At 38.3% G+C, this 66,321-nt stretch overlaps 1 protein-coding gene across 2 annotated transcripts; it reads right to left on the reverse strand.

Annotated features, from left to right (window-relative positions):
- Positions 1-379: 379 nt before the first annotated feature.
- On the reverse strand, positions 380-50,066 carry DSC3 (desmocollin 3). Of its 2 annotated transcripts, XM_086682672.1 has the most exons (17): positions 49,798-50,065; positions 38,647-38,731; positions 36,407-36,606; positions 34,617-34,736; positions 31,385-31,540; positions 29,952-30,096; positions 26,831-26,997; positions 23,640-23,774; positions 23,087-23,272; positions 16,462-16,718; positions 16,209-16,351; positions 14,874-15,098; positions 12,441-12,665; positions 9,602-9,723; positions 4,711-4,968; positions 2,635-2,677; positions 2,410-2,540 (listed from the first exon to the last, which is right to left on the reverse strand). In XM_086682672.1, exons 1-16 carry the CDS (start codon positions 49,861-49,863, stop codon positions 2,651-2,653), a joined length of 2,517 nt encoding a protein of 838 aa, XP_086538798.1. In that variant the 5' UTR covers positions 49,864-50,065; the 3' UTR covers positions 2,410-2,540; positions 2,635-2,650. The 2 variants fall into 2 exon arrangements, with proteins under 2 accessions (XP_086538797.1, XP_086538798.1); XM_086682671.1 differs by lacking the exon at positions 2,635-2,677 and having other exon boundaries at positions 380-2,540; positions 49,798-50,066.
- Between the last annotated feature and the right edge of the window lie 16,255 nt (positions 50,067-66,321).

Here is a 66,321-nt window from a genome sequence, read left to right on the forward strand (position 1 = left end):
CCTCGCAGCTCCCTTTATCCTTTAAAATCTGACCAACACAGCAGGGTTTATCGGCTCTAAATTTTACAAACGTTGATTAATAGAAAAGGGAAGGAAAACGGTGATAGAATCTTTTTACCAAAATTACGTTTTTAAAAGCGTTCAGTATTAGCTCCAAGAAAAGCATTTCATCTCTGGAGCCTTGCTGGTGGGAGTCAGGGAGCCTGAGCTGGAACAGCCATTTGCCAGCTGGCTCCACATTTGTGCATGCAGAAAGAAACTGTGAAGCAAGGCTACTGTTCCATCTAGTGCCCTCTTCCCTTCCCACTGAAACCAGAGAAGTTTAATTAACTGTATACAATTTAAAAAATTGTTCTTAAGTTTATTTTTAAGAGAGAGAGAGAGAGAGAGCGAGTGAGCATGGGAAAGGGACAGAGAGAGAGGCAGATGGAGAATGTGAAGCAGGTTCCACGCTATCAGCCCAGAGCCCGATGCAGGGCTCAAACTCACCAACCACGAGATCATGACCCGAGCTGAAATCAAGAGTTGGACGCTTAACCAACTGAGCCACCCAGGCGCCCCTAACTGTATACAATTTTAAAGAAATTACCCAAATGTACATGAACAATTTCCTAATATGCTTAGTTAATGCAGCACATAAGAACTAAGTATAAGAGGCTCTCTCTTTTTAGAACTTTAGATTCCTATTGTCAGATACATTCGGCTTTATATCATCATCTTCCCTTTTGGTTTTCATTTTATTTTAAATGTTGCATTAACTAATATATATATATATGTGTGTCTCTCTGTGTGTGTGTGTGTGTGTGTGTGTGTGTGTGTGTGTGTGTGCATGTATGTGTTTATCCTTATCCAAAAGTAGAGCATTCCTATGAAAACTTTCATAAACCGAAATGGCATAAAGCAAAGAAGCAATTACCATTCATCTACATGGAAAATTTTTTTAGTGTTCCCAGTCCCAAAATTTAACCTCTCTTAGGCTTCTCTGATACCTTAAGACACATCTTACTAAGTGATGTACAAAATAAATGAAGATAAAGCAGAGATGCTCACAGACACAGTTCAAAGCTGAGGCAGCTTGATACTGAGATGCTGAGTGAAGTTCCCCCGTGGGAAGGAGCTTGGTGGGCCCCCCTTCTCTGCTCTGGGTACACACTGCCTCTATAAGGCTCACTGCAAGGTAAACGCTAAATGCTATCCTCTCTTTTTGCATATAAGCAAAATTCTTCTTCAGGTACCTTTAGGTTAGCAAAAACAGATAGTAATGCAAGGCTTTCATGCAAGTGAAGTGGCGTAACATGAACTTTTGAAAAGTGGGGGATATCACTCTCTCTCTCTCTCTCCTATCTATCTATGTATCTATCTCTCTACTCTCTCTATATCTTCAGTAGTCCTGAATCTCAGGGAAAAAGATGTTAATACTTAGGATTACAATCTCAACAGAAGATCTTTGGTGTGTTTTGTTCAAATACTGACAATAACTCTGTATAGTGAACATAGTTCTCTTTCTTGAGAATAAGGAAACTTAGATATATTCCTCATAATAATCCTTCTCCAAACCATAAAGCACACACTCAAAAGCATAAAAACAACACAATTTTTCAGTCTACAATTTCCTGTTGTAGTTTAACATGGTGGCTATGTATTTTTTAAGACCTTATTAGGGTAACCAAGCAGACAGAACTAACTGCCCTTCATGATCTAGTTGCCAACCAGAAGGAAAATGAAATTCTAGTGGTCTTTGGAGCTACTAACTCAGTGGTACAAAATTTTTAAAGAGCTAAAAATTGCAGTACAGTTTACCATAATGTTTGATATAATCCTATTAACTTAAATCTGGAATAAGAACAGAATTTCTAGCCCAGATAGCTGTTCTATATTCAATCAAGTACAGCATAGTTATCATTGGACTGATATTAACTAAACACATTTGTTGGAAAGCTATCTATAAAGAATAGCAGATCCTTTATAGACCTTAAATCCAATGTTACAGCATGATTTTGCTAGCTATTTATTTTGCAATAAAGAAGGCAAAATATGTTTTAACATTTCAAACTTCTTGGAAAAGATAAGCAACAAATTGCTATAAAACTACAAATTGGTAAATAGTACAATTAAAAATTTAGAAAACTTCATATCTATTTTTCTAATATATATGTTAAAAACACATATCTATATATATTAGAAATTGAAATTCTAATATATATCTAGCTAAATATATACATATATGTATGTATATATATACATATATGTATATATTAGCAATTGAAATTGAACTTTAAATATCCCTTTTGGAAACGTCCAGAATGTCTGGCAAAAACACATCTCATTGTAGCACATTAACATTATCTCTTTGTGCATGTTTCTGCTAATGTAGTAAATTTGGCTCCCAAATTATTTAAAAAGTCAAGGCCATCTTCTTCCTGTTTTTCGCTGCAGCACCCTACAGAACCAGCTGGAGATCCCTTTCCTTCATAGTTATACGTAAGGACATAATCTTGAGATGGCACATGGTTTTCATTCTGATTACACAGATGCAATTTCTGTAAAATAAACAAACAAAAAAAAAGGATTGTATTGTTGTATTATTTTAAGTATTCTTAAACATATGAACATAAAATTTATTATTTTATTTACCTTTTATGTCTAATTTTTAACCAGTGTGTCCTCTAATGGAGTCCTACATACAAAAAATGCACATGATTGGTCGATATCACAACCATACCATAAAGTCAGTATATCTTACATTTCTAGTAATCCATACAAATAAAAAAAAATTATATATATACAAATGTTATATTTATGTATATTTAAATTATCATTAAATGCTTAACTCTAAACTTTCTATCTGGAGTTCAGGCTAGTCCACAAAACGGTGACACTATGCGCGGTGGCCTAGAATTTGACGTTGGATGTCGGAACAGTCCGGGTTTTGAGTCCCAGCTCTGGCTGTACCAGCTACGTGTGTGACTTTGAGCAGGTCACTAAACATCTCTCAGTCTCACTTCTCACTCTCTTTACATCTAAAATGGGAATATACACAGTGACTATCTCACGATAATGATGAAATAATAGCGCATGAAAAATACTCTTCCTTCGCCCAGCACATAGTAAATACTCAAAAAACATTAACTAAAACCACTACTACATGCAGTTTTAAAGTAGGCAAGAATTATCACATTGGTTTCAGAATGACGTTTTCCGAGATAGCCAAAACATGACAAAATAGAGAGATGCGCAAGACATTTTAGTGAAATTAAAAATACTCAACATAACCCGGATTGCAAAAACCAGCCCTTTGCACTGGAGAGGCCATGCATTCAGCCACATCCACCCTCACAGTCTGTTACTGGCCAGCTTGTCTAACCCCCCGGCTCCTCCTCCTCACCTGTGTGCCCCCGCCTCTCTAACCCAGAGCTTATTTCCTTGGCTTATGTTATCAAGTGTCTTTCTTCATGACCACTTTAGCCTCGTATCCCATTATGTGATGTGCACATTAAAGAACACCCCTAGGAGTGCTTCTTAAGCTTCACTCCTTCCCAGCCTGATCTTACATGAATACTGACTGTCTAGAAACAGAAAAGAGATTAACACTTGAATTTGACGGGAAAAAATATGCTATGGACATGCGATAAGCTATAGCCGCGTCACAGAAAGGTGCCTAGTTGCAATCCATTAAAGGATTAAGGGCTTCTGGTCCACTGTTGGTGTTACAATGGTACTGGCACACTCTGATAAAAAGAAAACTTAGTACCAGGAAGAATATTCAATCCAGTGGTTCTCTACCCAGGTGGCACATGTGAATTGCCTGAGGAGTTTAAAAAATAATAATACTAGGGCCGCCTGGGTGGCTTAGTCAGTTAAGTGTGTGACTTGGGCTCAGGTCATGATCTCCCATCTCATGGGTTCCAGTCCCACATTGGACTCTGTACTGACAGCTCAGAGCCTGCAGCCTGCTTCAGATTCTGTGTCTCCCTCTCTCTCTGCCCCTCCCCCACCCTCAAAAATAAATACAAATTTAAAATAATAATAATAATAATAATAAGCCAAACCAATTAAATCCAAATCCTTCAAGGTGGAGCACAGGCATTAATATCTTTTAAAAGCTCCAGGGGGATTTTGATGTGCTCCCAGGACTCAAAAATCATGATTTAATCCCTCCTTTGTTTTACATCCTTGCTGTCCCCTGAATAAAAATGTTTTATATATGAATGGTGCTTTTTACATTAAATATAGTTTATACAGCTCATATTATTTAATGTTCATCCTAGAATTGTGTGCAGATGTTTTGTTTTCAGAGAGAGATGTAGATTTGATTGGGGGAGTTTTTTGATTGTAGGGAGTAAGATTTTTTTTTCACGTTCTTCCATATGAAAATAATTCGTGAGGTAAACTACATCTAGAAGTGGCATGTGGCTTTAGATTGGATATTAGAAACTTCCAGATCTCATGAGATTTTAGAAATTAAAAGAAATATGATAGATGGAATAAAATCTCTTTTATGTTAAATAATGTAACAAAATCAAAGGGCATGGGGGTGGGGAGGCGTGGAGGAGGGCAGTGCTGGGAAGGACCAGAGAATGAAAGAGAAAAGATACGTTGAAAAGATACATAGGGAAAAGCAACTTCTGCAACTGTGTGCTAATTTCAATTTCCTCTTGTTCTACACTTGGATATTTAAACCGTAGAATGGAAACGCTGAGGGAAACTCACTTCACCAAGGCGGGGCTGGGTGAAATTATGCCACTCGGAGTAGGTGTGTCTGCAGGTGTCCGTCTCCACGTGTCCTCCCCTGCAGGAATCCAGGGTGTGATGATGCCCCGTCCCCCGGCACGATTCCAGGGTCTGGTGTCCGCCTTTCACCATTTCAATGGTCTCCTGCCCTCCGTTCTTCATTCCTGATCCTATGGTACCGCAAAAGCCTTGGCCAGAGTTAGTGACTGTCTGGGTCATAAACCCATTGGCAGAACACTGAAATAAAATAAAATAAGACCATTTGTATCAGGAGGAAATGGATCCCAAGTGATAAGAAGGCAAGGGAGAGAGAATGTTTATTCAACGTTTTATTGATTCATCCGTTCATTAACAGACATTTGTATTTTCTAATTGTGTGCCCAGTCTAGGGATACAAAGATGGGCATGATCCCTCACCAGCTCTAAGATTCTCTTATTCCAGTGAGGCAGAAAAATCAGATGATCACTTTAAGAATGTATATGTAGGTGAATGCAGAATGCTATAGGAACACTGAGGAACACATTAAAATCCACATCCAGAGAGAGAAAGTGGAGAAGACTGAGAGTAGGGGCTCCGACTGAGAAATGGGAGGAAACAACCACCACCTGCAGGAAGGTCTACAGGCAAAGGCAACAGGGTGCTCTGGGGGTCTTCAGCTTCAGCCTGTTGAGAGTGGCTGCCACATAGGGTTCAGGGTAAGAGAGGAAGTGGAGAGGTTATAAAAGGCCAGAGAATATAAAGAACCATATGCCATGCTAAAAAAATATAGACTATCATGAAGATTACGGAGACTCAAAGAAGGGTTTTAATAGACAGGCAAGGCACATATTTTTAAAAAGTCATTCTAGGCAATAATGTAAAAGACAAATAAGGAGACAATAAGTTGAGTGTCACAGATATCAGAGAGATATCACAGATATCACCTGAAGCATTCTAGGTGAAACATGATAAGGATCTAAGCCAAAATAGAAGCAAAGATGACTCACAGTGGCTGGACCCCATACAAAGTTTACTGACAGTTAGATGGATGAAGCAGCAAATGGAAGGAATTATTCCTATGTGCTCTGCTTGTGCAACTCCAGATGGCATAATTCCCTGAAGTTGGGATGAAGGATGTGTTTGTGGGTGAGAGGAGGGGGAACAATTCAATTTGGGGCATGGTAAGTTTAAGAAACCTGTGGATGTCCACAATGCATATATGAATATGGGGTCTGGAGCTCAGGTAGGGGAGCTGAGCTGACGCTATAATTCCAGAAGTCACCACCATATAGGTGGTAGTTGAAGTCACAGGGATAAATTATAACACCCAGGGAAAATGGTAGACTAAACAAAAAGAACGCTAATAACAGAACACAAGAACAAATGTTTTAAGGGGTTGGTAAAGGAATTAGAAGACAGAACTGATCTGAAATAGCAACTGAGAGAATGAAGGAATCCAAAAGTCAAACTCTGAAGCCATGCAGAGAGGATTATGGTAAGGAGAAAACATCAAAGTTGTTTAAGAACTGGTCCAAGTAAAGTAATCACCTCTCAGATTCAAGTAAAAGACTGGCCACTGGTGATCTGTGTCAAAAGAATTTCCACGAAGTGCTGAATGAACAGGAACTAATGTCATGGAGAAATCGAGTATTAAATCTCTCAAAGAGTTCAGTTTCAAAGAGAAAGAGACATGGAGGGAACTAGAGCAGACAGAGTTGAGGGAATGTTTGAAGATGAAAAAGACTTGATTCAACAGTAACTTAATGCTGGAACCTCAGTTGGAAGTCTGGGCCATGGGTGAGAAGTCGAGTTACTGTGGCAACCTCAGGGTGTCAGTTCTAATTATAAACTGTTACTTTCAGACAAGACCTCCATTAAAATCAGGCTCCGTTGTGCCATCTTCTTGCCAATTTGGTTTTCTTCTATTGAATATGCAGAGTCTCTAACTAAACTGGAAGATTTTCAAGTTCAGATGATTTGGAATTTCAGATATTTCAGAGTCTGAAATGTATCTATAAATGTCATACATAGTATCTCATTGCCTTGGAAAATTATACCAGAAAGGAGAACTAAAAAGTAGCCATTTGGTGGCGCTGCTGCCCTATATTTTTTGCTTAGGTTGCTGCCACCTTGAAATTCTATTTAAAAAAAAAAAATCCTGATTATCAAATCTCCTTGATGGTATAATTTTTGTCATTATAAATACATGTTCAGAGATCACGCAAGCTAATACCGGGAGACTTGAAGATAAACTAAAACCAAAGCTGAGTCCACAGTTCCTTGTTTCACATTCTATTCTCTGTTCCTTCCTGACCATCTCCAGGTGCTCTGCCCAAAGTTTATTCTCACATGGTATCAACAGCTCCTTTTCCACGTCAATGATTTCCAGATTTAACTTCTCCAGTCCTGACTTTTCAACCAGCTCCTAACCCCATCGGAACTGCCTCTGACTTAAACTTAGCTCGAAAAGTAACATCATCTTTACTCATTGTACTAAAATGAGCTTACCCATTCACTACAAAGTTCTGTTACATTTAAAAAAAATTTTTTTTTAATTTTTTATTTATTTTTGAAAGAGACAGAGTGTGAGTGGGGAGGGGCAGAGAGAGAGAGAGGGAGACACAGAATCTGAAGCAGGCTCTGGGCTATAAGCGGTCAGCACAGAGCCCGACACGGGGCTCGAACTCAGAAACTGCGAGACCCTGACCTGAGCTGAAGTCAGATGCTTAACCGACTGAGCCACCCAGGCGCCCCTGTTACATTTTGCAAAAATATGCCTAAAATTATATTCTGGTATAAATTAATAATCCCAAGTCCTTCTGAGAAGTGCTCCTAACAGAGAACAGGTAAATAGGTGTGAGTATGTTATGGTGAAATGGCCAATTAATACCATCAGCTCCAGCATCAAATGGTAAAGAACAAATATGAAGAACATCTCAATCATTCCATTCTCAGATATAAAATAAGATCTTACTTTGAGCCAAGGGACTATCAGGGACTAAATGGATTTTCTGAATGGAAAAATAATTACAGGGCTCCACATGGAGGCATGTCAAGCACAGGAGGGCTATGACTTTGCATGATGGTGGGAGGAGGTTAAAAAGAGAAAGTCAGTAAGAAAGGTATCTTTGACATATCAAAGGCTTGATATGAAGTCACTGTCCCTGGCTATGGCCTCTGTCACTTTGGCTTCACTTTTTATTTTGTTACTCTAAAGTTAATAAGCTATCATTTACATATTTGAAATACTGATTATCCTTATTTTAATTTTCCAGTTATCATTAGACTACTAGAGTTATCTCCTGCTTAAACTATAGCAAGATTCTAACCCTTGAACTTCCCCATCCTTAGTGTCTTCCTGTTCTCACTGATCACCCTACTGACTCAGCATCATGCTGTTCCCATTATGCCAATCTATGCAGAAAAACTTTCACTGGCCCTTCCTTTCCAAGAAGATAAACCCCAAATCCTTAGTGTGGCATATGATAGCCCCATCTCTTACATCCTCTCCCCCAAAACCCTAAGTTTCAAGCTTCTATTCTAAAACACCATTTCTTCCATCTCAAAACAACTTCTTTACTATTTGTTGAGTAATCCCTAAACTTTGTCATCCCCTTTTTCATTCCTTATTTTTTAATTTCATGTTTATTTCTTTTGAGAGAGAGAGAGAGAGAGAGAGTGAGTGGGGAAGGGGTAGAAAGTGGGGGAGACAGAGAATCCCAAGCAGGCTTTGCGCTGCACAGAGCCCAAGGCAGGGCTCAAACTCATTAACTGCAAGATCATGACCTGAGCTGAAATCAAGACTCAACCAACTGAGGCACCCGGGCGCCCCTCCTGTTTTATTCTTAAGGCTGTTTTCCTCCTCTTTAACTATTCCCACAATCTCTCCACTTTCAACCCCTTCTTACTCTTTCAGCTACAGAGTGATCTGTACATCTTTCACCAGGCCCTTCAGGTTGATCCAGACAACACGAATGCACTTATGTATCACAAGTGTCTTTGAACTAACAGTGCTCTGTCATGGTGCTAATGTTTACTGAAATGTTTCTACTTATTTTTCCCATAGAAGTAGATTCAACTGCTCACAAGTACATTGAAATCTTTTTGAGGGAAAAATATGCCTTGTAAGAACTCTTGAAATATATGCGCCCCCACCCCCAAAGAAGAAGCCTAGTACTAAGCACCTCAGCAGTCCCAAGAAATACATAAGGAAAGAAAGTGGCAATAATCTTCCAAGTAATCTACCCTCCACCATATAAAAATATATATCTCTTTGGTATTTTCTTAATTTATCATCAGAACTTTTAGTAGGTTTTTCCCCCATTATATATGATCAAAGAGAGAAACAAATGATATCTGGAAATGTACATGGTACAGAGCAGCTGAAACACTGTTATTATAATAAATCCACATCAAAAAGTTTTAAATCATAGCACTAGAGGGTGGAAAAATGATAATTAAAACAACACATGTCTTTTTGTAATTTTTTTTCAATGTTTTATTTATTCTTAAGAGAGACAGAAACAGAGCATGAATGAATGAGGGGCAGAATGAGAGAGAAACACAGAATCCAAAGCAGGCTCTAAGCTCCGAGCTGTCAGCACAGAGCCCGATGCGGGGCTTGAACTCACAAGCCATGGGATCATGACCTGAACCGAAGTCAGACACAACTGACTGAGCCACCCAGGCACCCCAAAACAACACATGTTTTAAGAATTCTAATAAATGCCACTACACAAATATCTGAATATCGGCAGATAAAATACTTATGCCTACAAAATCTGACCAAATTAAAAATATAAGTTAACCCCTAAATTTCAAAATAACTTCAGGAGAATCAGTAAAAGAAATTATGGGAGATATTCAGAGATACTCATTTAAAACACTTACCACCTTATCATCTCCAGGTGCTTCTGTGTTTGATATGATTAAGTTTTGCTGTGCTAAATCTTCAGGAAAACCTTTTCTTTTTTTGGCACCAAAAACTCCACATACCAAAGTTAGCAATACAGCTGCATTTAAAAAAAAAAAAAAAGTTTAACATACATAGAATAAAATACTCATCTTTTATTTTTTATTACCTCAAGTGCACAGGAGGAAAACCACTAACCACGGTCCCATGAATTACCTTGGCCTTTCTAAATTAATAGGCCATGATTTAGCTTGGATTTTAAAAATGTGAATTAATTATATGTGTATATATATATATATATATATATATATATATATATATATAAGTTTATTTCTTTTGAGAGACACAGAGACAACCCAAGTGGGGAAGGGGTAGAGACGGGGGGGGGGAGACAGAGAAGAGACAGAGAATCCCAAGCAGGCCCCATTGCAGGGCTCAAACTCATGAAACCGTGATATTGTGACCTGAGCCTAAACTAAGAGTCAGACACATAACCGACTGGGCCATCCAGCAGCCCCATTAATTATATGTATATTTTGATAACAGTTCTTTTAAGGGTTCGAATTCTATCTACCATGCATGTTAAAGTATTCACAATCGTGGATTAAATAGTAAATTTTCAAAAATTCAATGACATTAATTTAAGACAGAGACTTTAAGAGATTTACTCATTCCCAAAACAAACGGTTTGCCTGTATGAAAAGCATGACAAACATACTTTTTTTCTAGAATATCTTATCTCCAAGTATCTTAATTAAAACTACTCCGTATTTTGTCTATTCCAAATTTTCATTCTATGTCATACCTGTGGGAGGTTGAAATATGTGTCAATAAGACTAGCAATAATAATAATAACGGTTAATAATCACAGTTCCTTACAATGTTCCACAGGCGCCTCCACCAAGGATGGCCAAACTGCAGCCCCAAACCCCTTCCCATGAATTTTTTGGATGACCACATGTTTTTGAATGGCCCATGAACTATGGTTTTTACATTTTTAAATGTTTTTTTTTTAAATCAAAAGAATAGTAGTTCATTACATGTGAAAATTATATGAAAGTCAAAGTTTAGCATCCATTAATAAAGTTCTTTTGGAACGCAGGCATGCCCATCACTTAAATATTTTCTATGGCTGCTTTCCTACTAGCAGGGTAGATTTCCCTGGTTATACGTGAAACCACATGGCCTGCAAAATGTAAAATATATACTATCCAGCCCTTTACAGAAAAAGGGTACCAGTCTCCGCCTGTTCTATGTGGCCACTTGTTAAACTTTCTGGTTCCGTGTCCTCCCCCACTCTCTTGATCCACTCCACTCCAGCCACACCAGTGCCCCCGTCATGCCTTGACTCCTCCAGCCACCCTCTCACCTCAGGGCCTTTGTGCTGACCTCTGACTGAAAAACTCTTTCCCCCAAGTACTGTACTTAGCTGACTCTTTGACCTTTCACAAAAATCATTGAAGATAACCTTGTCAGGCCTGCCAAACCATCCACTGAAAACCGGAGTCACTAGCCCTAATCACCCCCCCCAACACCACACACACACACACACACACACACACACACACACACACACACGCTCCACAGCACTACAGCTCCTAATTATTTCGCTCTATTTTTTCCTCCACAGCATTTCACTTATTTATTAGTTTACTGTCACAAGGCACACTGTTTGCATTTGGTTTTGTCTGTTTTGTTCACTGATGACTCCCAAGCACCTGGACAATTTCTGGAATATAGTAGGTGCTCAATGTATATTGATTTTGTTGAGTTCTTGAAAAATAATGAGCATTGTACTGTTCGAAGCTTTTCACATGAGTTACCCAATTAATGCTCAGTGCTGCCCCATAAAGGAAGCTACAAATACCCCCTTTCACAGATGAGGAAACTGAAGCACAGTTAAGTAACTCGCCTCCGGTCTCATGGCTTGCAAATGATAGAGCTGGGTTACGAACTCAATGGTTTGGTGCCTGGGTCTTGCTCTTAACCACTAGTCCTATCACAGAACAAAGGAACAACAGCTAATCTAGGCTGGAAGAGTGGATGGAAATAAAAAAAAAAAAAAAAAAAAGGATAAAATATGGTACCATTGGGAATGACACAACTGACAAGCAAGAGGTTAAAAAAATCCAAAACTGGCAAGATACACCCAAGAAGAGATATTGCTGTGATCCGAGTAAGTGCCCTAAGTCCGTGGCTGAATGATGACAAGAGATCACAGTGGCTTATAGTGGACTTTCATACAGCAGTAGTCTTAGAGTGTTGATTTTGCCCTAAAAGGGGTAGTACTAGGACCAAGAAATGGAAACTATACGTTGCCAGATTTGGAAAAATCTAAGGAACTTTAAGCAGCCCTGTCCAAATATGAAATTTTGTATCACAAAAAGGATCTTGTTCCTTCTTCCCGAAAATATTCCATCAGAAATCTGATAATAACACGAAGCAATTTGTAATGAGGACTCACCGCGGCTGGACAGTTGGACAGGATTACTTTTTAAAGACCTTTTCCTGCACTCAGACATTTGTGAGATAGATAGATAGATAGATAGAGATAGAGATTTTTTTAGTTTCTTTTTTAATGTTTATTTTTGAAACAGAGAGACAGAGCACCAGCGGGGGAGGGGCAGAGAGAGAGGGAAACACAGAATAGGAAGCAGGCTCCCGGCTCTGAGCTGTCAGCACAGAGCTTGATGTAGGGCTAGAACTCAGGGACTGCAAGATCATGACCGGGAGCCGAAATCAGACGCTCAACCGACTAAGCCACCCAGGGCCCCTTTTTGTGATATATTTTAACTTTAAGTAGGCAAAAGGACTTACAAAATAGTAATGCTATGCCCAGCAGTATGGCCAGGATCGCCCATTTTCCGAGTATTACTCCTGCGCTCCTTCGGGTCGGCAGACATTGACTTGGATGAGTACAATCACACAGATTAACTCTCACGGTTTTTGTTGCAGATTGACCTTCTCTATCTTTTACAGTAATAGGAACACTATATTCCTGAAATTCAGCATTTTTCTGATATGAAAGACGGGCAGCTGTATCTGAAAGAAAATGAAAGAATTATATTTTTAATGGACATTTACTTCTAGCATTTGTTTCATCACACTTGTTTCTAAACATGTTATTCTCAAGGAACCACCTGCCACATGAAAATGAATAAAAATGGACAACCACCTTCTATTATTCTATCTTCTATTCTATTCTTAGTGCTACCTTTATCAGCACTAATATTACCATGTATGTGTTGCCCATCGTAACTTTCTAGAAGAGAGGCTTAGAGAAATAACTTGGCATTGGAGTGACCCAGTAGCATTTCTGCAGTATTTAATATTACTTATCTATATCCTTATTTACGAACCAATGATGCTAGATTGGCTCTTGACACACACTTCAACCATTTTTCTATAGTACCAGTTTATGGTACTTATAAAGAATTAACAATTGTTACACACAAAGCATGTCCGAAGTCAACATTCTCTTATCCATTTATTTTCTGGTATCTGTCCATTATCTTTATGTACAAGGTAACTTTTCAAAGTACAATAGACCCTTTGTTATTATGCCTTCCCTCTAGAAGTAATCTCAATACCACAAAGCTAGTTAATGCCACCCAGGCTGGGTATAAGGCTGACATAAAAACAGATGTATCTGTATCATAACAATATGTTCTTATCAACTATGATATTTCCCCAATAGTCTTGATACCTACTGTAATGACTTTATTATCAACTGATCAAAAGCTCCATGCATTTTCAATGCCAATCACAACCTTCTGAGTTTTGCAGTAAGTGAAATGAGGAAGTAGCACCATGCACATCCTGGAAGTCATCTGTAATGTCTAAGCCTTTCTTAAACGCACTGTTGCAGCTGTTAAGAACTTCAAAGATTTCTGCCTGCATCTCAAATGTAGAGCTCCCCAGAGGAGAGTGAATTACTGCTAAGGTTTAGATGGAACCCTCCCATGTCCTATTGTGGCTAAGGTAAAATCCTCCAAATTCCTCTCCTCCCTCAAGACCACAAGCTGTACCATAGTCACCTCTGCTGTCCTTGTCACTCAACTCTGCCCTCTTCAAACTGTCCTGTCACCAATGTCACCTTGTTAAGACAAATCTGGGCACAGCATTCCTTACTGGCACACTCCCAGTGCATTCCTGCTGTCACCGACTGTACAAAAGTCAGTCTCCTCAGCCTACTACATAAGGTGCTTCATCACCAGATTCCATAGCCACTCCCCCGAACCCCTCTCTGGGCATTCCTGCTAAAACCTAAACTCTAACACTGGTTTATTTATCCCCTTAGCATTTTCCTTCTTTATGCATATTTATTAACCAATTATTTATTAAACAAACACTTATTAAGCAGTTAGTATCTACTTAAGCACTGGGCTAGGTGCTGGCGAAACACAAATGAATCACAATTATCCTGAGAAACTCATGTATTGGAGAAGAAAGGTAAGCAGGTGATAACACAACACAAAAGGAGCTATAATAAAGGTACAAAAGGTCATGGTGCTACTGCTTCTACTTCAAGAAAGACTTCGTAGATGTGAGCATCTGAATTGCCGTCATGTCTGTCTCGTAAATCTCTACGTGTATCACCAGGGTCAGAACGGTGCATAGTAGATGGTAGGGGCTCCATAAGAACCTCATGAATTAATACCAAGCTATGAAATGGGAAGGGTAGTATTCTCGGCAGAAGGGACAGCATACACAAAAATCCAATTGTATGGAAGAGAATGGATAGTAAGAAAACAGCAGTGAATGGTGGCTGAAATATAGAACTACACTCCCCCAGAAATCACTATCACAGGATGCTGTCCTGACGGCTCCCATCCAACATCTCTGTCCATAGCTCACCATGCTTTTTTCCAGAACACCATAGAGCGCTTGCCTCCTATACCCACATTCTCATTTCCAGAGTTTGCTTACACTAAAATTTAAACGCCCCATCTCTGTTCTCTCTTCACCTCCCTGGAGTCACTTTAAAACCACACCGGAAACAATTCGTCTTAATGATAAGTTGCCCAATATTTTCAGCAAAGCTTTCTTGTCTTTGTTGTAAATGTAAATTTTGCCTTCATAAAAAATGATAATTTCTTTCATTTTATATACAATATAAAGACCCCATCATAATATTTGTAAGTTGTCGAATTAGGCTTCTAAAATATGTCAATGAGAATATTTTAGCAAACAAGCAAATTCACCCTCAGTTATTTTAGAGCATATAAATCGTTACTGTTCATTAAATACCATTAACTTTGGTGAGGGTCCACATTCTGTTCATTTCTGGAGAAGTGTCTGCCAAGCTGAAATAAAATGGAGGGCCATGGATAGGTTCATCGGGATCGACAGCTGAAATGTCAGTATACCTCATCCTTGGTTTGCAAATTGTTACATAACTTTGAAGTATTTCTGGTGGGTTATCATTCATATCTTCAATGTTAACCACAAGTGTTCCAGTACACGATCTACCATCTAGGAAGAAAGGTAAAAGATTTAGTGTAGTTTTATGCGTTAACATTTTCTTAATAAAATAAATTAACTACCTTCTATATATGATATATGTTTCCTCAAATAAGCTGATATTAGAAAAAATGGTAAATAAGAATGTAGAAGAATAAATGAAACCTGTGGATCATCTAAAATGAGTACTGCCATTGATAATATCAGTTACAACTGCCAATAAACTTTTTGCCAGGATCTCTACCAAACAAGAAAAATCAATGTGTGAACTCTGTATTCGCAGGGGTCCCCTCTGGTACAGATGTTAATGAGCACTAGAAAGGCTACAAAAAGTTATTCTAATCTTGGTACACATTTAATCCACTTAGCAAGATTTTGAAAACATATGATGCTTGGGTTCCCCAAATATTCTGATTCATTTCATCTAAGTCAATGCTACAAAATGATTTTTTTAATTTTTTAAATGTTTATTTATTTTTGAGAGAGAGACAGAACGTGAGCATGGGAGGGACAGAGAGAGTGGGAGACACAGAATCCGAAGCAGGTTTCAGGCTCTGAGCTGTCAGCACAGAGCCCCATGCAGGGCTTGAACTCACGGTGAGATCGTGACCTGAGCCGACGTGGGATACTTAACTGACTGAGGCACCCAGGTGCCCCTACAAAATGATTTTTTAAGTGCCCCAAGTTATTATAATATGAAGCCAGGGTTAAGAAACTCTGAGTTGTTTTAAGCAACAGAATTCAAGCAAAGGGTCACTGTGACCTAATAATCAGCTAGGTTACTCAAAGATTCGATTTAAAATGGCATGAAAAGATCTAGAAGATTCTGGTGAGATCGTCTCATCCGATCCAAGACTTAAGTTTCCTCTTTGCCCTCCAACAAAGAGATCTATAAGCATGTGAGGTCCCACCATGCTGGGGATATAAAGATAAATAAATGGCTTGTTGTTGCTATGAAGGTTCACCTCGTTAAATGATTAAGGGAAATAGGAACCGTCTTCAAAGTAATTTCTGACAATTCAAAAATACCTATCACAACAATTCTGCACAATAATAATTGCAGCTTATTGTCCAATTCCTCCTAAGATACCATATTAAATAAAATTAACATTTTTTTTTTACCTTGGTCTATTGCCAGGACTGTTATATTATATAAGTCATTTCTGGGAGTCATGGCCTCCCGGTCCAGGATTTTGGAAGTTGTGATTGACCCTGAAATCTCATCAATGGTGATCCATCCTTTAGGATCATGCAATTTTTTGTACCTATTAATATAAAATAAAAAGTCTTCAGCAATATAAAACATATTAAAATAAATTACTGTATCAATTATTACAAATACATTATTAGTATGTGGTTACAGACTTCTTCATACCTTATGCCGCTGGCACTTCTAGTTTCAGGGTCATATGCCTTATAACCATTGACCTTTGACCCCACTGCTGAGTGTTCTTGAATCCGTACATACTGGGCTGCAGGGCTACATTCGGGTCCTTCATCCTGATCCCTCACGTGAACTGTGACCAAGGCTCTGTTCATGGTTGTTCTGAGTGCAAAATCTCGAGTAAATGGAGCTTCATTGCTTACTCCAATTTCCAGGGTCACTTGGTGGTTTTCTTCATAATTCAGCGGCTTTTTAAAAAAGCACATGCATATCAGCATCAGTGTAAAATACCTTCGGAATTTCAAACAACAAGTGAGCATCTGCAAATACGAACAGTGGTGCATAAATTCTATGCTCCCATTCAATCAATATGGACTTTTACCATTTGCTAAAGAGAGAGGTGATTCTTCACTAATCCTTTAGCAAGAGTGGTCCAAAAGTTTCTACAGATGGTTTTATGGAGTTGTGGAAAAACAATTCCAGTTATACTCTCATAGTTCATTCTTACTAAGGAAGATTATTCTGAACCTGGAGACAATGCAGAGAGATGACAGTGTTTTTATGACCCTGCTTTAGAGCGCTAACAGACCAGCCGAAGGGGCATCTAACTCCAGGGGAACGCAATTTTGTTTGACTCACTATTTCCTATTGACTATGTCCATTTCCTTAACCACCACACTATAATCCTTCTGCTACACTATGCTGCTTAATTGGTTCACCAGCCTCTAAAAATATTTAAGTGAATCCTTTGATTATAATTGATTTTTAGACAGCAAATCAAGCAAACCCATAATAACATTATTTTACATTGTACTGCAAATTTGAAGTATTTTTTTTTATTTGATTCTCTTTCTGCTTATCAAAACCATCACTGGCAGACCATTGAACAAAATAAAAAATGAGGAGTAACATTTTTATTTTAAACCTTTCCCCATACCTAGCTATTATCAAGCTAAGATACTAATATCATAAGTCTGCTAAGAAGTCAAGAAAATTTCTGAATCTTAGAATCCACAAAATATGGGTGAAACTTTTTAAAAATGTTTTATGAACATTCTAGAAAACAGAGAGGCAAGAAGGGAAAAAGAATTAATACGTTTATCTATTGCTAATGAACACTCTCACAAATTACATGTGTTGATATATGATCATGCAGAGAATGAAAGCATTCATTGGAGATGAGGCATGGATAGAAAGTCAGGAAACAGCTGCTGCTCTGGGGGAGGTGCAGTGATTTGATCAGGGCCACTTACTAATGCCTTAGAATTTCTTTATGTAATTTTTCAAGGTTTGCACTGCATATTGGTTTAGAGGCTTAAAACTCTGCAAGATTGGAAATCTAGTAGGATGAAATCAGCGATCAATGAAAAACCAGGAATTCTCTTCCACCACACGGTAGCTTTAATGTTTCATCAATTTATTTTATATTTTTAATATTTATTTCTTTCGGGGAGAGTGCAAGTGGAGGAAGGGCCGAGAGAAGAGGACAGAGGATCCAAAGTGGGCTGTGCACTGACAGGCTAGCAGCTGTGAGCCCAACGTGGGGCTCGAACTCACAAACCGTGAGATCATGACCTGCAGTAAATAAAGTTGGACACTCAACCGACTGAGCCACCCAGGCACCTGTTTCATCAACTAAAAAAATGTTCAAAAATATCTTATCTCTGCACTGAGATGCTAGTATCTCACTAGAAAATGAAGTGCTGTTTTATGGCGGACTCTCTATGTTGAGAATGACCAAGTAGAGTATCTTCTTCATCAAGCCCATGTGCAACTGCCGCTGCTCAAATAGAAAGGAAATGCTGAGATGGAAATATTACCCAGGACTGAGCTGAAGACTGCATCAGCTCAGGGTCTACAGTTCCAGAGAAGTTCTCCGACATGGACAATTATAACACAAGACCCAAGAACATGTAAGGCTTCTAAAAATAGAATAATAATATCCTACAGTTCACCAAGTGTTTTCACTTTCATTATTATAATTGAATAGCTACTAGGGAGGCAGAGAGAAGTATTATTTATATTCTATAGATAATACAGAGGCTAATTTCCAAGATCACATAGCTATGCAAAGCAATTGAACATGGTGCTTAAGAGCATGTACTTGGAATCAAAGAGACCTTCACTCAAATCCTGTCCTCCTGCATCCTAGCTGTGTCACTTTGGGTAAGTTTCTTAATCTCTCTGACACTAAGTTTCGTCCTCTGCACAACTGTTGTAAGAATAACATTTACTTAACATTGTAAGCCCACAGCGAGTGCTTTACACTATAGGTTTTAGTAATCTCTCCGGCTGTCACGCAGCCAGTCGAAAGAAAAAGGTGATGTATTTTTTGTTAACATCCAATATGATGCATAATAGGAGACACAAACTAACAAGACAATGTTTGGAAGCTTTGTTCAGATAAAGAAGTATATTTGAGCAATCTTTGGCTTGAATTACTGATTATTTAATTCTTTTTTGGTATAGAGGAATGAATAAAGTTCATTCCTATCCATTATTAAGTACATAGCCTATGTGAAAGAAAGATGGATTTCAAAATGCCTTGGTTATACAGTGTTTGATTTTAAAATAGAAGATACCTCATCAATGTTACAAAGTACTTACATATATAACTTAAGTACACGAACACAAATCTCTAGCAAGGTAAAAGATAAGGTACGTTTACATTTTTTAAATATTTGTTTACTTATTTTGAGACAGAGAGAAAGCAAGTGGTGGAGGGGCAGAGAGAGAGGGAGAGAAAGAATCCCAAGCAGACTCCACGCTATCAATGCAGAGCCTGACGCAGGGCTCAATCTCACAGACCAAAAAATCATGACCTGAGCTGATATCAAGAGTCAGACACTTAACCGACTGAGCCACACAGGCTCCCCAAGGATACAATAACTTTAAAGACCAGTGCGGTTACCAAAGGATCTCTGTAATGAATTCAGATTTTCTAAGGGGTTACGTAAAATATAGAAAGGAAGATATACCAGAGAGAATGCAAATTTTATTGCCCAAAATGTTAGAGAATATTATGAATGGCTTAAAGAAAGAAGGAAGGTAAAAATACCAAAGGAGCTAATAATAACAGAGGAAAGAGATAATTTAAAGAGTAAACTCAGATGGGGCGCCTGGGTGGCTCAGTCGGTTGAGCGTCCAGCTTCGGCTCGGGTCATGATCTCACAGTTTGTGGGTTCAAGCCCCACATCAGACTCTGTACTGATGGCTCAGAGCCTGGAGCCTGCTTCAGATTCTGTGTCTCCCTCTCTCTCTGCTCCTACCCTGCTCATGCTCTGTCTCTCTCTCTCTCTCCTTCAAAAATAAATAAAAAACATTTAAAAAAAAAAAAGAGTAAACTCATAGAAGTAGAAATTTATTGAAGATACAAAAAGAGAAGACCTCCTTGTGCAACTGAAGTCATGATTTTATCAAGCCATGTAACCCAAGTATGGGAAAGAGGAGAGCTAAAGGGAACATGACCCAAGGGTAGCACGCAGGAAGAATAGCACAGTAGCTCTGATGAAGGGTTCTGCATCAGGAATGTCTCAGTTTGCATCCTGGATCTGTCACCTTGTATCTCTATGAATGGGGGCAAGTGACTTTACTTCTTTTGACTCAGCCTCTTCATCTGAAAATGGGAAGAATGATAGGAATAACCACTGGGTTGTTATGAAAGTTAAAAATAAATCTTTGGAGTCCTGTATATTTTTGGAGGTTTTTTTTTTTCCTTTACAATTTCAAAACATGGGAAAAGCAGCAAAATAAATTAATTTTATAAAGCATACCTAATATTGATTTAAACAGAAACTGTGCAAATTAAGAAAACTATATTTTTTATTGTAAAATGGGGATAATAATAGTATCGTATCCTAAAGGGGATATGACAACTAGTTAAAACCTACGTAAGGTGTTTAGTATCATTCCCTTGACATGAAAGGTGATCAGTACTTGGTAACTACTTTTAAAATTCTAAAAGAATTTCCTAGATATAAGAACTAGGATAGGGCGACTGGGTGGCTCAGTTGGTTAAGTGTCCGACTTCAGCCCAGGTCATGATCTCACAGTCTGTGAGTTCGAGCCCCGCATCGGGCTCTGGGCTCACAGCTCAGAGCCTGGGGCCTGCTTCAGATTCTGTGTCTTCCTCTCTTTCTGCCCCTCCCCTGTTCATGCTTTGTCTCTCTCTCTCTCTCAAAAATAAATAAAAACATTTAAAAAATGTAAAAAAATAACTAGGATATAATTATCAGTGCAACTATCTTATGTTTAAAGATAACGGGATTAAATGCATATAAATTTTCTTGCAGAGGGAGGGGTGTGTGGATTTTCTATATTCTTCATATGTCCAATTAACTTAAACTGAACCAGTGAAAAAAAGTAAAGTATCACCATGTAATTGCTCTCTCTCCTAAAGAATCCTGGGATGGTACCCAGAAGCTGTTCACCAGAAATAAAATATTTCACCAGATGTTTATTAGTCACATGGAGTAAGAGATATTCTAGAATACAGTCTATTATTCCTGAAAATATGTGCAAACATCTTTCTTAACGTCTCTGTGATAAACATTCCTTGAGGAGAAAAAATCCACTCTGAATATGAAAAAAATCAAATGTGCCAACATACTATGATTTTTTTTAAAGCTTCCTAAAATTCATTTTGTATTGGTCAAAAAACTCATAATAAAAATTTAATTCCTAGCATTACTTGATTTGGCCTCCCGAACCAAGATAAAATTATTGTGATTTAAAAAATAATAATAACAGGTCTTTAATAATGGCCTTGAATAGAGAGAACTGAGAAGTAGCCTTCTAACCAAGCAGTAGATACAAAACACTCTAAAAGGTCTGAGCATGGGTCTTTGACCTGAGCTACCGCAGCTGGCATAATCTACCCATCTTGGATCTCAAACTATTCCTTTGACTTATTTCTAGAAAGAAGGAAAGGTGGGGTTGAGGGGTATGCAGAGGAAGGTGTACGGGAGAAAACTTTAACAAAACATCTGTTGCCAATCACATCAATTTTGAGGCAAATGCTTGTCCAGCTTTGGAAACTGATGCATAGCAGCCTTTTTCAAAAGAATTACACACCACAGACCCTCAGCCTACCTGACTTAAGCTGCAGCTCTGGTGAACACCTCTACCATTTATACTGATAGACTCACACCTCAAGTGCACAAAGATTCAGCTCTTCAGATTCAAAGTTTGGTCCAAAGCTAAGGAGCTCTCTCTCAGGCAGGCACAGCCACGCCCAGAAGTGCAGGAGAGCTGAGGTTCCCTGGAAGCAACCTTCAACCAGTGAGGCATGGGTATCAACAATGGGAGTTGATGGACAAATGCCCTGGGTACCACTTTTTAAGGAGATAATTCTGAAGTACATTCTACATGGTTCATTGCATGATTGAACACCAGAGGTGACTAAGTCAGTAATGCAGACTTGATTGGCTTTTTGTTCTTTTCTGTCTTAATTTTCCATTTTTACTCTGGCTTTCTAGGATCCACTTCCTAAATAGTTTCCTTCACTGAGGTCCTTGCCTCATGTTCTGCTTTCTGGAGAGTCCAAAGGAAGACTGACTGAGGTGGGCCAATACAAAGAAAATATGACCAGTACCACCTGCTTATTTCCTTTCCTACTACTATCAATTATAAAACTTCATTTTTCTTAAGTGGCTGCTTTTAGTATTCAATTTGAGTGGATCATATTATAGAAAACTGAAATAGAGGGAGGTTTGATGTTGAGAGTCACCTGGAACAAATATATTTGACTATTCACATCTGGATAGAACTTGCCAAAGTTGATTACATAATCTGTGGAAATTTTTAGTGAGGAAATAACTACAAATAGATACTGTTGTATCAAAGTCTACACCATATTGTTGTTGGCAGGAAAGTTAGCTTTATTCAATGGATGACTCCTTTACCTGCCCATAGGACAATTTTCTTTCTTGTTCGGGGCAACAAATATAAAACCAAGGGTCCTTCCCAAATAGGGCCTTCTCTGCCCTCATAACCTGCACCCTAGAATGAAACAGGGCAACCAAAAACACAATATATAGAATAAAGATATATGCTGTCTGATATAACACTGTATTTCACCCTCAAAATCACCTATAAAGGATCAGATACAACCAGGCATATATTCCAGAAAGAGAGTAAGTGAGAAGACTATGGGCTTCTGAATTATATCATGTAAGGAATAGTTAAAGGAATTAGGAATATTTATCCTAGAGAAAGTAAGTTTCAAATGGACATAGCAACCTTTTCAAAAGAATTATACTTCTGTATAGGATTAGAGCCAGACCATTAAAGACAGAACCCAGACATGGGCTAGAAGGACAATAATTCGAGCACAGTAGAAGTAAGGACTTCTGAGAATCAGAGCTCTCCAAAAACAGAATAAGCTGCCAGTGGAGATCCTCAGAACTGAGAATGTTCAAGCATAAGCTAGGTGACTAATGACTGGCAATAAAATTATGGAAGAAAGACAGCATTCAATGGGAACAGTTGGACTAAACAGACGAAGCTCTATTCCATCTTGTGGATTCTTTGATCTGAAACTGTTTGGTTGATTAAACCAATAGTTGAAGAGAACTTGTTAACTTGCCAAGTTGTCAAGTATCCATTATTACTGTACCTTTACAACGTACAAAACACCTTCATTAGTCTCTTTGTCTGTGCTGATTTTGAAATGTCCATTCTCATTCCCCTTCAAAATGGTAAAATTGGCTCTCCAGTTGGCAGTGTTAATTAAATCCTTATCTTCTATAGGTATGCGTAAGATCTCCACATTGTATGCATTTTCCTCTACTGATGCTTCATACTGAAACAGAAAGAACTCATTAAAAACGTACTTTACAAAGAGAAGTTTTACAAAGAAAGTAAAGTATTTCCTACACTCCAAAAGTATTGGTTCTTATAGTTTTTAGCTAGTGTATTTTAAAGCCATGAATCTCTCAAAGGATTATCTTTGAAATGAAAGAAATTCGTTATAAATGAAGACAAATGTTACAAGAGGATAAAATACTACTATGAGTAAATCAAGGAGATTTATATGTCAGTTGTTCAAACTTCAATTTTATTCATAAAATAAACATACATACTTCAAAGCATGACACATGTTATTAATTTATATTAAATAACAAATAACAACTGACAAGTAGACATAGATTTTGATATTATATACTTACAGTATTTTGTTTGAAAGTGGGTGCATTGTCATTTGAATCTTTAACTGTTATGATGCAAGTTGATGTACTCATCAATCCAAATAATTGACCATCCATGTCTTGTACTTTCATTATCAGTGAGTACTTATCTACAGTCTGGAAACAAAGCAAATACTTAATTAGTTTTGAAAACATTTGCTCCAACTTATAAATGAAACTTCAGTTGTGTAGTCTTCCATTTGTGTGAATCCACGCTTTTATTTGATTCCATATTTGCAGACACTTTAAGAATTGGGTAGACAGGGATAAGCTGGAAAGGTAGACAGAGGTTAAATTACAAAGAGCCATACGAAGAATTTAGACATATTTTAATTGGCTAATAGGGAAAAGTTTTATAGGAGTCATAGGGGGAGCACAAAATAAGAACACTGGAGTTTCAGAAAGAATATTCTTAATGTAGATTCAGCATAATTTGAAGTAAACTGAGCTGAAAGTCAAAGAAATCAGTTAGAGGCTCCTAAGTGGCTGAATCAGTTAAGCATGACACTCTTGGTTTCAGCTCCGGTTATGATCCCACGGTTGGTGAGACTGAGCCGCATCAGGCTGTGTTGACAGTGCAGATCCTGCTAGGGATTCTCTCTCTCTCCCTCTCGCTCTGTCCCTCCCCTGCTCGCTGTCTCTCTCTCTCTCAAAATAAATAAATAAATGTTTAAAAGTTAAAAAAAAAAGAAAGGAAACCAGTTAAAAAGCTCCTGCAATAGTCTAAGATAGGTGATCCACATCTGAGGCAGTGGCAATGAGGAGTGTAAGTGGCAATGAGAGTAAGGGTGACAGGACAGCTTCTTGGGAGTTAGCATTTAGTAGGATGTGATGGTAGATTCTATATAAAATTTCAGAGAAGAGAGAGTTGAGAATTATGCTCAGGTGTCCTATTTGGATAAAGCAGAGGGGTATCACCAACCAATGTAGCAAATGCAGAAGGACAGCCTGTGCTCTGAGGAAGTGAGCACTAGCAGGGTGAGCAAAAATGGCCAAAAAGAATGAGTTGTGCCTGGCATATACTGAATTTTATGTGCCTATGGGAAATCTAAGGAGAAATGTTCAGAAGACACTTAGATGTGTGGCCCCCTACTTACAGGAGAGTTCATAGCCAGAAATAGCACTCTGGGAGCCATTAGTATGTAGATGGTGGCTGAAATTGTAGCAGGCATCAGATTTATCGAAAAGAGGTTAAAGGATAAGAAGAGCTAAGGATAGAAGTAACAGTGGCATGTCAAGCATGGGGGAAGTAAGAAGACTAAGCGATGGACAATAAAAAGGAAAGATCAGAGGAACAGGAAAAGAAGCAGAAATCCAAGAGAAGAGAGAGTTTTAGCAAGTGCCAACAATGGACAGGGGCTTTAGGTAACAGGTGGATTTGGCAACTGGGAGGTCACTGTTGACTTTCTGTGAACAGAGTTTTGCAAATGGTGGGGTGGTGATGGATGATGAATTGATTACTTTGTGACACAATCCTGTTAACTTTCTCTTCTCTCTTACTATTCTTTAGCTATTCCTTTTGGTTTTGTTTCATTTTGTTTTTTTTACGTTTCTCCATTTTCTGGAAACCAACATTCTCACCCTGAGATGCTCCTCCTTTGGCTCTACTCTCTGATACCCTGCTTCTTCTTCCTCTAAATGCACTGGTTTTGTTTTTATATCTCCCTTGTTCATTTCTTTATTTCCTGTGTTGTTCCCCACAACACACTTTGTGGCAGTTCCCCCCAAAATCCTGTTGACTTTTTTAAAAAAATTAAGTTTATTTGTATTTATTTTGAGAGGGAGATAGAGAGCAAGCAGGGCAAGGACAGAGAGATAGGGAGATAGAATCCCAAGCAGGCTCCACACTATCAGCACAGAGCCCAATGTGGGGCTTGAACTCACAAACCCGTGAGATTATGACCTGAGCTGAAATCAAAAGTAGGATGTTCAACCCACTGAGCCACCCAGGTGCCCTCTGTTGACTTTTTTTGATCAGGAAAGCAGACCTGGGTGTGACCATAAATCTGTATCTTACAGGCTGTGTGCCCTTAAATTATTTAATTTTTCTAAGCCTCACTGTCAATGTGTAAAAACTGAGGGAAAATGCTTGTTTTCACTTGGTCACTACATCAGCTCTACCTCTTCCACATATACAAAAAACACATTCATCTTGCTCCTTCAAACCTTCCCATTTGTTATTATCATCACGTGCTTTATCACATAAAATGTACTGACCACACCCAAAAATAAAAATAATGACAAATAAAACCTTTGTACTGTTTTTGATTCCTTTCCGTGGCTTCTCATAATCCCTTCCTTTTTCTTTGCCAACCAATTCCACTGATTACTTCTGTACATTATCTGCCCAAGTCATATCGATCCTTCTATTTGTGTTATTCAGGGTGCAGTGGGAACCACTAAGTGTTTTAATAGAGCTATTTTGTACACATGAAATTGATTAATCTGCCTCAGTCAGGAATTCAGGTCTGTGAGTTAAACACAGGCTGACAAAATAGAGCAAGAGTAACAAAAATTAGAAGATTGAGTTCAATGATTTGATTCTGGTGAGTCAATCAATCTTTCTGACCGCCACGTTTGTCCTCTATAGATTGGATGTAACAACCTATCTAGTCAAACGAGGAAATTATAAAGATCGAATATAATTATGCATAAAGAATTTGAACATAAAATGCTATATACCTGATAGTGTGCTAGTACTATGATCCAAATAGTGTTACAGATTTCATAATAAGCCATCAACTAATTCCTTCCTAATAAAAAGTACATATCCACAATAACTGGATAGGAATCAGCATGTGATCTAAACCCATGGAGCATGCAACATTAATTGTCCTACATGAGAATTGAAGGCTTTCCTGAGCTGAAACCAATTAGTCACACATAAGAACAGAATAATACTCCACAGCAGCAACTTTCATAAGAAATGTATTTTGTTCCCACTCCTTCTAAACACCAATTGATCTGTATTTCTATTCCAATGGCTTTCCTTACATAAGGAAACAGAAGTCATATTTTTAAAAAAAGCATATAACATGGCTGGAAATTCTTATTGTCTTACACCTAAATAAAAGAAAATAGAAACTCCTAAGTTCACGGGAGAGCAAACTACAGTAAATGGGGTAGGGATCTAAGCCCCTGGTAAAATTATATTCTAAGGAGTGGAAAGCTACCTCTCTGTCCAAATAATGAGCGACTGTGGTGATGGCACCTGTGGTCGGATGCACAGAGAAGATCCCTGGGGACTTCGGGGTCTGCTCCAAAATGCTATACTTCAGGCGTGTGTGCATCGTATCCGGTTCATCTTTGTCTGTGGCACAAACCACTCCCACTGTAGTACCTACATGTTTTACAAAAAAAAAAAAAAGAAAGAAAGAAAGAAAGAAAAGAAAGAAAGAAAAGAAAGGAAAAGAAAAGAAAAGAAAAAAGAAAAGAGTCTTTAATTTGCAGAACTACAAAACAAATTTATGAATATCTACACTTTTCAAATTTTGACAATGGTAGTGGAAATCTAATTTTAAATGGGTTTCTTATGAGACATGTTCCATCTTTCAATAGCACCAATGAAGAGGGCTTCAAATTTATAATATAAATACTATGAGACTCTATATCAAGGCACACTTCTACTTTGCTCACAGTTAAAAAAAAATTGATAAGAAATTACTAAAAACTTATTTAAATGGCAACCAAGAATAATTTCAACACATATTCCCACATACTGCAATAACAAACCAAGCTGGAGAGAGAAATCATGTTTCCTAGGTAAATCAGATTTTTTAATTGAATTTCTGATTAATAGATAAATCAAGACTGACTTAGGGTGTAACTGTATAAGTGGTCAACTTGACCTTTCACAGTCTAGTCTCTATTCCAGTATTTTTTCTTTTCTGTGCCAGTCTTTAACGTGTTTCATTATCTTTCACCCACTTAGCATCCACACCGCACTGCCCTCAGCCCCACTTAATCCTCGGTAAGGGATTTCATACTATTCATCCTTCAGGGAGAATTTAGGTCAATTGTTTCTTCATTTGGAGCTATTAATATTTGTCATCTGTATGGAATGTAAGAATATTGCTCAGGTAAAGGATTATACATATCAAAGAGTACAAACAGGTGGTATTGTCCAGTGTAAGGTCAGTGTTCCAATGCCCATGGAAATGTAATACATAGATCCACTTTGCCTATAGCCCAGTAAGGGCTGGCCTGATGAACAAATACATAGATATATACAGTCACACAGATATTCACACACACACACACACACATGCGCGCGCGCACACACACACACACACATTTGCTGAAATACAGTATTTGAAGGAAATAAAAACCAATTAATGCCAGAAATATTAGTTTTAAATATTTTTCCCTGTAATATGTCTTTAAAATTTGTATATATGTGTGTGTACATGAACAGATACATACACACACACACACATACACACAGATAGATAAACATTATAGAGAATGTCCAGTTACATGTTCACAAATAGTGACAAGACTTTTGCAGTGGATCAATATGAAGACATGAAGTAATTATCTTATTATGAGAAAACAAATGCTATTCATCTATGTTTGCATAGAAAAAAAGTTCCTAATCTTTTTAAGGCAGAATATTTTCTTCCTGAGATTTTACTGACAGGACACAAACACTATGTTAATTCTCTGGATTAAAAACTGTTTTACTTATCACAGAAAATCCTCCGAAAATCTTCAAAACCCCTTTTCATGAGCAGTATACTTAAATATTAGTTGAGCACCCCATGTCCCAAATTCTGTGTGTGAATTAAGGCAAACTCAAAGAACACCCAGCAGTTCAGAGTATCACAGCCCAAACTGGTCTGAACCTTCTCGTGTGGGTTGCTTAAAGTACCTTGGGTTCATCTGGGAATCAAAGTACTTGCCCTTGGTTCTCATCTATCACTATCATAAAGAAGAGAATTCTCAAGAAAGACTTTGAAACTAATAATCTCTCTTTGAAAAAAAAGTAAACTGTACCAGAGTCACAGTCACTCTGAAGCTGAAAATATTATAGGTCATCTAATGTAATTAACTCCTTTTACAGGTCAGGGAACTCAAAGGGACTTCCACCATTTCCCACAGTGAATTAATCACAGACCCCAAATCAAAAACTAGGTTTTTTAAATTCCAAACCAACAATTTTTATTTTTTTAATTGTACCATATGAGTAATAAGGAGGCTAACATCTATTACATCAAATTATCCAAGTAAAATATAAAGGGGTATAGCAGATATAAAAATATACTGAAGACCTAAGTAACTACTAGAAACTTTAATAGGCAAGTTAGCAAAGTCACACTTTATGAATGAGTCCGCATTCTTTCAACGTTATTGTGAATGGCTACTTTCCATGTTGCAAGTCTCAGAAGACATCAGGGCCAACTAACCTGAACATTTTGGCTTCCCATGTCTGAGCAAGTGTTTAGAATATGTGTGTAAGCTTCTCTAGAGTTATCCCCATATTCATTCTAAATTGGAAGTAGTAAAGTAGCAGTTCTGAGAAAAGAGGTAATATAAACTAGAAATCTTTAAAAAATTGTGTTCTCAGTAGATGTCATTTAACACCTCCTTAAATAAAACCTAATATAAATATTGATATTAATTTTACTTTTATTGTAATTCTATCCTATATGTCCTGTCTTAGAGGAGAGAATGATGATAAACCCACAAAATGATCAAGTGTAATAAAGTATATAAATTGAATATGATTCCAAGATTAAATAACTGTTATCTGCTTTTATAATTAATTGATACCATATAGACCACACCAAACTCTTCTAATATCCTATAGGTTACACTCTGTTTGGATGTGATAGGATTAAATGTATTCTGGAAAGTAGATACTGGTTCAATATCATCTCAGGATAATCTGGTCTTGAGTATAAAAAAACCCAATGTCTCAAAAAAATGTGCACAAAGATATTTAGCATAATACATTTTACTTTTAAAAGTTCTCTTGCCATAAAGTCCAAAAGGAATAAGGATTGATTTAACTAAATGCAAGTCCTGAACCTCTGTACCTCAAAAAGTAGACTTAATAAAACTGAAAAGCAGCAATACAATGGGAAAATATTTGCAGTGCAACAATAGGTTAATAACCTTAATATGTAAAGAGCATTTTTAGGTAGATTTAAAAAAAGAAACAGTTAAGAGCAAGATAAACACCAAGGAACATAAGAGCAAAGGAAATGCACATACAGTTCCTAAAAGAAAAAAATACAAATGGCAAAAAAAAAGCCATATGCAAGAAAGTTCAATTTAAAAAAGTTATCTTACCAAGTCTGCTACTTTCTGGAACTTCAAAATTATAAATAGCTTCTGTGAAAATAGGGTGGTTGTCATTTTCATCCTCCACTCTGATGGGCAGTGGAAGAGGCATGTCTGCTGAATACCCATCTGCAGTTGAGGCATAGGCAATCAACTGTAAAACAGGAAAAAACAATATCAATGGTCCATTAATACAAGATTCTAGCAAGAGAGAACACTATGATTTACCTGCTACCTTCTTTGCAAATCTTTTCGATAACAAACCACTAAAAACTTCTACTCAATTCTTTTTTAATCACCCAAGCATCGAATGGGAAAACACTTTAAGTACAGTAAAGAGCATCCAATATTTGGTAGAAAGGGCTACACTTTGAATAAAACCCCATAGTATAGCCAAGTCAGAGATAATTCTGTCCATTAGACTCAGATTATACTCTTACTCTATCCATAATCAGAAAGTTATACTGGGGACAACAATTAAACTCACTGCAAACAGAAAAATCCCTACTCTACATCATCTAAATAATACCATGATTTTTCCATTTGTAACTAGCAAAGCCCTTTTATTGTTTTACTTCATAAATCACATATTTATAAGAGTTTTTCTGACAAAATGCATTTACCAGTTTCCACATTGCTAAGTAATCGAAGGGAAATGTAATATCAAATAGAATGTATTTCTATTCAGCATGTGATTATAACACCGAGTTAAAAATTTTCTAACCAAAAGCAAAGAAATGTCATGTGGTGGACATCAGTCACATTTGCTTACCAGCATCTCTTCCTTCTTCTAGGAAGAGAATCCCTCTTTCCTATGGAGGAACATTCCCCCCTGCACCACAGGGATAACCACATGACCTCATAGAATTTACCATATTACACTGAAAATTGTCTGAGTTATTCTCCATTGATTGTAAGCTCATCAATATCAGAAGACTGGCTTATTAACCTTGTTTGGATTTGGTCTCCCACTTTTGCTCCCTTATCTAGTTCCCAGACATGGTCAGAGAATCACACAAGTGGAAGGAGGGGAAAAAAAAGAAAACTAAAAGAAGAAAAAGAAGAAGAAGAGGAAGAAGGAGGAGGAGGAGGAAGAGGAGGAGGAGGAGGGAGGAGAGAAGAAGACCCTTCTAATCAACTGTGGCCACGTCCTGGAGAGAGGCAAATGTAGCATGACCAGAGAGAGAAAGCACCTCATAAACAAAACCAACTCTTGGAAATATACTGGAATATACATCCAAATACAACTAAACCTCTTTGCTCATTTTAGGCTTACCTAACAGAAGTTAAGATAAAGAGCAAATCAAATATTCCAAAATACTGCACAACTTATTTCTTTTGACTCTAAGAAGAGAATGAAGGAAGACAGAAAAGAGTCCATAGGGTATCAGAAGAAACACAGTTTAATCATTTAAAATCATGCATATCAATAAAACTCCTACATCAAAAACTTCATATTCTTCACGATCCACAGGCCGGGTACAATACAGATTTCCAGTGTCTCTTTCTATGAAAAACAAATTTAAAGGTTCTTGGTCAACTCCATGCCCACTTATTGAGTAGAAAATGGTATAGTTCTGTGCTGCATCAGATTGAACCTAAGAGGAAAAAAACACAGATGTAAAAATTTTAAATCAAAATCTGTTAAAATGCTATCTTTTTTATGTAGCTTATGCATTTATATCTTTTTATATTAAATACACTTTGGGAAAATAATAATCACATTTATCATTTCATCAACGCACAAAACAGTAAGAAGCATTTGGTAAAAGATTTTTTAAACTGCTCAATTTAATGAAAATAATGTTCAACATAAAAAGTAACCAAAGAAAATCTAATTAAAAACAATAAACCATAACCTATACAAGGAAGACTCTTCCTGGCAGAGGAAACATGAATAACAAAGGTGAGGGTTGTGTCTGGAGTGTTCAAGGTGCAGCAAAGAGGCCACTGTGATTGCAGCAGGGAAAGCCAGTAGTCAGCAAGAAGTAAGAGATAAGGCCACATCATATCAGGGATTTCAATGCTGTTGACTCTTCCCTACAAACAGGTGGAAAGCCATTGGAGACTTTAGACAAGAGTGATATTGTGTAAGTTATATTTTAAAAAGATAATACTTGGTGTTTTTTTTAGGACTAAATGGGGGTGGGTGGGTAGGTAAGCAAAGAAGCAGGAAGACCACTTGGTTACTGTAAGAATTCATGGGAGTAATGATGGTTTGTTAGACAGCATGTAGCAGTAGAGATGGTGAGAAGTGCTTAGATTCTGTATATAATTTGAAGGTACAGCCAACAGAATTTGTCGATAGGTTGGACGTGTAGCGTGAAGATGACACTATGTCAGAGGGTGCTGACATCCCCTAATATCTATTCTGCCCATGTTCCTTTGTATGAGAATTTATAGCTGAGTGCAAGATTGCCCAAAAGAAAGACACTTCCCAGGCTCCCTTACAATTAGGTATGGCCACATGAAAAGATCACGTCAATGAGATATAACCAAAAATTATATATGCAAGATCTAGACTGTGCCTAGAAAGTGAAGGAATGGGTCCCCCCATGTGGACACAGAATGATGCGCTCTCTTGAACCTGCAGAGATGGTCAAACTAAAAAAAAAAAAAAAAAAAAAAAAAAAAGTCTAGGTACCTGGTGATTTTTTTATATTAAATATCTCTACTAGATCATACTTTCACATAAAATAAATAAATCTGTCATGCATAAGCCACTTAGTGACATTTTGGTTCCTGAATTACTTGCTACCCCATCATGGAGGAAACAGCATGTCCCTTGGTTGTAGATTCTGCAGTGTAGCTTGGAGACTCATTCCTGAAAGTTCAACCTAAAGTTTGTTTCTTCAGTCCCCGCCACAATTCTATAAATGGCTTATGTGCTGCAATAAACCACTCTCTGTTAACTACTTAGAGGGACGTATGTTCTCTACAACTAAAACCTTACCAAACCGACTCTGATGCCCTAACAACTGAAAGAATGAGGTGTCATTAACGGAGACGGTTGGACGTTTTTAGGAGAAAACACAAATTTTTTGTTTTCTGCATATGTTAAGTTTGAAATATCCGTTAAGCTTTCAAGTAGAAATAGCAATTAGGCAGTCTGTCCTAGAAATATGAAGTCTTAAGTCTCCAACAGATAACAGTACTCAAAGCTACAAGACTGGATGAGATTATCAAGGCAGTGAATACAAAGAAACAAGAGACAAGGTTCGTGGGTCGAGCCTGGAGCTCTCCAAAGTTTACAGAAGAGGAAACATGGGAATGAGGAAAAACTAGCAAAACATAGTATGAAAGAGTGGCCAGGGAGGTAAATGGACAACCAGATGAGTGGTGTTCTAGAAGCCAGGTGAATAAAGTATTTGGAGGAAGAGGGAAGGGTCAGCTATGGCAAATGTACACATGTCAAGGAAATGAGGACTGAGGAGTGGTGACAAGATTAGCAATGCAAAGGCTAAAATTAGCTATGATAAGTATAACTTTGGTAATCAGAAATCATGTCTTAATATGCTTCATCAGTGCTTAAAATACAAAATTTGAGGGGTGGCTGGGTGGTTCAATCAGTTAAATGTCTGACTCTTGATTTTGGCTCAGATAATGATCTCATGGTTCGTGGGATTGAGCGCTGCATTGGGCTCTGTGCTGACAGCACAGAGCCTGCCTGGGATTCTCTCTCTCCCTCTGCCCCTCTACCCCTCTTGTGCTCTTTCTCACTCAAAAATAAATAAATATTAAATATATATATATATATTTTTTTTTTTGAAAAGGAAAAATAAGGTCTAGCGATGAACAGAATTTTTGAAAAAGTGCGAAAGACACTGGAAAGACAGTTAAAAACATCAACAAATAGGACACAGGTCCCACCGCTGGAATGAAACATCAGCCACAATAATAGAAAAAAGCAAGCACCAGGCCACAGCCCTACTTCAGCAACGGCTTTCGTTGTATGTGTTCCATGTAGATCTTTATGAAAAGTAAACTTGACCTGATTAAAAACTTCTCCTTGTTTTTAGGAAAAAGTTGAACTCCCTAACAGGACACACATGGTCCATTATGGTTTAATGTCTACCTGCGTCCTCTGCCTCATCTCCCTGCTCCAGCCCCACCATAAGTAGGAGGACTCCTCCAACGAGCTCGCCTTCTCCACAATTACTTACTTGCACAACGTCTTCATCCTTCAGGTCCACCCTCTGCTGTCTCCTCCTCTAAGTCTTTCCTTGATTTGTACCACATTTCATCTCAGGACTCGGTGCTGACCCCATGAATTCTCAGATCACCCAAACCATCTCTACCACAGCACCTATCACTCAGTATTGTAACCACCTGCCTACCCTTCTTCCTCACTATTATAGCCTACAGGAGAGCAAGGGTATGACTAAATTTATTTCTAGTGTTGTACTTACAGCAGTACCTTCCATGGGACCTAGTAGGTGCTCAATAAGTAGCTGCTAAACGAATGAAAAAACTAATAAAGATCTTTCAGTGGCTGCATTCTCTCTCATATTATTCTTAGTTTTTTAGTGGTTTTCTCATTTTACTCACTTTTATTATACTTCATGAAAATCTTCAATCAAATCTGCTTATTTAAATGTCTAAAGAGTTGTGAAGCCTGAACAAAACAGGCTCTGGAATCAAAACCTTCCCAATCAGAAAGAATGTAAAACCTACTTGTTGAAGAAACAAAGGGAACGGGCCCAGTGAATTCTCTTGCATTGAACAGGGAATAGGGGCCCATCTCCTCTTGGAACGCCTGAGAACGGCTTCTTTAGCATGTCTTTTCCTCAGCACCTGAATTTAGAGAAAGGAAATTAGATAAATAAAAGCACCACAGCCAATGACGACGTTGTTACAAATGAGTAGCCAGTCCATAAACCTAATGCCTCCCTGGAGGCTCAGTCTCAGGAGTTTTTTGAAGTATTTTTTAAGGCTTTTTTGCATTAGGTGGGTAAGAAAGAATGCATCCACATTTTAAAGGTTTCATAAACTGAAGAATTTCATTTTGTATATCTTTCTAACACTGACCATACTTTCAAGGTTAGGAAAATCATCAGTGCACTCTTAGTTTTCCTTCTTTCCCAAATACACATAGTGAACACATTCTCTTTATAACAATCTACAGATGGCCCTTACCTGTTCTTTCTGCTAAAACCTCACAGTCTCAGAAGAACCAGAGCAAGAAAATGCATGCTCTTCATTGCCTTATCACTCCCATCTGCACTCTCCAATATGGTAGCTGTAGCCATACACTGACTACAGCAAGACCTTGGATTGCAAGTAAGTAACTTGTTCCGAGAGGGTTGCAAGATGAGCAAACATTTGTAATAAATTTTAATTTGATAAATGAGCGATGTCTTGCAATACAAGTAGTATGTGACATCGAACGTCACATGATCATAACTGAGCCAATGGTTCTTGAAATTTCCTTTGATATACAAATGCTTTGGATTACAAGCATGTTTCTGGAACAAATTATATTCACAAACCAAGGTTTTACTGTATTTAAATTTAAATTGATTATAATTAAATAAAATGTAAAATTCCATCCTTCAGTGGCACTAGCCACATGCCGAGTGCTCCGTAGCCATTAATATTGGGCTATTATATCAGGCCATGCAGATTACGGAACATTTCCATCACTGCAAAAAGTTGGATGGGACTTTTTAGTGATTTCTATTTCATTTCATGGTGTTGCGAAGAAGAAATTTATTTCCTGAGAATTAATACATAAATAATTTTACTAAACATTTATTGATGTGCTAAAGAGTCATTTAAATTAATTTTATCATTAATACACTTAAGACGGATTCATTGTAATCCACTCTAAACCTTTAATCTTTTTTGTGACTGCTTTCACAATGGCGTTTCTCATGATGTGGATTCTAGAACTGCCAATACCATGCCACGTATACTTTTATTCATACCTACACACTTCAGGATTTCCATCCTATTTTAACACCAGAATCACTGTGACACTTGAAATCAACCTCTTATTCACGGGGAACCTCTGTGCCTAACGTGAATTTAACATACACCTATTGACTCGGGAATTAGGTATTACTGAGACCATAAGCAGAAAAAGGATCAATTTGTGCCCTCAACAACTACAGACAAATTGTTTACACAAATAAAAAATTCCAAATGCTTATAAAAGAGGGGCAACCAAACTGACAGACACGGACACATGAAAGCAATTAGTTGGACGTTAGAAGTGGAAGAAGCCTTCCCAAAGGAGATGATGCCATGTAGATTTCACAAGGCCAAACCCAAAGCCAATGTTCAGCCTGTGTTGGTGGGGAAAAGGGGGGAAGAAAGAGAGGGAGGGAGAGAAAGCAAACTGAAGGGAAAGGAGAAGAGGAGGCTTAAAAACCCAATTATCTTTTTGTCCTCTTTGCAATTTTTAATGAAATATTTAAATGAAAAGAAAAGCACGCCTGAAAATATCAACATGTTTTGAATACCTTCTTCTGATGTTCCAGGAGCACCTTAATCTCTTTCTGTGCCTGTGTCCTGGAGTCAGAAAGCCATATGGTGAATGATCTTTTCTCATCAGACAACACCATGGTGCTAGTTGTGTATACTGATCCATCATCTAGAACTCTGAAATCAGGGTCACCTGACCGGATGAGGTCTGCAGACCTGAGGCACTCTTTCAAATTAACTGCAAGCAAAAGTTTCCAAGTTGTAAAGTAGAAACACATGCAAAAGAAAAAAAAAAAAAAAGACATGTTAAGATAATGTATACATTTTCTTCAAAATCATGAAGTAGAATGAAATAAATCAATCACTCTGCATTTACCAAATATCTTAACTAGTTTTCTTCACATGTATAAAAAATGATACTTTTCTTTCAGTTAAAAAGGAATTCTTGGGCACCTGGGTGGCTCAGTTGGTTGGGCATCCGACTTCAGCTCAGGTCATGATCTCACAGTTCATGGGTTCAAGCCCTGCAGCAGGCTCTGTGCCGACAGCTTAGAGCCTGGAGCCTGTTTGGATTCTATCTCTCCCCCCTCTCTGCTCCTCCCTCATTCATGCTTTGTCTCTCTCTGTCTCCCAAAAATAATTAAAAGTTAGAAAACAAATTTTAATTAAAAAATAACTCAATTGTATACAGGCATGAAAGTGTTTTTCAACCTTTATGTGCTTCTAAAAGACTTATAAAAATGATCTATTAAAGAGGAGTGTGTGTGGCATCACGAAGAAGCCGAGATATAACGCCCCCACACACAGCTGAATCAACACACACAGCTGAATAAACAAACAGAAAAGTTTTCCTCAACACCACAGTCTGAGTCTTTTAAGATACACCTGTCTTCAGCCAGAAGTTGTACACATGAGCCCAAAGAGTAATAGACAGTATGAATTTAGCAAATAGTCAAGTAAGAAAAGTCTATCTTTGTTTTTTTTTAAGATTTTATTTTTAAGTAATCTCTACACCCAACATGGAGCTCAAACCCCCACCCCAAGATCAAGAGTCGCATGCTTCACCAACTGAGCCAGCCAGGAGCCCCAGAAAAGTCTCTTTGAATTCTTCCCACTGGCACTTTTTTGTTACATGCCTCCCCCCAAGCCATCGGCTCCCCTTCCGCCCTTAGTTCTCTTCGTGTTCCTATTCCGAGCTTTCCAGGGCTCCCCACTGAAACCCCGCATGCAAGTCTCCTCTCCCTGGGAGTTTTCCCAGGTAAAAAAGTAATAAAATATAAATATCAATGTAAGTGGTTTAAAACTTCGGTCAGAAATATCAAATCCATCTCATTCTTCAACTTTCCGGTTTAACAACAACCAAACTGATACATTAATGTTCACTTAAGGAATAACTTCTCATAGGATTCCTATGTCACTCATGTAAAGTGTTTTCACTTTAATCCAAATCTGTCACAGATGGAAACACGTAATCAAAAAGAAGTGAACATCTTTAGTAATGATGACATATTTCTCTCTTCACATTTTTGGCAAAGTAACTTCTGGTCTATCCCCTCAAGAGAGGGGTGACCTCTCTTTTACATCCTTTTTCTTCTTCCTTTTCTTAGGAATGAAAGTGACATTTGCTTAATAAAAATTAAATGAGGCACTTAACCACAACTGAGACACTTTGCTGAAAAAGTAAATTTGGTATCTTTGGGACAAGCTATAGCTCTAAAAAAACCCACAAAAACAAAAACAAACAAAACAACAACCATGATGCTTTCTTCTAATATTCCTATACCACATGGCAAGTCCACCTGGGCAGAGCTTCCCAGCTGTTGGGAAAGTTTGAGGTTCCCCAAATTCTCCATGTGAAAATGGCTGATGAAGTTCAGTTTTGAAAGGAATGGCTCATTTTGTGGTGTGCCTCAAGGCAGCTCTAGCATTGATAAAAATACTGCTCTGATTTTCTCAGCTACTTATCAATATTTCTCCAGTGCTTAGAATCCTAGGGTAATGAAAGGGCTACATTCTACATTTAACTCTTCATGTAATCTCTAAACTGTTAAAACATAAATTACTACAAAAACGTGGATTAGAACATTTGCACTAGAATCAACCACAGAATTCCATGGAATTATAAAAAACAGAATATATATTTCAAACCATCTTGAATTGTATCTAAATATAAATAGATTAAGGCTAAACCCAAAAGGCAAAGGTTGGATAACATGCTCTTTTCAGCATAAGGAAACTAAATTTCTGTTTTAAAACCACTTGTTTTGAAATGTCTCACCTCTGCCAACTATTTTGTCTGCCTCTAGTTTGGAAGGTATATTAAATGTCACCTTTTTGCAGGCTTCACAGGCAAAACTGAAGACCTAGAATTAAAAAAAAAAAGTCACATTAATACAGTGTAGAATAAAGAATAAGGTTTCAAACAAACAAGAAAAATAAGTCCTAGAGATCCACTGTTAACTGTAACTGTATCATAGTTAACTGTATCATATTATGTACTTAAAATTTTTGCTAAAAGAATAGGTTTTATGTTCAGAGCTCTGTCATAAAAAAATAATAGAAATAAAGAGGGTGAGAGGAAACTTTTAGAAATGATGGATATATTTATGCCAAAGGCTGTGGTGATGATGTGACAGATGTATACTTATCTCCAAACTCATCAAATTGTATATGTAAACCTGTACAGCTTTTTGTATGTCAATCTTAACTCAATAAAGTTGTTTACAAAAAAAGAATAAAAGCACATGATTATCTCAATAGATGCAAGCAACTGACAAAACCCAACTTCTATTTACCATTAAGAGTCCTCAACAAACTAGGACTAAAAAGAAATTTGCTCAACATGATAAAGGGCATCTATGGAAAACTTAGAACCAATATCATACTTAATAAAAAAGACTGGATGCTTTCCTTTGACATCAGGAACAAGACAATGATGTCCTTTCTCACCACTGCTATTCAACATTATATGGAAACTTCTAGACAGGGTAATTGCACATGTGCACATGCACACATAAATTAAAGGCATCTCGATTGGGAAGGAAGAAGAAAAATAGTCTCTATTTGCAGATGATGTGATCTTGTACATAGAAAATCCCAAAGAATCCACTAAAAAAAACTATCAAAAATCATAAATGAGTTCAGTAAGATTGCAAGATACAAGATCAACATACAGAAGTCAATTACATTCCTATACACTAGCAATATAAAACTCTGGAAACAGAAGTAAGCAACCACTTCCTTTCACAACAGGTGTTCCATCTTCATGGATCAGAAGATATATTTCCACAATTCACCAAACAGATTCAATGCAATCCTTATTAAAATCTCAAAAGTATTTCTCCAAAAATTAAAAATTAATCCCTGTAGAAACGCAAGAGACCCAAAGACCCAAATAAATTTGAAAGCAACAAAGTCGTAGGACTCACATTTCCCATTTTCAAAATTTACTACAAAGATACAATCATCAAGACAGAGTGGTACTGGCATAAAGGTAAGTGTAGAGACAAATAGGACACAACTGAAATCCCATAACTTAGCCTGTACCTTTGTGGTTAGCCAATTTTTGGCAAAGGTTTCAGTAAGTTCAAGGGAAAGAAGCAGTCTTTTCAACAAATGGTGTTGAGATCATTAAATATCCTCATTAAAAAAATGAATTTGAACCCCCACCTCATACCATGTGTAAAATTAATTCAAAGTGGATCACAGACCTAAAGAACTAAAACTGTTGAAGAAAACTAAAAAACAAATCTTAATGATCTTAGGTTAGGCAATGATGTCTTATAACACCAAAAGCACAAATGATAAAAGAGCAATTAATAGGACTTAATCAAATTTAAAACTTTTGCTTCTCAAAAGATACCATATAGAAAGTGAAATTACAACCTAGATAATGGGAGAAAATATTTTCTAATCACATAGCAATAAAGGACTTATATCAAAAAATAAAAAAAAAAACTTTTACAACTCAATAATAAAAAGACAAACAACACAAAAAATGGGCGAAGGATTTGAACAGATTTTATCCAAAGATGTATAAACAGCCAATGAGCGAATGAAAAGATGCCCAACATCCTTAGGCACTACAGTCATGCAAACCACAGTGAGATACCCATGAGGATGGCTAAAATAAACAAGACAGAAAATTACAAGTGTTGCCGAGGATGTAGAAAAACCGGAACCCTCATGCATTGCTGGTGGAAACATAAACGGTGTGGCAAATTTGGAACACAGTTTGGCAGTTTTTTAAAAAGTTAATCATATACAACATATAATCCAGCAATTTCACTCCTACCCTTAAGAAATAAAAACCTATGTCCATGGAAAAACTTGTACATGAATATTCACAGCAACATTACTTACAATAACAAAAAAAAGTGGAAACAACCCACATGTCCATTAGGTTATGAATGAATAGACAAAATGTGATACATCTAAATGGAATACCATTCATCCATAAAAAGGGACAAGGAGCTGGTGTAATGCTATGATACCAATATGGATAAATCTAAAAAAACATTATGCTCAGTGAAAGAAATGACACAAAGGAGCACATACTGTATGATTTCACTTATAAAAACGTCCAAAAGAGGCAAATATACAGAAACAGACTAGATTAGTTGCCTAGGACTGGGGGTAGGACTGGGGAGTGGCTATAAATGAGTATGAGACTTCTTTCTGAGATGATAGAAATGTTCTAAAATTAGATTGTGGTAATGATTGTGCATTCTTTAAGTTTGCTGAATTGTACTGAGCTGCACACAGCAAAGGTGAGTTTTATGGAATATACATTATTATCTTGAAAAAGCAGTTTTGAAAAATGATATAAAAACCATAAAAATCACTCTTTCCACGCCCACCTCTACAAATCAGCAGTGAGCAGTATCCCAAATTTACAAATTCATGTAACTTCAGCAAAACAAAACTGGATAATAGCCACAAAAATGTATTTCATTTCTGATACAATCAAATATAAAACAAGTTCCTTCATAAAATTAAAAGATTTTAAAACACGGTGGTAACAAACTGTATACACATATACATATATGCATAATCAAATCTTATGCTAATATGTGCTCTAAATATTACTGCAATGTAAGATCTATCAATGATAGATCTATCTACATTTATCGAGGAAAACAACTCAAAAATAGAGTCAATATGTAATAGTATTGTTTATTTTAAATATAGTAATCAAAAAAGTCATTTTCAGAAAGTCATAATCATATTGCTGTTACAATAAAGTAATAAGTTATTTGTTCTTAAAAACAATTCAACCGTATTATATATGCTCAACTGAATTGTCTCTAAGAATATAGTTGTCACCATGGGTGAAAAATGGTTTTATTTAATAATGCACCCATTGGTCCAAATAAGTTTTAGCTCTATAGTTGGTATTCCTGAATATCAATAGAAAGCCATGTTCAATACATTTTAATCACAACTGTTTAAAAAAATATTTGAATTTAAATATGAAATGTTTAAATCAAATAGAACATACTAAAATAAATATGCATGTACATTTTCAGATTTTTAAATTAATATTTTGCAATTTTTGCTTCATTTTTTATAAGTTTATTTATTTTGTTTTAATAACCTCTACACCCAACATGGGGCTTGAACTCACAATCCAAGATCAAGAGTCTCATGCTATTCTAACTGAGCCAGCCAGGCACTCCTTCATTTCATTTTTTTAATTAAAATGTACAGATGTGGCTATGCTCTATTCCATTTCCTTCCTCTTCTTCAAGGAATAGTTTCTTCTAAGTTGGCATTTATACTTCCCTTGTAGGCTTTTGTACTTTTATTATATACGCATGTGCCTATAAAGTATAAGCTGATACTGTGCACAGCTTGTGTCTTCATGCGTCCTTTTACAACTTGTATTTTTCACTCAACAATACATTTAAGATTTTTCTGTGAATATACCACAGTTTATTTTTCTCATTCTCCTATGATGGTCATTTAGATTATATTCTTGTTTCCTACTTTCTCTATTACAAATGACACTACAGTAAACAGCCTTACAGGTGCAAGATATTAAGATGCATACCTGCGACAGAGACATATGAGGATCTCCAATTCCAATAATTACTGCCAACTTGTTGTCCAGCGGGAACATAAATTTATTTCATGTCCCCCAGAGTATTAGATACCTCTATTTCTCATATCCTCTACGCCAGTTCATTATACTTGACTTTTCTAACTGTTGCCAATCTTACAGCTGATGCTTTAATGTGCATTTTCTTAATTTCTAGTGAGATTGAACATCACTTCTTGTGTTAATTTGTCATTTACCTCCTGTAAATCGTCCGTTGCTCTCATTTAGTCATTTTTGTATTGCTTGTCTTTTTTAAATCATATTTTACTTGTAGGCTTAGGTGGTTTGCTTTTGTAATCTTTTAGTGGTATCTTTTGATAATCAGTGCTTCACTTTGAAAGTAGTCAAATTTATTAAGTGTTTCCTTTAGTTTTTTAAAGTAGTTTCATTAAAACTTTCCTCCAGTTTATACTTTTGTGTATTAATATCTCCCCTCTGCCCTGTCATAAACACACTATCTGATACTTCTTTACAAAAATTTTAAAGTTACTTCCAACTTTTAAATCTTTTACTCATCTGGAATTATTTTGTGTGTGATGCACTGTAGATATCTAATCTTGTCCTTTGCCATATGGATAGCCAACTATCTAGAACCATCATTGAGTAGTTCTTCCCTTCTTAACTAATAATGATACTGCTGCATATATCATATGCATGGACTCCAATTATAGAATCTATTTCAGGACTCTGCATTATTTCATCAGAGTTTATCTCTACACCAACACTATATAGTTTTAATTAACATAGCTTTATTATAGATTGCAGTATTTGTTTTGGTGATCCAATCCTTATTATCTTCCTTTAAATTATGTTTGTTGTTTGTTTTTTTTAGCCTTCTACTCTTTCAAAAAATTCTTATGACCAGCTGACCAAGTCCATGAAAACCCTTTCTAGGGTTTGCTTGCTTGCTTTTACTACTTCTCAGTAGTTTGTTGAAGAAGTGTAGGATTTCACATGTAGCTAATCCTATAGCTGGCAAAATGGCAGATTTCTTTTCCTTAAATCCTTAACCTCTTTTCCTATTGCTGTTACATATTTTATCTCATGTATGTCCTCGTTAGGACCTCCCGTAGCTGCTGAATAGGGACAGCTATAGTGACCATTGTGGATTTGTTTCTAACTTTAAAGATAACACATTTACCATTTCACCATTCATTATGAGTTTCCTTCCTTCCTGCCTTCCTCCCTCCCTCCCTCCTCCTTCCTCCTTTCCTGTCCTTTCCTTTCCTTTCCTATCCTGTCCTCTTTTCCATTTTTTCTTTCTTCCTTTCTCTTTTTTTCAATCATTAAGTATTGTTAGGTATGCTTCAGTATGTTAAAAAAATAAAGTACATTCCCCTACACTCCTAGTCTACTAAGAATATTTTATAGCAATAAAAATAATTTCTTACTTAGTTTGAAACATAATAATTTTTCTCTCTGAATATATTACTATCTTAAAATACAATAATAGATTTTCTAATGTGAAACCATTTTTCCATTCCTGAGACAAATCTTGCATGGACATGCTAACTTTTTAAATATGTTATTGGTTTGGCTTGTTGGTATCTATTCTAGTACTTCAAATATATGTTCACAAGTGAGATCAGGCTACTATTTTTCAATATCATAAATCCTTACTAAATGCGTTAAAGACAGTTCCACTTTTTTCTGTCCTTTGAAACAATTTACATAAGATAGAGATTATCCATTCCATATAATTATGGAAGAATTCACCTACCACAAGCCTGGACTTGATGAATATATGAAGGCGTCTGTGTGTGAAGACATTTAGCTTTTAATTCAATATCTTTAATGGTTTTAAGTCTATTTAAGTTTTGTATACCTCTTTGAGCCAATGTTGGTAATTTGTATTTTGTAGGAAATTGCTCTTTTTGTCTGTATTTTCAAATTAATTGAAATAATACATTAATATTACTGTTTGTCTAAAACATCTGTCTTCTCCATGACTGTACCTCCTTTTATTCCTAATATTGCTTTATCTGTGTCTTCTCTATTGTTTACTTGCCCAATCATACTAGCATTTGTGTTTACTTTCAAAGAATAGCTTTTGGTTTTGTTGATTTCTATTGCTGGTTTCTTTTTTTAATGTTCTTTGTAAGACAGAGTATACATACAAAAGAATATATATATATATATATATACACACACACACACACACACACACATACTTACATACACATATAGTGTACATGTGTGTTTTAAGAAACAATAAGATGAACACTAGGGCACTCACCTTCAAAGTTAAGAAATAAAATATTACTATTATTTTCAATGTTTCTATATATCGCTCCTCAGTAGCATTTTCTTCCCTCCCACACCCCCTAAAACTCAGGTCATCACTAATGGATGATTTTTGTGTTAATCATTTACTTTCCTGTCTCTGCTTAATTTTATCCCATGTATATGTGTCTTTTTTTTAAATTTTTTTTAACGTTTATTTATTTTTGAGACAGAAAGAGACAGAGCATGAACGGGGGAGGGTCAGAGAGAGGGAGACACAGAATCTGAAGCAGGCCCTGGGCTCCGAGCTGTCAGCACAGAGCCGGGCGGGGCTTCGAACTCACAAACCGCCAGATCATGACCTGAGCCGAAGTCGACCGCTCAACCGACTGAGCCACCCAGGCGCCTCCATGTATATGTGTCTTTAAAGAAGATACAGTTTTATTTTGCCAATTTTTAGCTTTTACGTATATGCAGCCATATGCTAATTATATGTTACTTGATTTCATTGCTCAAATTATGTTTGTGAAATTTAACCATGCTGAACATACAGAGAGGTTCATTCATTTTCAATGCTATATAGGACATCATTAGAAATAATGCACAATTAATTCATTAATATAATTTTTGAAAGGGATAATATTCATATATAAATTTAAGTTATGTCATGCTTCTTAAAACTATAAAATAATTTGATACTATATTTGTGGAGATTGGACATATTATTGAATGTAAAATTAAAAATGTAAAGGCACCATTAGATTTTCAATGATGAATTAATGACCTTTAAAGTTAATTTAAAAATAAATTTTGTATGGAAGAACGCCCAATTACAAAATGCAACATCCAAAAATAATTTTAAGATTAATGAGTTATTGGGGTGCTTGGGTGGCTCAGTCAGTTAAGTGTCGGACACTTGAATTGGCTCAGGTCATGCTCACGGTTTTGTGAGTTCCAGCCCTGCTTTGGGCTCTACGCACTGACCTCGCAGAGGGATTCTCTCTTTCCTCTCTCTCTGTCCCTCTCTTCTCACACTCTGTCAGTCTCTCTCAAAATAAATAGCTTTAAAAAAAAAAGATTAACGAATTATGGATTGACTATTTGAGTTCAAAAAAATCTCCTTTAATGGAAAATCCTCCAGGTCAACTTTAAATATCTCATTTATAAAGCTGAGAGCTGCACAACTTTAAATTAAAATGTAGCAAATGGAGTTTTAAAAAAGAAAATATAAAGTATCCTCCATGTAGTCTGGGAAAAATAATTACTTTGTTTCATTTTACAGTATCATCCAAATTTTATTAATTGTATGATAGAAAGCTATCATACTAATAATAAATCTTGATAAGAAAATTAACGCCAAAAGGAGAGTGAAAGTGAGAGGGATTATCTGAGATTGTTTTACTTTTCCTGTGGACAGTTTTACAGTGGATTCACAGGGAGGCTTTCTAAAATGACATCCTTTTTCAACAGAGGAAAAAGAAGCCAAAGAATGGAAATTTATGGAAAGTCCAAAAAGTAAATGGGATCTTCTTAGTTGAGCATAATAGTTATGAAATTTTAAATCTGTTATTTCTCCTCTAGGCATTTACCTTCTGCAAAATGGAAATACTACTTTCAAATTCTCACCAGCTCAAAGGTAAATCGTTAAGACTGACCTGTCTGTAACTAACTCTCGGTACTTAGGTAATGCCATTAAATTTCTTTCTAACCAAACTCTTTGTAAGACAAGAGTTCTAGTTAAATGAAAAGCATGATGAACCACAGGTAACCACAGGCTCCATATATGGAATGGAAACTGCCAAGGGGATTACAATAGGACCAAAAAATGTGCATAGGCTTATATGTATTTAGTGATTCAGCAGGTGTTTCAGAATCTAGCTGTATCTCAATATGAACATCAACAATCTACTTTCAAAAAGGTAGCTGAGGGGTGCCTGGGTGGCCCACCTGGTGAAGTGATGGACTCCTGCTCAGGTCATGATCTCACTCATGGTCTTGAGATTGAGCCCCGTGTAGGGCTCCCGCTCTGGGCTCTGGGCCTGGAGTCTGCTTAGTATTCTCACTCTCCCTCTCTCTGCCCCTCCCCTGCTTGCTCTCTTTCTCTAAGAAAAAAAAAAAAAAAAAAAAAAAAAGATACCTGATAATGCACCCACTAAATATATACCAAAACTTGACTTTCTTAGGATTATGCTTTTAAAATAGACTAGTTCTCGGGGCGCCTGGGTGGCGCAGTCGGTTAAGCCTCCGACTTCAGCCAGGTCACAATCTCGCGGTCCGGGAGTTCGAGCCCCGTGTCAGGCTCTGGGCTGATGGCTCAGAGCCTGGAGCCTGTTTCCAATTCTGTGTCTCCCTCTCTCTCTGCCCCTCCCCCATTCATGCTCTGTCTCTCTCTGTCCCAAAAATAAATAAACGTTGAAAAAAAAAATTAAAAAAAAATAAATAAAATAGACTAGTTCTCATTTACTTCCTTTATTTGCCTAAGGCTTTTTGTCACTAATGCAAAAGCTAATAGAAATTATTGTACTCTTATTTTTAAAAGATTACTACATCAAATGTTATCAACAAGAAGAACAACAAAAAGTCTACTAAAGCAGTCACGTTATTCTTGTTAATTAACGCTATAAAATCGGAAAAGCTAGAATGCCCATTTGTCAGCATAGATTACAGGCAGAATTCATATATTCCAAGGGGAAAAAGTATTCTATGCTAGAACAAAAAAAAACTATTTTAATTCCTTTTGAAGGAAAATGATAGATTAACTGTGCCCAAGTCCATACTATTTAAAATATATAATAGTAACGATTCCCCAAGTGGATTTGACGCGATGAACAATATTAAACGCATATTTGAAAGGATCCCGTTATTTGTAATGGGACAGAAGGAGAGCTGAGCTCATGCAAATTCATTTTCAATTTTTGTTACAGTCAGAGGAGAAACATTTTAAGAGACTTTCGGTACTACACTTTCAACAGTCCAGTGATGGTCTGATATATTTATTTTCTAGCCCCCAATCCCCACCCCTGATCCTTTTTTCTTTTTCTTGTTTTCTTTTTCTTTGTGTCTGGGGGAGGGAGTGGCGGTGGCCATTAGGAGTTGTATTTTGTGGCAGTTTACAGAGTACTGAGGACAGAGGGCTGTGAAAGATGGAGAAGGGTGCAAATGGGAAGATTCCTCAGCCTATGGGCCAGCTCAGTGGAAAGGCTAACCTGTTAAAAGTCTCAGTTTTGTGTTAAAGACTTGCTTTGAAGCGCTCTCCCTTCAAACAAGGAATTGTTTTTGAGATCCGTTAAGGTATCTATAAAAGGAAAAGTGTTGTGATTTTAATATTATACTGAAAAGTTGACGGTCCGATGAATCAAAAGGAAATACAACAGAAGATGGTCAGTAGAGACCTTAATTTACCCATCAGGGAAGAAATCCAAGGTATCTGTATACTGGGGATTTCGGATGAAATAAATTATTCTATATACACTCTCCAGTATTCAAGTCTCCTCATTTAGTCTAAACTTTAGGAAATTCTTCTTTAAAGCAATCCTAAACGAATATGTCATATACTAGAGCTGATGCTATCTCCATTTAGAGTAACGCACACTCGTTTGCCTTGCCACACCCCAACACCCGCACACCCCCCCACCCCGCCCCCGTTCTGGGCACCGCAACAGTTCCTTGAATTCCACACCCTCCCCTGGGGGAATACAGGGGAAATCTTGGCAAGACAGCACCTTTGCAGTTTCCTCTCCCCATTCTCTAGTCCCTTTCGCAGAAAAATCACACAACACTAAACCCACGCTTTTAAACATCAAAACTGGGAAACTCAAATTTATTACAAAAGATCACACTTTGAGACCAGTTCCTATTTGTAAAGAGTCATTTCATCAGCTCGTTTTGTTGGAACAGCTGCCTTGCAGGGCGACGCGCTCATTTGTACAAGTCATTGTCCATAAATTAACTTAGATCTTAAATACCAACCCAATATTCATAACTCGCTGATTCAAAGAGAAGACAAAGCTTTGATCCACTAGCCCCAAAGGCAGAGGAGCAGCAAGAACCCGTGTAGCCACAGCCAACCTACTCCCCAGCTAGGTAGGTTCTCTCCGAATCCGACCCCAGGCCCATCCTTAGATTCGGGTTTGCTGGGTCGCGCGCGGCTCCTTTCCACAGCACAGCCTGAGCGCGACCCTGGTCTAGTCTGAATCTCCGCACGTAATCGCGCCGACAGAGTTCCGGCTTCTTCGCCGTGTGTCTCCTGAATTCTCAGAGAATTGTCCCTAACTTCCTATCCAGGTGAATCTGGTCCTGGGTGGCAGGTTTCCGGGGCACATAGGGCCCGAAGGTGGACTCTGGGTTTGCGCAGTCCTTCCCGGAGCTGGACACTGGACCACCCAAGCCCACGCCTATCCCCCCACTCCACCCACCCGGACTCTACGCTCTCTGCCCACCCCGACAGTCCCCCCTCCCCCACATCACCAACCGCGACCCCAACCGCAGCCAGGATCCAGCCTTCCCACGCCCCCCGTGCCTCAGGCACACTTCGCCTCGGGCCAGGAGACTCCGGGGTGAGCTCCGAATAACATTTAGCGGAGGCAGAATCTGGAGGCCGGTTTTCAGAGTTCACTCCACGCCGGGACCCAGAGGCACCGTTCCAGCCCCTCCAGTCACTAACGTCCCCATCCCAGGTAAGCCTGGGGTGGGGCAGCCTCCTGAACCCCATCTCACACCTGTGTTTCGCTCACTCAGGGATCCTGAAACACCTGCCCAAGTACAGTTCGTCGCTCTCCACCCAGACGTGCCACCCCCACCCCCCCCACCTTCGTCCCTAGCCTGGGGAGCCAGGGGAGGGCGTGAGCCCCAGGCACCGTCGACCGCCCAGGAGAGCGCAGACACGCCGGGGCGCGACCGTGATGTCCCAAACACAAAACCCAGTCCCGAGTCGTCCCTCCAAGACTCGTTTTCTGCCCTCACCCGTCCAGGCCCAAACTTGGCTGGTCCTGCCCCGCAGGACTGAGCGGAGGCGCGGCGGTCCGCTCCCGGTCCGCTTGGCCCGGGCTCCGCTCTCCCCGCGGGACAGGGCGGGTCCAGCCCTTCCCGATCCCGGCTCCCACTCACCACGAGGGTCAGCAGCAGCCCGGAGAGGGCTCCGCGCAGGGGGGTCGGACGCTCGGCGGCGGCCATCGGGGGGGCGGAAAAGGGGCCGCGAGGCAGGAAGGGGGCCGCGGGCGCCGGGCGGGAGGCCAGAGACCGGAGCGGGCGGAGGTGCAGCGGTGCGGGCGTGCCTCGCTGCCGCTCCTCTCCAAGTCCCCTTGGATCTGTCAGGCTTGCCTGCCCGGGAGCGTGTTCGCTCCTGAGACGGGATTGGACGCGGCAGACGCCGGGCCGCCCCTCCTGGTTATTTCTCAAGTCGAATCACGCGGGCAGCCGGGGAGCTGCCCGAGCCTGCCCTTCCGCTCCCCCGGGGCCGCGCCGGGCGCTGGCTCTCGCGGGAAAGCGGTCCCAGGCCCACCCTCTGCCGCCTTTCCCACGCCCCACGCCCCTCGTCCGCCCCGCCTTCCCTCCGCGCGGCCCGGGCCGCCCAGACCTTCCTGGAGCGAACCCCCTGGCCGACGCCGCCTGCGCGCTCCCGCTGCAGGACCCAAATCCGCCTGCAGGGATCCCTGTCCCAACACGGGCGCTCCGGGGTGCCAGGAACACCTCCGTCATTGCATCAGCGCATCCTCCCTTCATTCCGCTCCTGATCGAATGCCGGCCAATGTCTCCCGGGTAATAAACCATTTATGTATTCTTTACAAATTTGACTAACATGGTAAGATAAACGACCGAGGGAAGATTATCCCAAGTGGCTTGAATAAACTGGCATTCGGTATACCAGAAATTAAAACCAAGTAGAAGAAACTCCGATATCTGACCATTTGAAGTGTCCAAAATATGAGTGATTACATGAAGAGTCTTCTTTACCGCCAATTTTGTGACCTTATATGAACCTTCTAAGAAAGAATTTGTTCTTCTATGTGAAGTATTGATTTAGTAATTACATGGTAAGTGTGCTAAGGTGCCATTTTTCAGTCTGTGGTAAAAGGAAAGTAAATCTACCACCCAAAAGCTTCTCCTCTAAAATGAAGCTTGCAAATTCAATATTACTCAGTAAATGTCACCCAGGTCACCAAGGCATTGTGCGAGGGGCTGGAGGAAAGAGAATGTACAAAACCCAGTTGCAGCCCAAAGCAACCCAAAGTCTAGGAGGGCATAAAGGTTAGCATCTTAGCCCAGCAGGGTAAATGTTTTAATGGAGAGGTAGCTAACAACACCTGGACACATTCCGTTATTTCCCTCTCGATGGAATTTTGTATCCCCAAAGCCCCCACTTGTCGGATTCAGGAGGAACTCCTTAGGTGCGTTGCTGTTCCTCAAAGTCCATGTACAAGTTCCAATGTCAGAACCCTCAGATAGTCTAGATTAATCAGGGAAGGTGCTATGGCCTTCATTCATCCCACCCCGCCCATCCAGTAGGCTTGTAAACTGAAGTCTGGGGCTTCCCTGAAACTCACAGGCTCTGAGGATTCAGACACTAAATTCACTTCCAGTCCCAGCTCTGAGGCATCCAAGGCACCCATCAGAAATCCTGTCTCACCTCTGGAGGCCTCTGAATGAAAGAAGCCTTCCAGTCTCAGAGAAAGTTCTCCAAACTTTTCTCCGCCCCAATCATCTTCATGTTACCCAAGACCTCAGGAAAAGGCTCTCAAAGATTCCTCTGGCCCTAGACAGCCTTTAGAAACACAAGTGAATCATGGCTTTCCTGTAACATAGGTGATGCCATAGACTGAATCGTGTCCCCTCAAAATCCATATGGTGAAGACCTAACCTGCCTATGACTGCATTTGGAGATAGGCCCGATGAGGAAGGAATTGACATTAATGACGTTATGATGGTGGGGCCCTGATCTGATGGAATTAGTGTCCTTATGGACACAGTGAGAAGGTGGGTGTTTACAAACCAGAAAGAGAGTCCTCATCAGAGGTCAAATAGGCCAGCACCTTAATTTTGAACCCTCAACCCTCAGAACTGAGAACAAATGCTTGATATAAGAACCAACAGAGAAAAGGAGAGGGCAGGACCATGTTCCAGACAAAGGCAACAATACTGGTGTAGCACTGAAGAGCCTGGTAACACCTTCCTACATCAGGAATACAGGAAGGGAGATTCTTCAGAACCACTGGAGTTCAGAAGAAGTCCAATGACTGGGAATTAGGTTAGAAAGCTAGGCTTATAAGAAACCAGGTTGAGGAGCTGAATTTCATCCTGGAAAAGATGGAAGAATCATCTACTCAATCTGTAAAAACAGTTGCTAACTACAGTTACAGAATTATCACTTTGGGTGAGTTAATGAAGTCATTAACTTCCTTCATAACCTGTTTATGTCTTCATATAGCTTTCCTAGGGAATAAAAGGCTTGAAATGTTTTCCTGTATTCTAAGTAGTCTTACTTTTCAGTGATTTCGGTTTTATCTACTAGAGCGAGTCTGACCTATTTATTACTGTCATCCAAATGACTAAAACTATAAGATAGCTATTATCTGCTTGTTTCAGCTCTACTGGGTAATTGAGGCAATTGTTAAGCCTACTGACTATGTAACAGTTACTCTGAGCTTCCATTTTTAGCTCCTACAAAATAAAAGTTATAGGAATCTATTCCAGAAATATGATAAGAAAGCATATTGGGGATATTTTCGATTTAAATTGCAAATTCCGAATAACAGACGTACTTTTAATTACCGTGTTGACATTTCCTGTTTTGCTATAGCATGTCCTTGCCCATCATGAGTAGATTGGTCTACGCTCTAATGAAAATGCATTTTTATAGCTTAGAAGAATCTTCCTACGCAGTTATAATTATAAATGTGACTTGAGGATAAATTAAAATTACTTTTATTTTTCCTGTGTAAATTATAATATAAAATGAGTTTGTTAAAAATCTATTTACAATATGAACCTCAGTTTGAGCATTGTGAGAACTGGATCCTTCTGTAATCAAGTCAACTTTAAATCACCATGAGACGTCATAAAGCGTAAAAAGTTATTCTGAAATGTCTTTATTTTAATACTCATTTCCCAAGCTGCCAAATCAGTTGGAAGTCACTCCTAAAAGGATAATGTACAAAAATGGGAAAGAAGCATTATTTCCCCTTGTTACTTTCTTAGTCTGAGTAGCTATAATAAAGGTAAGGGCAGCAATAATAAAGGATCAATATGGGAAATGATTTTAGGCTGAAGTACAAAACTTCAGGAATCCAGGTGAATTCAAAAATGTTCAGTAGAAAGCAAACCTAAGATTATTAAGAGTTCTCTGTACTTAGGAGGGATCTCTGGCCACAGAAAGAGTGGAAGAGAGGTGGAAGCTAACCCCCGGCCCACTGACAAGGCTGCCTTGCACAACTTAACGCCAACAGGCTCTGGTCTCACACACCCACTCGCCTCTGTGGCTTGCATGGGCGATGACATGGCAAGTGTGGGTCTCCTCAAACCACGCCTATAAAATACAACCAGGGCAACTGTATGATTTTTGGAACAAACTTGCTAGTAAGGAAAGAAGTGTATGAAAAGAAGCTTGAATTAAAATCAAGTTAACCATTGGTTTGAATAGGCCTTCTGAAGATGTAACATGAGTTCTGCCATGAACTCAAGTTCATGTAGCACTTTTAGAATAGTAGCTCAGAAGCACTTTTAGAATACTGCTTAGGATAAATGGTCACAGTAATAAACAGTAATTGAGCAAATTACTTGTTGAATCAACAGTGAGGAATACCGTACAAATGTGTCCTCACATGCTGGGAGCCCTTGCAGACTTTATTTTTGGAAGTTAGCTCTCCTTAATATACCCACTTGCTCTTTCGGAGAGACTCCTTCCTCATACTTGGGAACCAAGTGGTCATTTTCCTTCAAGAGTAACCACCTCCTGCTATTGCTACTCAGATTCCAGGAGAGGACACTGCTTTTCCTGTATCACCTTTCCAAAGTGTGTCTAGAGGCTCTCCACTAATTTCCCAGAACACCACTGAGAACAGCCTTGACTTTTTGGTCATTTAAAAAGACTGCTGGAGACTTGGGGATACTAGACAATTGAAGTCAAGAATAACATAAAAAAAAAACCAAAAACAAAACAAAAACAAAAAACTATGATACTGCATTGCTGCCCAGAAAAAGAGCCATCCCAGAATCCCTGTCTGCCTCCTTCTTCTCCTGTCTTTCCATGGCAAGTACATTTCCCCCATGGAAATTCTGCAAGCAGCTAAGAGAACCTCAAGTCTAGACCAGAATGACCCTGGCCCACCAGGCAGAGAAGTTTCCCCTTCACCTTTTCCATGCTGGGTCTGTCAGTGTCAGGTCACTCTAGGATTCATTTCTACCCAGAGTGATTGGCAGAGGGACTACACATGCCCTTGAGGAGAAAACTTACTCCCATCCACAGGGGTGTAGCTTTTCACTATATCCTTGGCAGCAACCGTACAAAAATTGTACCTTTGTACATTTCCCAAATTCAGAATTGTCCAATATAAGTAACACCATGACGATCATCCAATCCAGACAGAATGTGCCAGGCTCAGAGAGGCTCCTTTTAGGAGCACTTGGGTGGCTCAGGCAGTTGAGTGACCGACTCTAGGTTTGGGCCCAGGTCGAATCTCACGGTTCCAGGGTGTGAGCCCTTCATCAACCTCCACCATGCTGATAGGGTGGGGTCTGCTTGGGATTCTCTCCCCCCTCACCCTCTTTCTCTGCCCCTCCCCCACTCGCACTCTCTCTCAAAATAAATAAGTAAACATTAAAAAAATTTAAAGAAAGTGTCCTTTCAGTCTCTCCTTATTAATTAAAGATTCAAGAACTATTATAAGAGTTTCAGCAAATCTTCTCCCACTAAAATCTTGAGACACCCTTACAAACATCTTCTGCGCATGGGCCTTTTTAAGGCAGGGAAGTGGTCTTCCAGTGACTTCTCACTGGGCTGGAAGGAATGGTGATTTCCCCTGAGAAAACAAAACTCCATTGCATGGGTAATAACTCCCTCCAGGAACCGGATAAAAGCAATGTAACAAAGCTCTGGTACAAGGTGAAATTTTAGTCCCTCTCATCCATCGTGGAATCATCCCATGATTCTTCACTTCCCTTTACTTCAGAGTGGAACTCTCCTCCCAGCGGGTGAGGCTGTCGTCTCTCCTGGACATTCTCATGTTCCTAAGAGCTCATTGTGCGCATTTGTCTGTTCAAAGGACATTGCTCAAGCATGAAGGTTTACAGGTGTGAGTGGGCTGACATCCAGATCTCCTGTGTCATTTATCTCCACGTCATCCTCTGATTCACTGCCCCATCAGCCTTCTTTTCTCCCACACGTTTGAGAGGACGGTTCCTCAACCACAGCTCGGGGAAGCAGCATATCTCCCAGCTCAAGTGCCTATCATCTAGCTCACAACTAGAAAACTGCTTTTCCCACCAGTTCCCTATATGGGCAGTAAATTATTTCTTCAACATGTATTGATTTATTGTTATCAATTCATTTTATTGATCATCAATGATCCATTCGTTATTTTTATTTGCTCAAGATTTATTATTCTTGATTTGTCTCTTCTTTTCAGCCTGCCCGGTTTCTCAAGCCCTCTGTCACTAGATGAGGTTTTCCACCAATGAGCTATTCAGTGTTTGCTAAATTGTTCAGCCAGTGCCCCCGTTCTTTGCGTTCCTTTCAAGCGTCCTCTTTGTTTGCCTTTCAATGTTATAAGCTGCACAATTTCCTAAACGGTAAGCCTTAGTTTTTGTTTCTTTGTTTTTTTAAGTTGGCTCCACACTCAGCGTGAAGCCCAACATGGGGCCTCGAACTCATGACCCTGAGATCAAGACCTGAGCTGAGATCAAGCATCGGACCCTTAGCCAGCTGAGCCACCCAGGTGCCCCTGCTAAGCTGTAGTCTTAACGTGCATGTATCTATGTAAGATTATACCAGAATCTTACTCCTCTAAACAACCCTAATGCAATGGTCCTTCCTGAATATTTACAAAGATGTAAACAAAAAGACCGAAGAGCTAGTAATATTTCTAGTAGGTATGTGAGCGTGTATCAGGAAAGCTATTTTGTTGTCACTTTCCACTAACTTTGTTTTTTAAGTTTGTTTGTTTGTTTATATAATCTCTACATCCAATGTGGGGCTCATGCTCATGACTCTGAGATCAAGAGTCGCAGGCTTTTCCAACTAATCCATCCAGGCACCCCCTACTTTCTACTAACTTTGCCAGTGTTCCTTATTTTTTAATATTTTTATTTATTTAAATTTTTCTTAATGTTTTCTATTTATTTTTGAGAGAGAGGGAGAGATAAAGAGTGAGAGGAGGAGGGATAGAGAGAGATGGAGATACAGAATCCAAAGCAGGCTCCAGGCTCTGAGCTGTCAGCACACTGAGCCACCCAGGTGCCCCTGCAGTATTCTTTACATGTTCAATAAAACTGGCTGTCTCTCCCAGATTACAAGTTCTATTCATATGGTGGTTGGAGAAAGGTCTAATCTGAACTATAATATGTCCCTTTTAAACAAGAATCTTTGGCGAAAATCTCCCTGCTAGGCCCTCAAAGTAATAAGTATTTTTTTACAAGTCTCAGAATAAATGATTCCAAACTCAGATGCATCCATAAGAACTTTATTTATTTCCTATTCAAGAGAACATTTAGGTAGCAATCAGATATTATCTGGAACAGCTTTTCAACATCTAATGACAAGTTATCTGACCTCAGCTGCTGTACTGTTCCGAAGTCTAGGCAGAGACTGGAGACCGCTGTCTCCCACACTCCTCTCATCCAGAATGGGTAGACAAAAAGAAATTGGGGGGGAACAAGCACTATGGATATGGCTTGGACATCTTTTCTCCTTTACGATGACCTGCCTTTCTGTAATATTTCTAAGATAATTGACACCAGTGTCACCCACTCTCACGTGTTCCTTTCTCATTTGGTACAATGAGATTCAGGCTTTCTCTCTCCAGAGATACTGGTAATTGATAAGCACACACAAGTTCTTATGACAAAACGAAAGACAAAGGATATATTGTTTTCTGCCATAGCAGAAACATATAAATGATTCCCTGAGAATAAGGTGGCCTGAGCCTTGCTGCACCAGGCTCTCCCATGACAGTCTTCAAAATTCATGTTTATAGAAGGAAGTACTGTGTTATGGCAGTTGGCCAGGAATATGCCAGGTCCCCCTTCCCCCAAGTTTGTTCAAAGGCCTCGAGTTTTTTCCTCCCCTTCATTCCCTCTTTTAATTTTGAACAAATGGGAACAGTGGTCCTTAGGTCACAGTAGATCTTTGTACTTGGCTATTGTTGAGGCAAAATGAAAGAGACTGTTTTGACAACAGCATTATATTAATAAAATGAAGAAGAACACTTCAAAAATAACAAGAATTCAAGGGGTGACTGGTTCTTTCAGTCAGTAGAACATGTGACTTTTGATCTCAAGGCCGTAAGGTCAAGTCCCATGTTGGGTATAGAGATGACTTTAAAAAAATAAATAAATAAAAAGGAAACAAAAGACGAAAATTTAAGTCAGCATGACCTGGGTATTCTAGCTCCATTTGTTTAGAGATTCTAAGTAAAGTTATAAATTGTTTGTTTTCAACATAATTGTCCTGGGGTAAGCCTATTTGGTTTTAGAATCTCTGGCTTTTCCATCTTGTGAAAACATACAATTCTACGAAAGTTTTTTCCTTCCCATTTGATCCAACTATGTGATTGATCTATATACCTGAGTAGGTCCCAATTTACCTCACCCAAATGGTCAAACATGATGCTTCTGGAACCTTTTATTTTTCTTTATTGGGGTATAATTTACATAGAGTACAATTCATAGACCTCAAATGGACACTTCAATAAGTCTTGACAAATGTATATATATACTGGTGTTACCATCATTCAAATCAAGATATGGGACATTTTCTGGGGGGCGCCTGGGTGTCTCTGTCAGTTGGGTGTCCACCTCTTGGTTTCAGCTCAGGTCATGATCTCACGGTTCCTGGGTTAGAGCCCCACATCAGGTTCTGCACTGCCTGCCTGGGATTCTCTCTCTCTCCCTCTCTCTGTCTCTGTCCTTCTCTCTCTGCTCCTCCTGCATGCTCTCTCTCTCTCTCTCTCTCAAAATTAAAAACAACAATAAAAAAATTAAAAAGAAAAAGAAAAATGTTTTGACCCAAGTCAATACCTATCCCCATGCTGAGGCAACCGCGTTCTGCTTTCAATCATTAAGTAATTTTGACTTCCTTGTAATGTCACATAAATGGAATGACATGCTGCGTTACCATCACACACGGTTATCTATTACTGCATCACTTTTTATCTATTGGACATCACATTTGCAATATTCCACAATTTAGTGGCTTAAAACAAGAATTCATGATCTCACAGTTTCTACAGAATGCAGGCATGGCTTAGCTAGCTGTCTCTGGCTCAGGCACTCGCAAAAAGGTGTTTAGTTGACATTGCCATCATCTCAAGGCTCCACAGGATCTGTTTCTTAGTTCACTTATGTGACTTTTGACAAGCTTCCTTTGAGACATCAGTTCCTTGCCACATGGTCCTCTCTAGGGAGAGGCTTCCTTCAGAGCAAGCAAGAAAGATCAGGTAACCAAAGTGGATGTCACACACAGTCTGTTTGTAATCTAGTGTCGGATGTGATCTTCTTTTAGCTCTGCCTAATTATGTTGGCTAGAAGTAAGTAACCAGAGATACTCTAAAGTCAACAGAAGATGATTACATAAGGGCATGAATACTGGGAGGCAGAGATCTTTGGATGCCATCTACTAGGTTTTTGTGTCTAGGCTTTTGTGTCCTTGTTCATCCTACTAATAATTAGAATAATGATGTGTTTTACTTAAAATATAAAAACTTTCACAGACAGGTGTTAGAATGTTAATGTTGTCTTCTCTCTTTGATGGTTTATACTATCAGAATAAAAAAGAGTTGATAAGCATTTTGTTTATTTAACTCAAGTTTATATCCTACCCACTTTTAAAAAGGCTTATCAAATTAAATTATAAAAAGCAGATAAAAATAATCAGGTATCAATAAAGCAATTGAGGTGGGTTATTTACTATCATCGAGTCCTGGATTTTGCTTATTAACTTCCTGGATATTCAGGCAAAGTATGATACTTTTAATTTTGGAGTTACATGGCTCTCATTATGCAATAAAAGAGAATACAAAAGTTCATCCATAGTGTTACACTTTATCTTAACTTTGTGTTAGAATGTTAAGAGGACCATTAGGTGAAAGCAATGAATCTAGTTTTCAAATATACTTTTTCAAAAACGTAAAGCATTATTTGAATGTGATATCCTAATATGGAACATATTCAAATGCAAACGGAATTTATATGTAATTTCTGTCCTATCTCAAATGGGATGACTTTTGAATGTAGGGCCATCCTTCTCTACAATATTACCCATTAGCACAGGGAGCCCTGGATCATATCAAGACATCTGCTGGGAAGCCATTCAGTTCATCCTTTCTTTAGAGGGTCAACTTTACAAGGCTTAATAAGACTTCCTTTAAAGGAAAAATGGTAAAATGACTAAAAAAACAAATGATGGAATGTTGCCATCTTAAATTTCCTATACAAATGCTGAGATTCAGGGAGGAACTTTGTCTAAGTTACAAGAGACTAGAAATTGCCAAAAATATTATTGACAACTTTACTAAAGAAACTCGTATTGAAAAATCAAAAGGGAACTTCCTTAGGAATTCAGTTTCAGGTGAAGACAAATGATACAAATCCAAGCATCAGAAGAGTCCCAGGATTAAGACAGAGACCTATGCATTTGTCAGCTAAAGACATGTTATCAGGACCACTTACCAGATTCATGGAGGTGTGGAGCTAAAACCAAACTAAGCCAATCACTACATTCCAAGTTAGTAAGTATTTCCAAGTTAGTAAGTTAGTTTTAAGTATTACTAATACTGAATTACCATTTCACTCATATTTAATTCATATAAAACCCTAGAAAATTATACCTAAAAGTGGCTATATATTTAATCTAGTACAATTTCTCATTTTATTGAAGAAACATATACCCAAAGAGGGAGTTAGGTGACTTACCTTAAGATGAGAAGGCTTAGATAACACTCCAGAATTTTAGACCCCTATTCCTTTCCCTTAAAAAACCTTATGGAGATAAATGAATCAGCTAATCAAAACCAAAATGGTTGAAAGCAATAGTGTTGTTTTCTTTCTCTCCTGCTTAAACCTAAAATGTTTTGGCAAGGCTTAAATTATTATCATTCTTGGAAGAAATAGTACGCCCAGTTATAACTGTGGAAAACAAAACTGAATCTGCAAGTTAAGTCCTGTTCTGATTTCTAGGAAACTATCCAAATTCTTTTATTGTCCTATAACTTATTTTCTGAAGCCTTATGTGCAATGAACTATATGGAGCTTTAAGAAATATTTTTATTATGTAGAAAATTTTAAAAATGATCTTTATATGCTTTCTATATGTGTTATGCAAAAAAAAAAAAAAAAAGGGAATTTAAATTAACTGATGTTTGGGGCGCCTGGGTGGTTCAGTTGGTTAAGCATCCAACTTTGGCTCAGGTCATGATCTCACAGTTTATGAGTTCGAGCCCCGCATCGGGCTCTGTGCTGACAACTCAGAGCCTGGAGCCTGCTTCAGATTCTGTGTCTCCCTCTCTCTCTGCCCCTCTCCCGCTCATGCTCTGTCTCTCTCTCTATCTTAAAAATTAATAAAACATTAAAAAAATAAAAATAAATTGACTGATGTTTATTTTAAAAACTTTGTAAAAGGGAACATTAAAATATAATAATGTTAGATGCTGAATTTTTTTGTTGCTCCAATTCAGTCATTTACTGTGAATATAATATGTTCATTGTAGGCTTGACATAGTAAGGCTGAGATTTAAGGCTTTTCTTCACGGTCAGCAAATCTTCAAAAATCCTAAAGCCTATGAGCTTTTTTTTTTTTTTTTTTTTGTAAGTTTATTTATTTATTTTTGAGAGAGAGCATGAGCAGGGGAGGGACAGAGAGAGGGGGAGAGAAAGAATCCCAAGCAGGCTCCCTACTGTCAGTAGAGCTAAATGCGGGCCTCAGGCTCAGAAACAGTGAGATCATGACCTGAGCGGAAACCATGAGACGCTTAACCGATTGAGCCACCCAGACGCCCCTATGAGCTTATTTTTTCTCTATATTTCATTCTATTAATTTCTCGCATTTGTAAATAGTAATGTTCATTATAAAATGGAAACATGGAAACATATAATGAAGAAATATTCCCACCACCCAGGGATTACCACTCAATATTTAAGTATATTACATATAATCGTATATTTATATGAATTTGGGATTATACTGATTTAGCAAATTATTCTACTTTTTCATTAACACTGTATTTTATGCCTGTCCTTATTTAATTAGTCTTCAAAATAAAATGATTGCATTATATTCCCTTATCATCATTGTCACAAAAATGACAGTAGCTACCATTTATTGATATATTCAGGAACCAAGCACTAAGATAGGATCTTTATGTATTTATTCCTATTTTGTCCCCATTTTGTATGTAAGGCATCTGAGGCTTGTGTGACTTTCCAAGGTTACTCAGTTAGTGTGAACAAAGCTACAGCTCGAATTCAGTCTTCCTGACTACAAAGTCGTGTCCATGATCATTATATCCATTATCCTCAATTGTGGTACATTGTATTATGGTAATATATTATAAATTATTTACTTTTTTGTTATGGAGCAATTAGTTTATTTCCAATTATCCACGTATTTAATGTCACTGAGATAAACATCCTTGCATGTGTATGGGATCTTTGTGCCATCATCTTACTTCTTTAGGATAAATTCCTTTTATCTGATTTGACTGGTAATTTTACATTGAAGCTTGTATGTTGACCCCCCCCCCCACCACCACCACCTTCCACCTCTGGATTTCTGAACTCATCATTCCGTATGAGATCCCCTCATGTTTTTGGTTCTTAGAAATTTTCCAGTTGGCCTCCTTCCCATGGAAACATTCCTTAGACTGAAAACTCTTGACTTTCCCCTTATGCCCCTCTCTTGTTTCATAGGCCCCTCTGAACGTCCTGGCCATAGTAATCACCCAGTGAACATCACCTGTCACCCTACCTGACAAGGCTCCCACACAATGGCATAGTGCTGCCAAAGAGCTACCATGGACAGTCACCACATGCATCTGCTGTTGACCTCTCTGGTACTATTGGTCTCTGGAGATTTGACAATTATTTTTGGAAATTGTACAATATAATTTGGACGCATCTTATTGGCTAGCCACATTTATGTAGCAAAATTAGTTCATTTTTATTGAGCATTTACTAAATGTCCTGGTCCCGTGGTCACTCCAAGTGGTGAGTGGGAATCATGGAGTAGAGTACATTCTAAAACGGTTCATTTGCTGAAAGTGTGGAAGTTTACTAATCAGTGTGTTTCAACTCTTTGGTATAACTCCAGCATCTTGCTTAATGCATCTTATATGAAGAAAGCAGCTGAAAATACTTAAGTTTCATAAACCTCCAAACCATACATAGACCCAGTCAGTAAATCCCTATCAGTGGTTCTCAAACTTGAGAGGGTGTAAAAGTCGCCTAGCAAACTTACTAAAATTGAAGTCTTCCATACTTCCTCCCTGTCCTCCTTGTGATTCTGATTCCATAGTGGATCTTTATTTTGACAAACACCAAAGGTGATTGGATGCAGATGGTCTGTAAACCACACTTTAAAAAAAGTAATGCAAATATTTTCACAAGTTCACTCTAATCTTTGTCAACTGCAAAAGAAACAATATTCTGCTCTGTCCTCTCTCCTGTATCTTAACATAATAACTTAAAAAAAAAAAGAGAGAGAGAGATGACTAGTAGAAACTCCATAGTTCTAACCTCTTACCTATGTCCAGATTTCCTGCTGGGGAAAGAGGGTATAGTCACAGAGCTAAAGAGTGGCCCAAAACAGCCCTTGACTTTTCCTTCCAGCAAAGAGCCACGATGAGATTCTTCTCCTGAGTCTCATATATAACAAGAATGTAAAACATACCAGATGGGTTTAAAAGTAGAGAGTATGTCCCAAAGCCACGACACAGTAATATTCCTCTATAAAATGTGTTTTTTAACAAAATCAGATCAAAGTGTTCTGCTTACTACACTAGCTATCTGCAAAACACTAGTTTCCTTTTTATTTCCTGTTTTGTCAGCACTCTGTTGTTTTGTTTTACATGAAGACATTATGCTGTGTGTTTAATTTAAAATGCAGCTGGAGGATGCATTTATTTTTTCTATTTTAAGAAGTTAAGCAGAAGTGACTTAAATCGTTCAACTATTGAGGTAGTAAGGGGCAGGGGGAAGGTGAGGACAGAGGACAGGAAAAACAGGATCTCACTTTTTAAGATTTCAGTGGTGCCTGGCTGGCTCAGTCAGTAAAGCATGCAATTTTTGATCTTGGGGTCATGAGTTCAAGCCCCACACTGGGTGTAGAACTTACTTAAAAAAAAGAAGACATAGTAACTTATTAAGATTCCAGTCTGAGGACTGAAATCTAGACCCTGGGGAGAATAAATTATAGAGGAAGGAATATTAATGATTCCTAAAACCAAAAACCCAGAAGCATAGCTGACTTGCTATTTACTAAGCCTTGCCCACCATTGGCTGGGTAGGTCTGTTCCTTATAACGGCAGGACAGTCCTATCTTATGTGTTATCTTCAGGCAACATTATCAGCTCACAGTGCAGTATAGTCATTGCCTCCCAGGCTCACAGCTGCACATGTCCTTTCCTTTCCTCAAAAGGTTTCCTTCTCATGGTGTTCTTGAGCACTGTGGTGCCCTGTTACAGAATGTTGTCCCACTCTAACTCAGAGGAAGTTCTTAGATCTGCACCATTCCCTTGTCTTCTGGTTTCTCAAGGTACTTTTTAAGTCAAGGCCTGACTTTCAACCGTCACAAATAATTAACCTGGCTTTGGCAAACCCATAAGAATCATTTCTTGGATTTCTAAAATATAACTGACGTTTCGTTGCTTTTCCTCAGGAAGTTAGTGAGCAGTCCTTTAGAAAAACTAGGGTTAGAACATGCTGACAATGAAATGATGGTCACAACTAAGATTTGCACATTGGTCAGTGAGTTTCACATTGAGGAAGAAATGGCTCTTTACACAAAGCTGCAGTCCAATCTCAGTCAGTACCTATGTGAATCCATTCATCCATTCATATAACAAACACACGGAAAGCCTACTGTTCTATATGCTGGGCATACAGTGGTGAAGATGAGGAAAAACCTTTGAGGGTTACATTTCAGGGTAGTGTAGCTGGTTCTGAGGTCATGCAGTTGCTGGAGGCGGGAAGGAATTAGCTAACCTGAACCACAATGTACAGATAGGATCTGCCACTCCCAGGACCCCAAGGGGAGAAGCAGAAGGGATTCCAGAACCTCACCAGCTCACTTTCTAAGTAGTGAATGCATATGTTTGATATTCTGTGTATTCGATGTCCAGTGTTGAAAAAAGAATTCAATGCAGAATCTAATATACATCACATCTTTAATGGAAAACCTATGTCAAGGGAAAGTTATTGTGGTGTGCTAAGAATCTGATAACTTAATTTGTAATCTTTTTTTTTTTTTCCCTTTGTGACCTGGGCAATACAATTTGACTCATCAGAATGTATTGATGGCCAGAGTTCAATGTGCATACAAATGAGAACACCTTTCTTTGTCTTCAGTAAGCTTCCTATATGACAGAACATACAGACACACATGCATACACACGTATGCGTGTTTGCACACACGCATACACACAAACATACATATGAACATACATATAAACCTAAAAATGAACATTTTACAGCAATATGCTCTAGACACATAAATGTTGTATGACTAAAAAAAATGTCATATGCTAAAGAAGTGGTTTTTGAACTAGATCTTCTAAAGAGTACTTTTGCAACAAAGAAGTGGATAACAAGTAAATAAAGACACTGCAAAAGGAGACCCTATTATGAACAAGGCGCAAAGAAGTGTGTGGGGTACAGGAAGATTGGTATTTGAATGTGATTTGCATTTCAAATTTATCCTCCAAAGCCCTTAGGCAGGAGAATGCCATGGTCGCGTGTTCTTTGACAGGAGGTGGAAGGAGAGAAGGGGGAAGAGATGCGTGGCACTCTTGGAGTCACTGTTGGAGCTCAGTGGCACCAAGGATGGGAGCCGGGGTACTGGTGGGAAGAATGTATGAAGAGAGGAATGGAGGACAGTAGAGGTAGGGCACTCACGCTCAAAACGCTTAGCAGGAGAGTAGCAGGAGCGTATCTTCACTCCCTAGAATTCTATAGTTCTTTTATATCACCTGGAATTTTTTCACCTATATCAAGCACTTACCATGTGCCAGGTATCATGCGATGTGTTTTACAGGCATTGGACCGTTCCATACCCACATCCACTCAATACTACACCCTATCTTGTCTTGTAGTAGAGTGGGTGGGTAGGGAGAGTAGCTAATTCATCTTGTACCTTCGCATACCAGCACAATCTGCATTAGAAGGCTACACTGGGAAGGCATTAAATGACTGTATGCAAAGGAATGAATGAATAAACTTGTATTAAAACTTGTATTAAATTTGTATTAAAAATTCTCAGAAAGTTTGGCAGTTTGGAGGCAACAAATAGGATGTGCTATGCAAATAAGATAAAAAAGGAATTGAGTTGGGGTGCCTGGGTGGCTCAGTCGGTCAAGCACCTGACTCTTAGTTTGGGCTTAGGTCACGACTGCACAGTTCATGAGTTCAAGCCCCGAGTCAGGCTCTGAACTGACAGCACAGAGCCTGCTTGGGATTCTCTCTGTCCTTCTTTCTGTCCTTCCCCAACTTGCGCACATGCTCTTTCTCTCTAAATAAATTTAAAAACTTAAAAAAAAACTAGGTAATGCTTTGCAGATGCTTCAGAAATCTGTGCAATGTATGTGCTAAAACATTGGATATAGAAGACCCAGGCATCGGGTAATCATTATGAAGAGACATATTCTCAACTGGCAAACATTCTGAAGTAAAATAAAGCAAAACAGGCTTTCGATTATCCTATTTTCTTAATGGATTTTAGTGAATATGAAGTGGGGTTGTACATGTGATATATTTTAAATCACTTAGTATTACAGGAGTGCCTTTTAGGTGGACCACTCTGTATGAGTTTCATGCTTAAAAACCATTTTTTATTCAAATGTCTTACAGCCACCCTAGGAAAAGAGTTAAGTTATTATCCCCCGTTTTATGATGAAATAAAAAAAAAAAAAACAGACACAGAGAAACTATGCAACTTAACCAATATCCCATAGCATCACAACCTTTAGAATAGCAAAATTATATACACGTGATAACCATGGACCAATGATCTCTCCACATCAAACTCTAAAATTCTAAAAAATGTAGAACACAATTCTAAAGAAGACACTTCTCAAAGTAAGACAAATACAATCTTATGAGCTCCTTTCAGACACATGATTAACAAACTCATACAAAAGTATTTTAAAATTACCTGATTTTCTTTATCGTAACCAGTAATATACAACACTGTGTGCATGCTTTATTTAAAGTAAC

The sequence above is a fragment of the Puma concolor genome, chromosome D3 (assembly GCF_028749965.1).
Source record: "Puma concolor isolate L17-30 chromosome D3, mPumCon1.1.hap2, whole genome shotgun sequence".
NCBI classification, from domain to species: domain Eukaryota; kingdom Metazoa; phylum Chordata; class Mammalia; order Carnivora; family Felidae; genus Puma; species Puma concolor.

Bases quoted from the DNA above. Each gene is read 5' to 3' on its own strand.
- DSC3 (XM_086682671.1), bottom strand. From the start codon at position 49,863: ATGGCCGCCGCCGAGCGTCCGACCCCCCTGCGCGGAGCCCTCTCCGGG. The intron at 30,097-31,384 runs GTAGGAGTTTTA...CCTGTTTTACAG, and splicing joins AAGAATATGAAGTTTTTGAT to TTGATTGCCTATGCCTCAAC. The intron at 23,775-26,830 runs GTAGCTTTCCAC...CTTTGTTTCCAG, and splicing joins CTCATTATTTGGACAGAGAG to ACTGTAGATAAGTACTCACT.